The sequence below is a fragment of the Papaver somniferum genome, chromosome 11 (genome assembly GCF_003573695.1).
Source record: "Papaver somniferum cultivar HN1 chromosome 11, ASM357369v1, whole genome shotgun sequence".
Classification (NCBI taxonomy): domain Eukaryota; kingdom Viridiplantae; phylum Streptophyta; class Magnoliopsida; order Ranunculales; family Papaveraceae; genus Papaver; species Papaver somniferum.
In genome coordinates this window covers 5,181,640-5,253,728 of record NC_039368.1, presented here as the reverse complement: position 1 = coordinate 5,253,728, position 72,089 = coordinate 5,181,640, and the positions used below count along the sequence as shown (strand labels likewise).

General features: G+C 36.1%; 2 protein-coding genes and 1 long non-coding RNA gene across 10 annotated transcripts; 2 read left to right on the top strand and 1 right to left on the bottom strand.

The window, feature by feature from the left end:
- Positions 1-16,730: 16,730 nt before the first annotated feature.
- On the bottom strand, positions 16,731-17,651 carry LOC113325404 (major latex protein 146-like). 2 transcript variants are annotated; one of them, XM_026573597.1, is made up of 2 exons: positions 17,388-17,651; positions 16,731-17,279 (listed from the first exon to the last, which is right to left on the bottom strand). In XM_026573597.1, the coding sequence occupies exons 1-2, from the start codon at positions 17,587-17,589 to the stop codon at positions 17,005-17,007; spliced, it is 477 nt and encodes a 158-aa protein (XP_026429382.1). In that variant the 5' UTR covers positions 17,590-17,651; the 3' UTR covers positions 16,731-17,004. The 2 variants fall into 2 exon arrangements, with proteins under 2 accessions (XP_026429382.1, XP_026429383.1); XM_026573598.1 differs by having other exon boundaries at positions 16,731-17,255.
- Positions 17,652-40,571: 22,920 nt separating this feature from the next.
- LOC113323976 (major latex protein 146-like) lies at positions 40,572-45,084 on the top strand. The gene is made up of 4 exons (XM_026572321.1): positions 40,572-40,713; positions 42,282-42,370; positions 44,522-44,669; positions 44,810-45,084. The coding sequence occupies exons 1-4, from the start codon at positions 40,572-40,574 to the stop codon at positions 45,082-45,084; spliced, it is 654 nt and encodes a 217-aa protein (XP_026428106.1).
- A 9,384-nt stretch (positions 45,085-54,468) lies between these two features.
- On the top strand, positions 54,469-59,017 carry LOC113323452. 7 transcript variants are annotated; one of them, XR_003347614.1, is made up of 7 exons: positions 54,469-55,155; positions 55,256-55,329; positions 56,997-57,170; positions 57,260-57,359; positions 57,501-58,122; positions 58,212-58,321; positions 58,769-59,017. It is a non-coding gene; the product is annotated as an uncharacterized LOC113323452 (long non-coding RNA). The 7 variants fall into 7 exon arrangements; XR_003347612.1 differs by having other exon boundaries at positions 57,260-58,122; XR_003347616.1 differs by having other exon boundaries at positions 56,997-57,359; positions 57,640-58,122.
- The last annotated feature ends 13,072 nt before the right edge of the window (positions 59,018-72,089 follow it).

Here is a 72,089-nt window from a genome sequence, read left to right as displayed (position 1 = left end):
TGTATTTTTAGGAAACATTTACTTTAAAATGATCCAGCGTTGAACCATTCGGTGTTAAAATCACTTTTTGAGCGTCAAACAATTCAGCGTTTCAATCTCACTGTTAGTTGAACTGCGAGCACTTGCTAGGAGAGAGAACTAGTGTTAACCTTAGACCACACTTTTTTTTTTAAATTGCAACACTTAACTCCCAATCTAGCAGCTCAGTCTAACCCATAGAGGTTATCCTAAACATCAAATTTCCTTTCTTTTATCCCTTTAGCGGGCATCGGTTTTCTATGTCCTTTAGTGGGCTTTGGGTTTTCTATGTAATGGGCTTCACATGTTCTCTCACAACTGTAAGTTGCATCTTACATTTTGAAACCTGTTTTGAGGCATACTGATTTTTTTTAGGCATACTTATTTATTATCCCATCTATGGTGGTTTTCTAAGGGGTGTCTAAAGATAGTGCAATTACCTATATATCCCTAAACAATTTAATTACTAGAGTGTCCTTATCCTCAAAAACCTAAAATCAAAAATCAAAATAACCTTTAAACTTAAACATCTTGGACTCCAATTCAATCAATCAATCGGAAACACGAGTCGAAATGAGCGATGTTGGAGTGTGAAATCCAAATCTCAATTGCTCTTAGATGTATTTTAGAATGCATTTGTAACAAACCCATCTTGTTTTTTATTGATTTTATTTTGTTTGATCGATAAAATATGATTTCAAAGATAATTTTGAGCCGAACCTAGTATATGATTTAGAGAAACACTATGTTCGGCTAATGCAATTTTGCTAGATTTTGTTCGAATCAACCGAACCTAAATTCGTCAGTTACAGAGTGAAGTTCGGCTAATAACAATGTCACCCGAACCTATGTTTTTTGAAAATACATCTGGGTTCGGCTAACAACGATTTCTTTCGAATCATCCGAACTTAAATTCGTGAGTTACAGAGTAAAGTTCGGATGATAACTTGTCAGCCAAACTGTTCATCTGGTCAGTAGATCTGGGTTTTAAAAATTCAATTTTTTGATAGATTCAACTTATAAAAAGGACGTTAAACCTCGTATAGAAGTCTATATCTGATTTGAATCACACATTTTGGTCACTTCTAATCACTAAAATCTCAAAACCCAAGTTTTTTTTCACTTCTTCTTCTTCCTCCCAAAAATTCCAACTCTCTCACATAAATTTGATTTCTCTACTAATTTAACACTTATAATTTAATTTTTAATCAATCCTTAAAATTCCTAATTAATCAAATCTAATCATAATCATTAAGACTAACTATGTAAGGGTAGTTATGCCATTATCAAAAAGGATGGATAAGGGATGATGTTGTTTTTTATTTAGTGATCCTATTTTGAAATTATTTAGTATGCCTCAAAAAAATCCAGTATGCCTCGAAACAGGTTTCTACATTTTCTCGAGACTTTTTACGATCTAAAGTAAGGAGGAGGTTTGTATTTCTACTTACTCATTCATTACTACAATTTTATTAACCGTTTGTTCCATTTGTTGAGATTCTTTTTAGAGTTTCTTCCGTTTAGTGGGCTTTGGTTTTCTATGTTCTTTAGTGGGCTTTGTCTTTTTTATGAACTTTTTTTTGGGACTACTCAAAAAATGGGGGACTACTCTTAAGTTTTTGGGGTGCATATTGGTAGTAATTTTCAGCCACCCCTTATCTGATTTTTTTTAATACCTACTTTACCCTTGATGATTAACTTAGTTAATGTGATGACTAATTAGTGTTAGTGTAATGATTAATAACTGATTAGTGAGTTATTAATAGGATTGTTTTGTTATAAACATTATTTTGAGAGAGAAGAAGAAAAAGAAGAAGGAAATAGGAAGAAGAAGATGGGTGAACCCAAAAAATCTTTTTTTGAGTTTAGTAACTGTGATATGAGTGATTTATGTGATGATACCTCAGAATCAGAATCAGAACCCCCTTCACCTTCTAGTATATTTTTCAATACTTCTAATGATCCAAATATGAGTTATTTGTTTGATGATGAAGACATTTTTCCCCAAACTCAAGCAAACGAACCAAATGATGGATTTTATCAGCCACAACCTGAAGATGAAGCTATGGGTACTCAGGTATGTCTGATATTTATTTAATGTAGCTTGAATTGTGCAAAATATTTGTCCAAACTGAAAATTTCAGAAACAAAATTCGGTTAGGTCAACCTAGTTCGGTTATCTAGTCTGCAGAAAAGGTAACCGAACTTTTCTGAATGTGTAGTTCGGTTACAAAATTGAGCAGACGCATGTAATCGAACGACATTTTAATGGAGGTTTTTGAGAGTTCGGTTATGTTTTCCCATAAAATGTAACCTAACTATTTTTATAGAGTTTACAGTTCATAGTTCGGTTTAGTCGTTTTAAGTATTTATGTTACCGAACTTTGTGTTCGGCAAGATCGCAAAATAATTTTAAAGGGAGTAGATAAGGTTCGGTTTAGTCGTGTTTTTCATTTTCTTGGCCGAACTTTACCATAGAAAATATAAAGATTGAGTTCGATAAGGCCGCAAAATCCTTTATGGTTGCGAGGTAACCGAACTCTATGTTCGGGAGGGACGATAAATTTTTTTACATTGCCGAAATTATAAGTGTTTCTTGTTTGTGGTATTGACGTTGTGCTATTACTTGTAGGTTCCATGTGATCTAATAGAACCAATGGAAATCAACCTTCCCCAGTTGGTATTTTGTACGATGACACATCTCATCACTACATGAATGACTTGGTATTCAAAGATCCAGAAGAGGAAAAGTGTTGGGATAGACAACATGCACAAAAATACATGTGCATATTAGTATTGAATGGGAGAGAAAGCAAAACTCGCTTTGAAATGGTTTGTGAGAGAAGCGGTGATCCCGATAAAAGCCACAAGAGGAAGGGTGATGTTTATAAAGGAAAAACAAATAGGAAGAACAAAACTTTCTCAAAGAATATTAAATGCCCATTCAAGCTTGCATAATCATCCTCGTCCGGAGCATCTTGAAGGACATTTTATGGCGGCAAAGCTAACTCCTAAAGAGATGGACAAGGCAGCTAAAATGAGGACAATGCACTACAAAATTGTTGAGTTTTAGCCATGACCTTCTTTCCACGGGTTCTTGTAATCCGTGGGTATTAATGATAAATTTTCACGGCTTAACCTAAGGCGTGGCTATATACCACTTATTTGCTACGACATGTAGAATATTTGCCACAGCATGACAATATGCCATGTTTTGTATGTTTTGAACATGATAATGGCTTTGTAGTCACCACTTAGTTGGACGTAGCAATTCGTGAGATTTTGCCACGCCAATTATATCCTAGTCGTAGTTAATTTTTTGGTAGGAAACCGACATTTTATGAGCGCCAAATATTAAAATTCTCGCTGAATGAAAATCTGGCCTACTAGTGGATCAATTACCATCGACCCTACAAACCAGGAAAAAACTGAACATTTAGTTGTATTTCGTTTCTCGTGGAATATGAAACCCTAAACTCATGTACTTCATCCTTTACTCCATTGTTCTAACCGAACCAGAAAAATTCATATTCTCCTCCATTATGATCCTCATTTCTAACCCTAAATCATGTTAAACCCTAAACAGCCTTACATCTCATCAATCAAACCATTGAACTTAAAGTAGAATTATATTTGTCAATCAGAAAATGCTCGATCATATGAATAGTTGATTTTTTTTTTGAAGCATGAATAGTTGATTTAAGAGAATGTATGTTAGGGGTCCGATTAGGTTTTTTAAACTTAATACTCTGAAGAAGAAAAAACAAGACATAATACTCTTTCTCACTCTCCAGATCTCTAAATGCTGCTGGATATGTGGGTATATTGGTTTCAGATCCATGGCATCAAAATCAGTTCACAAAATTGAACTCAGGATTTTAAAATCTCATGCTCATAAAAACCATAATTCTTTTCTTTTGTTGTTCTTTTTGATCATGCTATTGATTTTGTGTTTTTTTTGTTAGCAGTTTTTTTGATGAAGAGAGAGCTACGAATCGATCAAAAAGAAAAAAAAGAGTCGGGAAATGCAATGTTAGAAGATATACTGGTGTCGTCAGTAAAGATTATATTCGTAAAAATCTTATTGATGTAGAGAGAATCTCGTCTTTGGTTGAATCTAATGGGAGTTTCAATTAAGAAGTTGATTTTTTCTCTAAAGGTGAGAAAATTCAAATTCCTCGTGGTTGATTGAATTAAAACATCAATTAATGTATTAGTTTTCATAGGAATTCGTTCCATTGGATTTTGATTTTATTAAAATTTCAGTTTAATTGATTTGTCCCAGGTTGTTGACATCTAAGCTTTATCTTGAATTTACAATTAAATATTAGTTTGATACAGGTAGAACATCAGTTGGAAATTGATATTTGAGGATTCTAATATGGGATTAGTACGTATGTCGATGGAGGTTCGAGGGTTTTACTGTGACGTTGCAGATGAATTATTCATTTTTTTGTTTGAGTTTTCTTTTCTGAGAAATGGAATTAAAATCAATAATCTTCATTGGCTAGGTGTATATGAAAATTAAAGCCCGTATCGGGTGTTGGTGGTGCAAAGGCCTCATCTACCTTTCTTTAAGATGCTATGAGGACATTATTGTATAAACTTGGTGAATCTGAAAAGTTATCTCATGTCGCTCATACCAACAGGTAGAAGATCTGTTTCTGAAGATATGCCTTTCTGTAGATCCTTTGACTTACGATCACTTCGAAGTTGTAAATGATGGAGTTGTTTTATGGTTCTATATAACCATTTTCATATGTTATCTAATTTTGTGGCAATGGACTTAATAGTGTTTTAGGGCCTACTACCTTTTTATGAATCTGCCAAAGCTATTGGATGTGAAGTAGTAAACAACGGTACCCATGATTTTATTGAAGTAAGGGTAAAATCTACCTTCATTTTAGTCTCTTGTAACTCAATTGTATACATTATTTGGTTTCTTGAAATTCCCTGTAACTCTACTTACTATTACATTCAGGTAGTTATATTTTTATAGCAACATCACTTATTTCCGTTTGGATTTCCATTTTCAGCGTGATCTGGTGTAGGGCGTGCTTTCTCCAGTTACTAAGGTATGTTGTAGTGGGTTTCGTGGATGAAAAGTGTATACTACTCATGTATTTATTTTATGGATCAATATTTATTTCATAATTAAGTAACTTTTAAACACTATTACAATATGGGAAGAGGTCAGTCTTCCTAGAGTTACAGGCTGTGAATTCCATGAAACTGAATATGTTTCACATAGAACTTCTTTTGTTTTAGCTGGACCTGTGGCTACCTAAAGGTTCACATACCTAGATTTTAGCTTCATTGATGTTACTTTATAGGTACTGTAAGAAACTTTTGGCTATACCAAATTGAGTTGTTGTGTATGAATGGTTCCCTTACAATCCTCCTTCTCCAGATATACTATTTTACTCAGAACCGTTCATATCAGTAGGTCATTTCTATGAATTATTTACCTGTGATTGCATAGAATCATATGATTAAGTTGTTTTAGTAAATTTCTTGGGCATTACATAATCTTTGAAGTTGACTATCTTATATGGTTCTCATAATTGGTTGAATATTTGGCTGCTCCCGTTTCAAACGTTAGTTTTTATGTTTTCGTGCAATGGTGTGCTAAATCAAGTTTTTTTTGGATGATCTAGGGATATATTTAGATTCCTGGTTTAGGGAATATAGCGTTCTTCTCAAGGAAGATCTTTTACTTGGCTTTTATGTTATAGTATCCTATCGTTGTTTTTTTCACCTTTTTAGAATGTCAATATAACTTTGTAGTTGTTATTCTCGTAACTGTTATTATAAAATTTTGGACTTGATATTCTATATGGTGAACTTCGCATGTATTATAATATGTGCATGATTTCTTAGCTATGTTCAGGAGACACGGTTTATTTATCTTATTATGTTGAGTTTACTTTGATGCTTAATTGTATGTATTTTATTTATTCTTCAGGTTTCACTAATTGGCATTGGAAGTAAATTTCTTGTCTGGAGATACTTGTTGATGGACATTGGTGGAGAAGAAATGTTACAGAATCCCTTGGTTTACTCATTTTAATTTTATTTTTAATGCTAAATTAGGTACTTCATTGGAAATCAACAAGTCAACATTAGACTTGAAATTACGTTCCATTTAGATTTTTTTTTTACGTTGTTTGAATGTATTTATTTATAACCTTGTAACATTTGTTTGAATACATGAAAGTTGTTGTTTTGGAATTGCTTTGCTAATAAGTGAAAACAAATCTGTTTCTCAGCTCCATTTGAGACTGTCAAGTAAGTACCAAAAGTCATAATTGGAATGGCCTTTTGTCTGCATATTGTAGCAAATATTTGAACCAACAGTCACGGCTGGTATATTACCGTGGATAATCTATAAAAGCGTGTGAATCTAATCTTACCCACTACAAAAAATGCGTGGCAAATGAACTTGTACCAATAGCTACGGAACAAGAACCGTGGCTAGCGTCGTGGAAAAAACTATTAGCCACGGGACTATTTGTTACGGCTGGCTAGCCGTCGCAAGTTATCTTTTTCCACGAATTTATAATTTATAGACACATATATTTGTCGTGGGTAAAAATGACTATTTTTTTAGTGATGTGTATTTCACCGGTTCAAATGCTCCAAATACTAAAGGAGGATAACAAGGATAACCACTCATATTTGTCCACAATTTACAATGCAACTGAGACAATTAGAAGGAAAGAATGGAGAGATAGACAAGTAATGCAACAATTGTTTTTTTTGGCCCAAGAGAAAAACTACGCGGTTCAAAAGGATGTGGATTCGGAAGAAGAGATAACACAATTCTTTATTGCGCATCCGACGAGTGTTCAATTAGCTCAATGCTTTCATGAAGTTCCAATAATGGATTGTACTAATAAGACAAACAAGTACGAGATGCCATTGTTGAATATTGTTGGGATTACTTCGACGAAGTCACCATTTACCGTGGCGTTTTGAAGAAAAAAGGTCCGATGTGTCCATCACAACCAAGCCAACCATCTTCCGGCGACGTGAAGCTTAAGTCTCCAATTTTCCCCATCCAACCATCTTCCGGAGACGTGAAGCTTAAGGCTCCAAATAAAGACTATTTGAATGAGCTACCTCTATACATTAGAGAATATGTTATATCCACCGACAACGTTCCTCCGGATGGTAATTGTGGTTTTCATGTTGTCAATCAACAACTTGGGCCTTTCATAGAAGGTGCGAAGCGAAATAATGGGTGTGCAATCACTCATACAAGGAAAATATTGTTGTCCAAACTAAAGGAGAATCCGGCCTTTTACAAGACAATGTTGTGCGATGGGGAGGGTAGTCTCCATGAGCAATTTTTTAGGTATCAACTTCGTCTTCATGGGGGCCATCCGATGACGTCGAATTATTGGATGAGCATGCCTATATGTAAACACTTAATCGCCGAGGCATTCAATCGTGTGGTTCATTACTTCTCAAAATATGCTAGTTTCACCTTCACCCGAAAACAACCGTATGTGTCGAGCAACTCAAACGAAGGAGATATGTGATGGCATTGATTAACTACAACCACTTTATAGGCCTCCGGTTAAAACCCGATTGTCCATTGCCTCCAATATGTGGAACCTCTTATTGGCCTGCATTTAATCCGGATAGAATGTTGGGTTGGTGTATCATGTATGAGCCTAACATGGAGATGTGGAATGATTTGAAGAAGTCGGAAGAAATTGTACATGAAGGTCAAATTTCACTTGAGGATGATTAAATAACACATGTAATGGAACTAAGAATGCTTATCAATGGAATACTATGTTTTTTGAAGAGTTGTACTAATTATTGAGTTAATGTTAGTATTTTATGGAGTTGACAGATAATAGTTCGGTTGGAAAATATTATTATCGAGATTTCCGAAGTCATGTTCGGTTAGCTGCCCAAATATTTTCAGGTAGCTGAACACATGTTTCTTTGGCACTTTTGTTTTTGCAGTACAATTCGGTAACCTGGTAAAATTCACCAGGTAACCGAACATTTAGTTCGGTTAGGTTGATGAATATTACCAGGTTTCCGAACTTTTGGTTCAAAATCCTAACATCATTAACTGCTGAATTTGACATTGACCCAATGACTAATTTTTATTTCTACCCCGTTATTACTCACTCAACGACTATTTTTTTAAAAAAAATTAGCCGTTGGGTCTTTATCATCTCACTCACATATTTCTATAAAAGGAAACATGTCCCTTTCAAAATCTCTATCTCACATACCTATCCCTTTCAAGTTATTATCTTATCTTTTTTATTTTCATTCATCTCTTTCAAACACCATAAATGGATCCTCCCTTCAATAATGATGAAGATGTCGTTATTGTTAGATCGTGGATTACGGTTACGAAGCACGATTATGATAGAGCGTGCTTCAACTTTATTGACCATGAAAGGAGCCAAGATATGTACCTTAACATGGATCAAACATCTGATGAATGGTAGAATCGTATATATATATGATTTTTGAGGCGCAGGACGGAAATATCCACAGGAGGACACAACAAATCGTAAAAACTAGATTCGAGGAGGTATTTAAGGAATGTGAGGCTGTGATGGATGATATTAAATCCATAATTGGTCATTACCCCTGGGCAGTGGGTACCAAAAGAGCACATATATGAAACCAATTATCCATAGGAGCAATGGTTAATTTGGTTAATTTTTTGCTAATAATGCCAACCTATAATTGATTCATCTATTGCAGTGGTGTGCGGCTATCCGCGCATATGAAACCAAGTATGGAAAAGGGTTTTTGCATTCCGATCCCTATAGGCTCCTGAAATAAAGCACCTTTCCATTTAAATTATAAGAATAAGTGGTTCTATGGAAATTTGAATTTAGTAAGCTTTGTTATTTCTTTTCTTTCATTCCTGCTCTACATTAGATGTTTGTTTGTTTTGGATTTAATGAAATGAAATTCTTGGATACTTTTCAACTTCTAAATTTGAGTTCACAAATATAAGTTCGGTTAGGAACTTAGATTACATGACAATGCCGAACTGTACGAGACAGAAATTCGGTTAGGAAACAAAATTACAGGACAATGCCGAACTCTTACACAACACGAGTTCGGATAGGAAACTAAATTACAGGACAATGCCGAACTTTTACAGGACTTTCCAAAATAAAATTACATGACATTTAATATTCGAAACGCGTTATGAAAAAGTCTTTAAGGAGACGGAAATGATATTCATATTTGAAATCCTTTCTCTTCCATCTTTGGCATTCGTTTTTTGATGTTAAAATGATTTCGTCGAATGTTTCACCCCTAAGTCGATACCGCCTTACAATACGAAATAAAGCCATAAATTCCACAACTCTATCTCTAATCTTTCCAAATCGAATGAACAAAGCTATATGACCACGGTTATAAGGGTTTGTTGTGTCGGAGCAGAATTTCTCATGGATTTCCCCCCAATAACTTTGACTCATAATACCATTCATTCTTCGTTCTTCACCCCTCTCTGGATAGTATAATATGTAGTTTCTGCAAAGAGAAAGATCTTCATCTAGAGTAAATTTAGGACTAGTAGATGCCATTTTTAGGATATTTTGAAACAAAATGTTAACTATGAGACACATATATATACCACTTAGGTGTATACCGGCTATAAAATTAGCCGTTACTTGATATTACATTCTAATTTCAAAATTATATACTATATTTGTGTCAGATAAAGTACATTTTAATTTCAAAATTAGAAGTTCGGTTATGAAACAAAAACTTGCGACCAAACCGAACCGTAAGTTCGGTTACATGATAAATACATGTGGTAACCGAACTTTGTTTTGAAGGCTCACAGACAAACTGAACATATATATGATACAAAAAACACTCCAAAAAAAAAAAAACTAAGAGTTGGTTTCTGTGATTTCTGCATCAAGAGAATGACTTTTACACATGTGCAATAACAAAATTTGAGTCTCCAGAGAAGAGTTCGGTTACCTAAGAAATTATGCTCTGGTAACCGAACCTTAGAGTTCGGTGATATGGTAAAACATTAGGTAACCGAACTTTTTTTGGAAGGCTCAGACACAAACTGAACATGTATATGATACATAAAACACTCCAAAACAAACCTAAGAGTTGGTTTCTGTGATTTCTGCATCAAGAGAATGACTTTTCCAACATGTGCAATAGAAAAATTTTGAGTCTCTAGAGAAGAGTTCGGTTACTTAAGAATTTATGCTCTGGTAACCGAACCTTAGAGTTCGGTGACATGGTAAAACATTAGGTAACCGAACTTTTTTTGGAAGGCTCAGACACAAACTGAACATGTATATGATACATAAAACACTCCAAAACAAACCTAAGAGTTTGTTTCTTCGATTTCTGCATCAAGAGAATGACTTTTCCAACATGTGCAATAGCAAAATTTTGAGTCTCCAGAGAAGAGTTCGGTTTGCTCTGGTAACCGAACCTCAGAGTTCGGTGACATGGTAAAACATTAGGTAACCGAACTTTTTTTGGAAGGCTCAGACACAAACTGAACATGTATATGATACATAAAATACTCCAAAACAAACCTAAGAGTTTGTTTCTGCGATTTCTGCATCAAGAGAATGACTTTTCCAACATGTGCAATAGCAAAATTTTGAGTCTCCAGAGAAGAGTTCGGTTTTCTCTGGTAACCGAACCTCAGAGTTCGGTGACATGGTAAAACATTAGGTAACCGAACTTTTTTTGGAAGGCTCAGACACAAACTGAACATGTATATGATACATAAAACACTCCAAAACAAACCTAAGAGTTGGTTTCTGCGATTTCTGCATCAAGAGAATGACTTTTCCAACATGTGCAATAACAAAATTTTGAGTCTCCAGAGAAGAGTTCGGTGACCTATCATATCATACTGTGGTAACCGAACTAATATCTTCAGCCTTTATGGATGAAGTGCTTTATCCTACAGACAAGTTCGGTAATTAGTGAAAATGTTGCGAGGTAACCGAACTCTGTCTTCGGCAATCTTGTAGGATTTATCAGGTTGCCGAAAACTCAGTTCGGTGGCCCTGAATTTATCACAGGTTACCGAACTTCAAGTTCGGTTAGCTGTGTAAAAATTACAGGTTGCCGAAAAACATCTTGTATACCAAATTTTAAGCTTATTAAATTGAAAAATACAAACCCAATTAAAATTGAAAACACAAACAAGGTTCTAAAACAAATATAAAAGTGTTATACATACCAAACTACGAAATCCTTAAGTAATTGTTTAAAAAACACAAACACACGAAATTAAACCATATGAAATCCATAACTAAGATGTTTTTTGAAATTAAACCATACGAAATCACTAACGACCACTAAGACGACCCCTTTTACCACCTCCTGGTTTACCACGAGTTTTATGTCGAACTTCCTTATCACTTGGGGTATCATCTCCTCGACCGGTTTCCTCCACAGCGCGACTTGAACCTTGTCCTTGTTGTCGACCCCTTTTACCACTTCCTTGTTTACCACGAGTTTTAGGTCGAACTTCCTCATCACTTGGGGTTTCATCTCCTCCACCGGTTTCCTCCACATCGTGACTTGAACCTTCTCCTTGTTGTCGAACCCTCTTCAATTTCTTAGACCTACTTGGCTCCACCATTCTTTTAGTTATAAGACTCTCCCACTTCCTGTAGTAGTCGGTTTGTTCCTTAGTCAACATCGGCTCCCCACTACGGATTTTAGCCATCCATTTCTTCAATAATTTCGTACCCTTCAACACCTAATTACAATTTTAAGAACAAGTAAATATATTTTCAATACTTTTAAACAACCCAAAAGTATAATGGAAAGAAATTTTCTTACCACATTATCCCATAACTGTTTTGCTTCTTCTCCACAAATAGGCATTTCCTTCTAGGATCTCTTATCCTCCCTCTCCTTTGCCTTCGCCTTCGCCGCATCAGTCTTAGCTTGTTGTTCTTTATTTATCACAAAAAGATGACTAATTTCTTCATAAAACTCCATATAATCATCATCACATGCATTTACATCTCCTCCACAAGGTACACAATCACCTAAAGGTAAGTGGTAGTTAGTAAGTGCATTCCAATGTGCCACAGTAGGAGTTGGTTCATGTTTTGGATCAAAATATTTCTCGGTGTTCTTTGTCCTTTAACCATCAAAGTAAAATTTTCATTCTCCTCGGGATCCATTTGGACGCAACAAAGTTGTCTTAGTACTCTCCTTGGATTATATATTGCGTAGACGTTAGGATACCAAATTAGTCAATAGTAAGGCGAGACGGTAGAGAAACCATTCATGTCTTCTTCATCTACAGGGACATCATCGAGTACATCGTATGGGTGAAATACCACATCGTTCACCGTAAGTTTATCCAATTTCTCCCTCAAAGAAGTCAACTTCTCTTCTTTAGACTTCTTTTGTGCGTCCAAAAAAAACCATTTTCCTGCTGTAGGTTGGCCATAGGGATAAGGTGTCTTTTCCTTAGCCAATCCCAATTTAGGGAAGTGGTCGTAAATCCAAACCTATGCGAAAATACGAAAATATTAACCACATATATGAAAATTAAATTGGAAGCATAAAAATTTAGCGAATGATTTTCTAATTAACAATGTAGAAGGTCACCTGAACAAGAGTTAAGTAACCTCCAATTTGATTTGTCTTAATCCTCGACCCTTTGCTCATCTCTCCTAGAACAAATGCAAGCACCCCAGTGGCCCAAGAGTATTTGTTCATCTCATCTAGATGCTCCAACAGCTGTAGATAATGTGCATCCACCCTATTTCTAGAAGTATCGGGGAAAATGATAGTTTCTAGCTGATATAACCAATAAGCGGTGACATGATGCCTAAGGGTCTCCATGCCCATCACCAACTTTCCTTTCTCCACCTTCTTTTTTGTCCCTCCAAATGTTGCCTTCAACTTTACCAACTTGAATTTCTTCACCTTCTTCTTCAATGTTCCATTTTCCTCTCTTGGATTATACTCATCGCCACGTTTAGGGTACCTCACAGAACGTCTAAACTCACATTGAGCCTTTCTCGCATCCCATCCTAGATATTTCAGATCCAATTCTTCAAGAGCTTCATAAGACATCAAGGGGTTGTAGCCTTCTCGAAGACATTTACCTTCCACTGGTAATCCAGTGATATTATGGAAATCATCAGGAGTAATTCCCATCTCGCCAAATGGAAGATGCATAGTATATCTCTTGGAATAATGCCTCTCGAGAAATGCGAATACGACAACAACGTCAAAATCCACATGTGCGTACTCAACAGTTCTCCATAACACACATTCTTTAACCTTCACTTGAAACTCGTCACACTCCAATGTTAGATCCCATTTGGACGCCTTTTGACGTTTAATAAGACGAACTACATCATTATTATCATACGAAAAGAACATAACACTATTAATACTTGACGAAAAATATCTCAAAAAAAAACAACAACGTTTTGTTAGTTAAGAATGAACTTAAAGAATACCTTTGTCGTATAGATCTTCGTAGCCCATGAGTGTTTGTAGCCAAACAATGTTGCCCCTCCATCATTTGGAGTACCATAAGTTAGGTTCCTTGGTGACAAACACAAATTATCAGGGGGAATGTGTGAGCATCTAGCACTAGGCAGCTTCGTCTTCTTTTTCTCTTTAACAAGAACAATTTCTTGCTCTCCCTCCTCTACCTCTCCCTCCACTACCTCCTCTTCATCCTCTTCCCCCTCTTCCTCCTCTTCATCCTCATCCTTGTCTTCCTCTTGTCCTTCTCCTTCTTTGCCATGTCCTTGTTCTTCTTCCTCTACATTTTCAACGTGTTCTCTTTGTTGTTCAACCTCTTCATTTCCCTGGTCTTCATTTTCTTGATCTTATTGATCATCATCCTCTTCTTCAATAACATTATCAATTATATTCTCCATCACCTCTTCATTCACATCTTGGATTACATCACGAACATTCTCTTAATTCACTTCTGGTAACGAGCCCCCTCTATGTTTAACATTTTTGGCACCACGGCTTCGGAAATCTAAATGTTTTTCTCCACGAGGGGTGGGAGTTTTCAAATCCTCATCTAGGTGTAGTTTCAATCTTTTTCCTTTGTTCCTAAAGAACAAAAACCAAAGTATTAGGTACACATAATAGAATATTATGTTATGAAATCAAATAGAACTAAAGAATGAAGTAAATACAACATTTGGAGTTAACAGACTATAGTTCGGTTATCTAATAAAAATTGCGAGGTAACCGAACTACATATTTCACAAGATCGGTAACCTGAGAAAAATAGAGAAGTAACCGAACTACTTATTTCACAAGATCGGTTAGCCAAAATTTTTATCGACAAAACCGAACCCATTCTTTCAAGTGAAAAACTGAGTTCGGTTACAAAAGTTTTTTTTGCGAGCACACCGAACTATGTAGTTCGGTGAACAGGTGTTAATCTACTTAAACGTACCGTTCTTATTTTGGAAGTTCGGTTAGAAAATCTAGGGTTTGACAAAAAATCTCCTAGCCGAACTGTCTACTGTAACTACCATTTTCAATGAGTTTTCATGATTTTTAATCGATTTTTTCAACAAATAACGAATTAAAAAGAATGGGTATGAAGGAAATTACCCGCGGATTTGCATTTCACTCAAACCAGACTTCTTTTTTCCTGTTGGATGCTTGATTTGGTCTCCCAACTTTGCTTGAAGTTGTTTATCAATTTGAAATTGATTTGGGAGATTCGCTATACTTGCAAGTCCAGGAATCAATCCTGGAATTCTTGTTGTCTGCTTAGGACGCATTGTTTATAAATATTGATTAATCGACGATGAAATTTTTTCGAATCGACGAATAACATCGTTGTCTACGAAGAAGAAGAAGAAGAGGAAAAGAAGAGAAGAAGAAGAAGAAAAAAAAATCAGTTTTGAAACTGATTTTAAGTTTTAATTTAGGTTTTAATTAGTGGGTTAGATTAGTGGGTAGTGGGTTAGATTAGTGAGTTATTAGGATTAGTTATAACCTTAATTAGGGTGAGGGCAGATTAGTCTTCCCTAATCTTTTAGGACACCCCTTATAATGTAGGGTGGACATTTCTATCACAAAGTAGTCCCTCATCTTTTTTGCGAAGTCCTTAAAAAACTGTTCTTTTTTATGTCCTTTGGCGGGCTTTGAGTGTTCTATGTATTGGGTTGTAATGCGCTCTCAGCCTCTCACAACTGTTAAGAAACCTGTTTTGAGGCATACTAAATGATGATGCCATCTAGGGTATCTTTATAAGGGGTGTCTAAGCATACCAAAATTACTAGGTTACCCTTTAATTACATTAAATTACCTAAATATCCTTCAATTTAATTAAGAACTTAAACTAAAATAAATTAAATTATTGAAACTCACTTAATTAAATTAAAACTCTAAACTAAAACTAATCAAAACCTAGAATCAGTCAACCCATTTCTTATTCTTTTTTTTTTTTTTTTTTTTTTTTCCATTTTCAGCTGCCGAACCCCCTCCATAAACCCTCCCATAATGTATATTAGAAGGTATTTCACAAAAACCCATCTAGATTTTGACCATTATTGCTTAGTTTGATCGATAGAATAGGATTTCTTTGATTATCAAAAATTGGTTCGGCCCAAAAGTTTGCGACAAAAACAGACGAATTTAGGCATTTTCTTATTTTTTTTTGCTATGTGGAAGATCAGTTCGGATGGAATTAGTAATTCAATTTTCAGCCCGAACTAGGGATCAACGAAGTTCGGAACATTCGACTGTTTAATGTTTTCAACCGAACATGTAAGCTTGGAGGAGTTTAATGCAATACAGTTTGGCTGATTTAACTTGTATAGGTTTTAAGCCGAACATCACACTGTGTGTCTCAAACTTTTTTAGTTATTGGCCGAACTATGTTCTTTAAGGCCGAACTTAGTATATACTTTATGCGAACTTTGAATTATTAGCCGAACTTTATATCGAACAAGCCGAACTATTCTTCCCGTGAGAAGTTCGGTTCTTATATTTCAACCGAACCAAGTATTGAACTCCGAAGAAGTTTGGAAAATTTCATTTTTTTGAGCTAAAAAAGAGAGATTAGACGTCGTATACGAGTATACCTGTGTATTATTAGCAGAAGGTTCTTCATTAATGTATTCGTCCTCTGGATTTGGCTTCAAATCCTCAAATCTCAGAAACCCTATTTTTTTTTCACTTCTTCTTCCTCTCTCTAAAACCCACTCTTACTAAAAAATCATATTTTTTTTCCAACTAATTAACAACTTAACTTAGTCAATCATTGACAATCCTAATTAATCATTATTATTAAAACTAATCATAATCATTAACACTAGTTAAATAAGGGTAGTTATGCCATTATCAAAAACGGTAGATAAAGGATGATGATATTTTTTATTTACTGACCTTATTTTGACATTTTTCAATATGCCTTGAAAAAAATCAGTATGCCTCGAAACAGGTTTCACTGCTAAGGAGTTGCATCTTACATTTTCTTGAGGCTTTTTAGAATCTAAAGTAAGAGGGCGTTTGTATGTGCACAGTGCACTTGCTCATTCATTGCTACATTTTTATTTATTGATCAAAGAAAAAGTACCTTCCAATAGAAATGGTAGTTACCATTGTTACTTGCAAGTATACCCTTGAAACACAAACATAACAGGAATATCAGTTTACGTTGGACTAAATTAACAAACAACAGGCTGGTATATAATTGCCTAAGCATGTACCCAATAAGTTTCGATCTTATCACATTCATTTATTTAGATGGTATACATAGAAGCCATATACTTATGGTCTCTTACATTTTTTTTTTCATAGAGCTTCGACATATGATATTTATTTATTTAGATAGGATACATAGAAGCCATATAGATATGGCTTATACATATTTATTTATTTTCCATATAGAAAGCATCTATGATTTATTTAGATATTAATTTGGCTTATATGACACCAAGTTACACTTGGATTCATGCATAGATGTCATATATCCATAATTTATTCCGAAGCAGCTAGGTGATTGTTGATGTCTTCAATAGCCTGATAGCAGAAAGGAAGATAAGCAAAGGGGGTTGGGGAATTCTTGTTGATTTTCTCATACACAAAAGACCAAGTCACAATGCTTCCATGTCCAGTTGGCTTTGGATTAACTTCAATTATTGAATCAAACTTCTTGTAATCCTTCATCAAATCTCCTTCAAATATACGGTGATGCAACGTCTTTGTTTCATCGTTATGTGTTGTTTTTTCTGTTACGGAGATCGTTTTACCCTTTGCATGCACGATTGGTGCGAAGTTGCAAAACATAAATCAAATTAACAAATCAAATCATGCACAACTACATGGATTAAAATTGCAATATATAGTGTATTTATACATACCAAGGACATACTTCCACTCCTTGATACAACCGGAGCGTCTTGCATCTCCTTCGATAACTTTGCCGTCAGTGAAAAGATGAGGAATTGCCTTTGGGACATCTTTTTGGTGCTTGAAAATAGTATAAAACTTATCAGCAGGGGAACTGACCTCCAATTCAATTACAAGTTTCCCAACTATACCAAAATCACCATTTTGAGCCATTGATATTTGATGATTGTCGCCCTAATGTATGCACAAAAGAATATGGAAGTCGAACTATAGAAAAATAGAGAAACTGATGCTGAATCCATGTTGGTCGAACGAGTTTATATAGAAATAAGTTGATCAACTGTTCACTGGCATTATGAGTTGTCCATGTCTATATTTTCTTTTACGCGACTAGCCATGTGAAACCTAACGTACGACGGTATCGAAATATCACATCGTGGGGATTCTTTTTTTCTCACTTTTTTTTTGTCTATCATTAGTGTCAGCGTCATAAACTCGAAGTACATGCCCAAATTGGCAATTTCCTCGAGGACCATCTATAGTAGGTTCTAATACTGCCATATATAGCCCTATCCTATCCGTCATAAACTCTATATCCGTCGGTCAAATGATACATGAAGTTGTTGAATTTTGTAGGAATTACTGGCTAGTCCAGTTCTAGCAGACCCAGTTAATGGTTAGTCCATCCGTGGAAAAGATTTACTCTCTAGTCCAAAAACTTCGTGGAGACTATAAAGTGTATTTTATAAATTACTAAAACACCCTTCCAGGTCTAATTAGTATCAACACATGTAAATGTTACTAGTACTATGTTACTACATACTAGTAATATCAATACGGTGATACTGCATATTAATATGTACTGTAATAGTAGTAACAAAAATATCTTATTGTTACTAGTAAATTATGTAACTACTTTACTATACTAAACTAGTATACTAGTATACTACTATAGTATAGTAACTAGTACTAGTAGTAAAATATGTAGTATCAATACATAACAATTTTTTTTGATATGTAGTATCAATACATAACATACTGCATATCAGTATGTAGTATCAATATATAACATACTACAAATCAAACATACTACATATCACATAACATACTACATATTGACATGTAGTATCAATACATAACATATTACTACTAGTATACTAGCTACTAGTAGTAACTAGTATACTACATATGTAATATGTAGTAACATATGTATTATTATACATAATGTTATATATTAGGGTTAGTAGAGTAATTTTACTCTTTTCAAAATTTTTTTGGATTAGGGAATAAATATTTTTTGGCGCTGGACTAGCCAGTAACCCGGGTCGTATTTTTTGGACTAAACAGTAAATCCCTCTTGAATTTTAGTATCGTGGATACGAAGTGCTATGACTATCAATATCTCATTTTTTTCCTTCGCCCCCCTACTTCCATTTACGTCCATACCAACAACATCCAACCACCGTTCTTGAATCCATGTAACATACATGATTAACCATCCTGGTATTCATATGGGCGGTTTCAAGAGTAAACCCATCTTTCTAGTGAAAAGATACGATGTGTTGTTGGCTAGCTGTTTTCAAGATAGCCATGTAAATAGCTCTTACGTATCTCTCCCACACTGATCCATGGCAGTCTGTTACGAACACACTAGTTGACATGGTAATGGCAGTCTGTTACGAACACACTAGTTGACATGGTAATGGAGATGGATTGGGGATGGTTAAGAAGAAGATAATGAAGAAAATATAGATAGAAGAGTTTACTGACGAACCCTGGCGTCCAAGGCCTATAGAGGAGCCCTAGCCTCCAAATAACAAAGATGTTAAACAAAAGTAATCTAATAATTCAATGCATATCTTTTCCTTCCATTCATATCTCTTTAAATAAGGATACAAGATATTCTCATGCAACCGTAAATCCTACAAACTAGTAAAGTAAACACACTAATTCAAAAGACAACTAATGACTCCTACTGACTAGGGATTCAACTAACCACGTTCACAACTAGTTGAACGAGTAAATCCACTTAAGTTATTCTCGTAACAGACTAAAAGAAACAGAAGCACATACTAAGACAAAACTACTTAAAAATTAAATTTGTAACTGTAACAACTCCTTCCCCCTTAAGTTAAGCCTTGTCCGGCTATGGACTGTCACCTTCCATCACATGGTCTCCATCAATTTATTCGATGACCGGTGTTATCATAATCAATTTTTTGCATCGATGTCCAGGTTTGAACATCTCATCACAGTTGAAGCAAAGCCTCTTTTTCCTTCGTTCTTGTAATTCCAAAGTAGTCAACTGTTTCACAGGGACCTAACCTTGAGTTTTTGTTGGAGTAACATCGAATACTTGTGACTTATCACGAGCCTCAAACAGACGTGCCAATCCTATTTCTTTTGATAGTGTTGCTGGTTTATTTGCCTGCACATCAGCTCGAATCGAATCACGCAATCCACTAACAAACAAACTTACTTGCCTAGACTGTGGTAGTGAACCAGATTTTGCTAATAACTTTTCGAATTGATTTTGATAGTCTTCAACACTTCCAGTCTGTTTCAGCTTACTTAGTTCTCCGAAGAAATCAAAAAAATTATTCGGACCATAGCGATTTTGGAGTGCAAATTTGAAGTCTTCCCAAGTGACGTAAATCATCTCTTGCTTCAACATTTGGTACCATATTTGTGCATCATTATCAAGATGATAAGAAGCATAAGAAACCTTTTCACTTTGCGGAATTTCATGAAGAAAAAAGTACTGCCCAACTCTACATAACCAACTAGTAGGATCATCTATGACCTTGAAGCTTGGAAAAACTAGTTTAACACCACTTTTCAGTTTTGCAGAAGTTTTTGAAAAAGAACCTTTACCTTCATCTGATTGTTGTTTCTCACCGGTTGAACGTTTTTCATCACCTTCTGTATTAGTTTGCATGAGAACAAACTTTCCGAGGAGATCAGTTAGAGCGGTTATTTTTTCAACAATGACCTTTTGATTTTCAATCATTATTTCTTTTAAATCTTATGTAGTTTTTTCTAAATTCTCAACCTTGGCATCCATTTTTTGATTTTTATGCTGGTTTGGGGGAAAGAAAGTAGAATAATAGTTTTTCTGGGAAGCAATGGTTGCAAGATAGATATTTTAGGATATTGTGTTTTGCGGAAGCAAAAACCTGTTCTGATACCACTTGTTACGAACACACTAGTTGATATGGTAATGGAGATCGATTGGTGATGGTTAAGAAGAAGATAATGAAAAAAAATAGATAGAAGGGTTTACTGACGAACCCTGGCGTCCAAGGCCTATAGAGGAGCCCTAGCCTCCGAATAACAAAGATGTTAAACAAAAGTTTTTTAATGATTCAATGCATATCTTTTCCTTCCATTCATATCTCTATAAATAAGGATACAAGATATTCTCATGCAACCGTAAATCCTACAAACCGGGAAAGTAAACACACTAATTCAAAAAACAACTAATGACTCCTACTGACTAGGGATTCAACTAACCACGTTAAAACTAGTTGAACCGAGTAAATCCACTTAAGTTATTCTCATAACAGACTAGACGAAACAGAAGCACATACTAAAACAAAACTACTTAAAAATTAAATTTGTAACTGTAACACATTCAGGTAGGATCCACCACTTCCAAGTGGTTGATACTCATTTTTGAGAAGCTAGTTAGTCACCAAAGGTGTCCATGAGAGCTACCAACTAACAAGATACTGTTGGAGCAAATTACTCGTAGTTAGATGCAGAAGCTAAGAAGGAAGTACTTCAGAAACCTATTTCAGAAAAAAAAAAAAAAAGGACTTCACAAACCATACGCATCTTCGTTCAACTCTTGAAAGCCGAAATTTTTTAATAGGTCTTGTTCAAATTAAATTAGGGTTTCAATGGTATTTGTTGGTAGAATCGGAAATGGTTTGGAACACATTTTGATTTGATCGACGAAAGAATTAGATTTGGCGTGTGCATCTACACCATGCTACCTACATTTCTACTGCACTGAAACAATTTGAAAAACTGCTATGAAAATTGACTGCACTTTACGTACGTACTTCTAACTAACTATCCCATTGATAAGGATGCAAAATGCTACGATCATTGATAAGCGATGCGATAATGCATGCACCTAAACCATTTAAAAATGATCATTAAAACAGTCGTGGCTGATGGAGAAAATTCATAAAGCAACGATACCAGACTGATCACCGTAGATATATCCTCAAGCATCTTACCACTGGAGTTGGTAATGGGCTAAAGTGGATCTCAGCACTCTCTCACACGAAGTATTCCTTCAAATCCACGAACTGTTTAGCATTCACAAAATTGGTTAAAAAGACCAAAACCAACAATTCCTGGGTGAAACAGACTGATAACTTTTGATACTGTTTATATGGACAACAATCAAAAAATTACTGTTCAATTATCTATTATGAGTAATCTGCCCAAGAATATTAGAAAAATATAATTATGACTGACCAAAATATCCTTAAAGATTTTTTGTAGAATCAATGTCTTTGTTTCTCGTTAACAGAAGACGAGCTCTGGTTTTGAGTTTTAGATCTGAAGAAAACTTCAACTTGTTAATCTGTTCGACGTTCAAGTTTGATTTGCATACAATCCGATTATTCTCCGATCTTTCTTCTATTACGGTAAATTTTATTCTACTGTTTTGAACAACCTTGATTGGTACTTTGATTCCAGTTTTGTTAAGTTCAACAAAACTAATTTCTTCTAATTTTGGTTTTATTTTTATATGATTGAAAGCTTATATACATTTAAAACCTTTGATTCGTTGTGATTAGTGGTTTCAGTATTCATTGATGATGTGACCTTTTAAAAAATTTAGGTTCTTTTTAATGGCAACTGCAAGATGAAACTTAGCTTATATAAAGACAACTCTCTTTATTGATGTTTAGAAAATCTCTCAAAACTAAACGCAAGCTCTAATCTTGCTCATATGATCAACCACAACTTTGGTGATCATATATATATATAGAACTATGAATTCCTTTTCCTAGTCCTATTACCTTATTACATGTCTTTCCTTTTCTTAGAACTTAGCTAGCTCCTAATTCTTAGAACTTCATGTATTTCCTATTCTTATCCTAACCAACTTGTTAGTGATTTCTATTTTGAAGATTAACCAACACTTTTTCGTGTATTTTGAGGGTTGTTTGAGAAACATTCAGAAAATAGTCGGATTGTACGCAAATATCAAATTAAGAGTAAATATTCAACAAATGTTTTATCTTAGTATAATATTGTTCCTAATCTATGGTTGTTTTAATAACGATCTGATTTAAAAAAGAAGCGTTTGATTTTATTGTTTGTAATATTGGATTTAATTTTCATGTTTGTAAACAGATTTATTTTCATTATTGTTAGGTTGGTTTGTGAGTGGTAAGGGTGGTGAGTTTTTTGGGTGTGGGTGGAATATGTTGGTACTCAGTTGTGGGTGGTGAAGGTGATGGGTCTGGTGGATTATGCTGATGGTCAGTGGTAGGGCTGGTGGTTTATGCTGGAACATGTAGGGGATGAAATAAGATATGTAGTTGTGTAAGTGTATCGAAGTTGAGGGTTGGACTTTAGATGAGTAATTGTAGAGAAATATATTGGCATCTAATATTTTCAACTAGTGTCTTATGTGATTGTAGATGCTTTAGAATGAGAAATATTTGTATCCAGTTTTGTGATTTTTTGGACGGACAGGTTTTGGGTTGCAGGGGTTAATGTGTGGAGCCAAAACGGAAGCAACAGATCAAAGGGGTGGATTATATCAAAAGGATAACACGAAGATCAAGATGGTTGATGCAAATGGTGCCATCGCTGCAGATCATGTATTCGAGAAGGCAAATGATAAGTTTTAAATGTATTGATCGCTCAATGTAATCATCTCCATACAAGTTTTAGTTATAAATATACAAATTGATCATTACTTTGTAAAGGGAAGTTGAATCATATGAATGTTATTTAAAGATTTAGAAAAAGATTTCATCGTTTTTATCATTCTAAATTGTTTAGTTACTATTTGTTAAATCATCTCGCATATTCTGACAAAAAAATATTTTCGTCTGAATGAAACTAGTTTCACCTGCATATATTCTGATACAAACATTTTTTCTCCTAAATGAAACCAGTTTCATCCTGCGTATATTCTGACAAAAAAATGTTTTCGTCCAGATGAAACTAGTTTCATCCCGAATATATATTCTGACAAAATAAATGTTGTTTCAGGATGTAACCAGTTTCATCTACGTATACTGACGAAAAAACATGTTTTCATCTTGCATATTTTGACAAAGATCATAGAATTTACCTGCAAATAATATTATGACTAATTTTAAGTTAAGTTTTCATATCTATTGACTTGTAATTAAGCAATATATACATAGATAAATCAGAATTCACAATTTACATTTTTTAAATGTTTGCAAACATAAAATTTACAAACAAGAAACTTAGGCAAACTACATCAACAACTTTCGTAGAGTTATAGTTCTAAACAACCTAATGAAACGACATAGTTTTAATTGTCATTTTTCTTCCTGTAACTTCCTTGTTTCGTTATTGAGGATTTCATATAAACCTGCCATATCAACTTATTTTTCTTATTTTCTTCCTTTAGCAAAAAACTTACAAATCATGCATATGCTTCGTCCCAAATTCACTTCACATCATGCATATGCTTCGTTCCAAATTCACTTGATGTCACGACCTACTCTTTGTTCTTCGTTATTGCTCCTGCTTTTATAATTCCCACAACAATTTTAGATAATAGTTCATTTATAATGATCATTTATCACATATTAATCTTTGATGAAACCAGTTTCATCATAGTATAAAACTGGATAAAAGCATGTATATCACAATTAAACCTGAACGAAACTGTTTTCATCCTTGCGTAAATATACATGAAACCCTGTACACCACATATTAAACCTGGATGAAACCAGTTACATCCTATCAAAAATAACTTTATATCACATATTAAACCTGGACGGATGAAACTAGTCATGTCATCCTATTTTATACTAACACCGGTTCACCAATATCAACTCAACACAACTTCACAACATATACACCAATTTCACCTCATACACACCAATTTCATAAAAAAAATAATCAAATTTACAACAACTTTGACAAGATTTAAATGAACCTAGATGGATGATTCCAGTTTCGTTCAATTTTAAATGGGTAATGTGTAAAATTTTCCTAAACTGAGCATCTGAGAAGATTAGGGTTAAATTAAGAAGCAGATGAAACCAACTTCAAAATCATAAAATAATTAAATCAGATAAAACCTACAATTAGTAGATAGAAATGGTTATAACCGTCTTCGTGGTGGTGATTAAGTGACCATCCAATGAGTAATTTTTTTTTTTTTTGGAAATTACAGATGAAACTGACTATCGAGTGAGTAACCAAAGTGTGAAATTCCAGTTAGCTACAGATTATAGTAAATGTCAGTTTCAGTCAGGTACATATAGGATAGAAAATGGTGATCAACCTTGTTTCCAGTTTATCTTTTGCCTTGATCTGTGCATATGAACATATATACTGCTGCTGCTCAGTATAAGTTATACCCATACTAATTTCATCTCAGTTACATCCTTTATTCCTAAGGAGCAAACAATTCATATAAATAATAATGCTATTGATTCATATAAACATAGTCTCCACCAACACTTCATTCCTAAGGAGCAAACCCGTTACATCCTTCAAGTTATAATCATACTAATTTCATCTCAGTTAGACATTAAAATTATAAACATGTTATATGGATCAAATTTTAGCGAACAATAATATGATGTTATTAGTCTCATATTCCTTGAAAATTAGGACCAACAAGAAATGCAAACAAGTTACATATATCCTAACAAGTTGCTTAACCCCACAGTGTTGATGGCGAAGTACATATCAATGGCATCCAAGACATACAATTGGATGAAACTTTTAGACATGTACACTGCAGACGAAACCTGGATGAAACTGTTTGGGCTTTTTAATAAAGTGGCCATGTTTTTGTAATTTATTTCACAAAATGGCCGTTTTTTTGAATGTTTATATAAAGTGGCCGAGATTGACCTTTTCCATCCGTTTTTTTCAAAAAACTGTTAACAGTCGTTAAATACACGCGTGTCAGTTAAACTCCTTAGTAAAAGACAGTTTAACCCTCGGTGAGTCAGTCTGGATTGGTGAGTCAACTCGCCTGAGCCATATTCAAGCCATTATACTCTTCACCCGTGCACAGTCCTAGCATACATCTAAGTCATTTTTGTAGCTTCTCTGCAGCACAACAACACATTGTTTTGTTATCTTGGACCTGCAACCCATTGCAATTTCATTTCAGCTACACCGACACCTATAAGCTCCACTAAAACCACACCAACCTTCAATAGCACCACAAACTCATATACTACAATTCCAACACCACCAGAACTACTTGATTTCTCTTCAGCCAAGACTCATTCAAACAAAGCCATCCTCTTACTCTCCTTCTCATCTTAACTGACATCGAACCTAGTTATAACACTAATGTCATCTCAGTTTCATCTTCCTGTAAGCAACAAGAGAAACAAATCAAACCCATTAATCCTTGCATTTTGTTGAACTTAGAACCCCTGCAACAACTTCATGATCACAACATGAGCCAACAGATGCAACCACTTCTCATTTTCTCCCTGTAACAACCACCAATTGCAACTGCACCTGCAATTTCATTTCAGCAGCAACATCATCTTCTTAGCCAATCAACCACAACAACTCTTCTTCCTTTCTAAAAAACAACAACACCACATGAGTTATCATCTCAGATCAAAACTACTCACAACTTGAGCTCAACTCAAGCAACTTTTCATAACCTGGTTATTGCTTGGTTAACAACTATCCATTTTACATCCTTGCCAGTGACTACCAACACCTGCTCATCATAAACTAAAGCAGCAGAACATCAAAATATCTTAATACTTGTCAATTTGAATTCAAGAACAAACCCATTGCTTCAAATCTGTCACAGATACTCAACAACTACTTGAACTGCACTTCAAACCCTGATTTTTGTCAATCTCCCCAATTTCTTTCATGTCTTATATATATTCCATTTCACATCATCTCGACAAACCCTAACTTCCTAGTTCATCAAAAACCCATGGAAATCAACATTCACAGCTTCTTCTTATCTTCGAACACGATCCTGCATTTTTCTCTTCTTGATTTCTCTTCAGCCAAGACTCATTCTTCCTCTTTGTTCTTCTCTACATCGATGATTCAATCACAACTGCAAATTAAGTCAATTGATTAAACAAAAAAAAAAAGAAAAGGAAAGAGCCCCAAACCCTAGAATTCAAACAATCGAAATCAATTGATTTCACCATCCAAACATGTGTTTTCATTAAAGACTAAGTTAATTAACGTGTGGGTTCTAAAATTCTTACCTGGATTTTGATTTCTTCATCCCCGATTTCAACTTCATCTTCGATTTGTACTTCAGCTTCGCTGCTGCATCCAGCAAAACCCTAAAAACTTTAAAATTGTCAAATATCACTAATAAACCATTCTTCTTCTTCTTCACTAATAACCACATCTTCGGTATTGACTGCTTGTGAGATCACTTCTATTTTCATCAATCATCCGAGTTCGATGAGAAGAATTGAGATACAGAGAGAGACAAACATAAACAAGAAGAAATGAATGAAAAAAAGAATCGATAACATAAGGGTGAGGATGTAGTGGTAATTTTAAGCCCCATGATTGACTAAGTCAGCTTGGTGGACCATTTTGGTGGGACCAGGTGTTATATCTAACAGAAAGGCCACTTTATAAAAGATTTAAATTTTTTGGCCGGTTTATTAAATATATGGTAGGAAGCTGGACACTTTGTTAAATTGCCCAAACTGTTTTCATCTAGTTTTAGTCTGCTGAAACAATATATAATGCAGTTTAAAACTGGATGAAACCAGTTCCATTATAGTTTAAACCTGCTAATACAATTCATATACCCAGATGAAAACCAAATTCATCCATAACATACACTTGAACAGTTTTAATTAATAACATTGAAAAAACTCAAATAACCAGATGCAAACCAATTTCATCCATAACATACAATTCATACAACAACCAAATGAAACCCAGTAACATCCACACATCCAGTGAAATGAAAAAAAAAAATCAACTAATTCAACAAATAAATCATGAAATTCTGAAAATAAATTCAAAATAAAGTTAGGGTATGAAAACTTACGAGTTTTAGTAGACATGAAACTGATCGATTGAAACCCTAATTTCTTAGAAGAAACTGAACTGATCGATTGAAACCCTAATTTCTTAGAAGAAACTGAACTGATCGATTGAAGCCTTAATTTCTTAGAAGAAACTGAACTGATCTATTGAAACCCTAGAAACCTTTAATCTGATGAAACCAAGTTGATGTAGTGGTGTTGATGTTTTGCATACGGTGGAGAAACTGATTTCAACTAGTTGATGGCGACGATACGGTGGATGAAAACAAGTTTATGATATTGTTCTGGGTGAAGAAACTGTGATTAAACCATTTCGAATGATATGGTTTGATGTCGAAGAGACGTTGGAGAAACCAATTTCTTCTAGAGATGGTGGACAACATATGAAGAACTTTGTGGAGATGGTGGAGAGCAGTTGAAGAACGTTGTGGAGAGAGGGAGATCGATATTCTGTATGCTTGTTTCCTAATGAGAAGATATTTTGTAAGGGCACTTCTGTCCGTTTCAATTAAAAATATGTCCCGTCCATTTGACCCAGGGAAAAAGTTTACCCGTCCATCTGAACCGGGAAAAATGCTTTTTGGCCGAATAGCCCATTTTCTGTTTAGCATTTTTCCTTGTAAGACTCATTGTGTCAAGAGTAATTAAAAGGTGAGTTAAATCTAATACACTCTAATCTTGGAAACAACATTAACAAGTATCATAAGTTATTCGTTCAAATCTTGTACACATGTTAGTTAATTCCAACTATTTGTAAGAAAACGTATACCCTTAATTTGGTGTAAAAGTAAAAATAAAGGACTTTGCAAACCATAGCCATCTCCATTCAACTCTTGAAAGCCGAAAATTTTTAGTAGGTTTTGTTCAAATTAAATTAGGGTTTCAATGGTATTTGTTAGCTAGAATCGGGAATGGTTTGGAACACATTTTGATTTGATCGATGAAAGAATTAGATTTGGCATGTGCTTCTTCACCATGCTACCTACATGTCTACTGCACTGAAACAATTTGAAAAACTGTTATAAAAATTGACTACACTTTACGTACGTACTTCTAACTAACTATCCCATTGATAAGGATGCAAAATAGTATGATCATTGATTAGCGATGCGATAATGCATGCAGCTAAACCATTTAAAAATGATTACTAAAACAGTCGTGGCTGATGGAGAAAATTCATAAAACAACGATACCAGACTGATCATCCTAGATATATCCTCAAGCATCTTAGCACTGGAGTTGGTATTGGGCTAAAGTGGATCTCAGCACTCTCTCACACGGCGTATTCCTTAAAATCCACGGCCGGTTTAGCATTTCTCCTCGTAAAACTTATTGTGTTAAGAGTAATTAAAAGGTGATTAAATCTAATACACTCTAATCTTGAAAATAACATTAACAAGTATGATAAGTTATTCGTTCAAATCTTGTACACATGTTGGTTAATTCTAACTATTTGTAAGAAAACATATACCCTTAATTTGGTGTAAAAGTAAAAATAGAGATGTCTAAGTAATCGATTGCTGAAATGACTTAATCACTTAAGAGATGAACTTTCGACTGCTTATAAACGTTGTCCATGAAAAGTAACAATTTTACTAGTTACACCTACACCATTTATTCCTTCACGTTCAATCGATCCTGTCGAGTTTGATATATGACTAGATCGTTATTAACATAAGATTGTTCAAAATTAAGCTACCGAAATCAATCCGTAACGGATCGTCTGTATATGTTTGAAAATTATGTAGAACATTAGTCAGGAAAAGAATCCACATGGAAAAATAACAATGCTCCTTGCAATTTGAAATTTCTATTGATCACGCAACGCGAAATAAAAAATGAACTCGTAGTTTATCATCATCTTTGTCAGTTTCAAATTCAGATTCTTCATAAGGCTCTTCACTTGTCTCATCAACATCCTTGACTCTGTTTTCTTCTTCTCTTAAGTCTTCCTTTCTATTCTGGGGGAACTTCACTTGAATCCGCACTTGCAATCATATCTTAGACAGTATTTAAACAGCAAGTTGGAACCTGCTTATTTCCTTTTCTACCTGAATTCTTGTTTTTTCTAGTATAGGATGTGCACTCCACAGTTAAAGATTGGGACGTCATCATAACAAGTCCCCGACCTCATCCCTCCCACTCCCATCTGGAGCCTCATTTGTGGACCGAGATTCCACCAAATTAGCCACCAAAGGATTGGCTCAACTCTGTGTTGAGTTACGGACGGTTTGTTCCCTAGCAACTGTAGCTGGCACAGAAACTTCAATAGAGTTCTTAAACTTAGGAACCCACACTCTCTTATACTTAATTGTTGGGTTGGAGTTACATTTTGCACTTAAATGGCCAAATTTCTTGCAGTGAGAGCAAGCAGTAGGTTTCCAGGGATACTTCCTCATATTTATTTTTATCAATGTGGAACGGGAGCACAATTAGGAATGTACACTTAGCATCAACTCCAAAACATATTCTGGCATACGACATCCTTGTCTTCATAAGGCTTTTTGAGAATCAGTCATGATTGGTTTGCCAACAAGATAATCCCAATTTATTTCAGAGATGAGAACGCTGTACCCCTTTGATTTTGCAATTCAAAATTTTTAATCGAGTCAATCATCTGTGTATTATTTTTACATATAGAGCAACTCATATGTATTATATATTCAAAATGATTAATAGAATGTCATTCTAACTTGCAATTGCCCTTAATTAGTCTTTATTTTTATGAAAAACATACAATATAGTAATCACAAAGCCACAAAGCTCACGTGTACAAACACTGAACTTGATCACGTAGACATAGGCATACTGCAGAATAACATTAAATACTGACGTACATTTTTTTTTATCGTGAAAAGGGAATATATTGATTGAAGAAATAAGAATTATTACAAGCAGACTTTGAACAGCAAATTACAAACGGATACACCTTTCAATCGAAAGGGCAGAGATTACTGAGATGACCAAGGAGATCAAAAGAATGGAATCCTTACACTTACAAGCTGTAAGAAAACCAGGCCCAGGGGACACAAACTCATCGAAGCCCAAGACCAGTTACAATGTTAGCGATACCCGGATAGGAACTGCCCATGTAAAGTAGAAAGTCCAGCAAAGATAAAACCCTAATCGTTACCAAAAACTTGCCGCCACTCTTTGCACCACCATTGCAAAATGGGAAACTTAGGGGGAGACCCAAAAAAAAAATATACCCATTGTTAGGTCCACAATTAATTTTGGATACCGTGACATCCATAAATATTTATGTGACACCCATAATGAGCCATCGATGGTTGATTGTTGCACACAAGTATATGAAACTATGTGTTGGGTGCAATAACCAAAAACAAAGAAAAATCAAATAAGCAAAAGTTATTGATACTTAGCCTTTATAATGGAAGTGATTGCTTTGACGAAACGAACAAGCTCCCCGTATCTCCGCAACATCAACAAGACAAAACATTGGAAAATAGAGTGAGTCACGTGTTCAACACGCTGTCCTTAAGACATTAGCGTCCGGCTACACTCAAGAGTGATGCTATAGCCCTCACAGGATGGATATCTCCAGGATAAAACACCCTAATACACCTACTACTAGCATATGTAGTAGATGCTCAACTTGAGCTTGGCAAATCCAAAAAAACCGTTAAGGAAAATCGAGAATGCTTAAAAAAGGCTATAAAATATTTTCCCTTAGGGGTCCCTCTAAAATATAGAGCAACCCCTTTCCCATGATTTTACAAAAGTAGTGAATTTCTTTATATAATGGAATAAAACAATTTAAGAAGAGGAATTCCCCGTTGTGGGACTAAAAAGCTTATATAGTCTCTTAAAACAACTAAAAAGTGGAAACTCCACAATGTGGGACTAATAAGTTTTTCATTCACAAACAAAACAACAAATTAATTTTATTTAGTTAAACACATTAAAATAATAATTAATAAATATTGTTCCAACAATCCCCCACATGAATGAAAACCTCAATAAAACATGAAAAACACAGATAAATCTTGGTAAGTCAACACCCAATCTCCATGATCCGGCTTGATCGAACAGACATATGGAACGTCTGTGTGTTGAAATCATACTAGTCATTTCAATGTCCTCTCCTTCACACAAAAATGTGTTGACCCCAGGGTCATACTATGGATTGCAAAAATCATATAGTATGAGAGCTTTCATCTTTAGCTCCTCACAAGTGAGACTAAAGGTTCCTTTCACGAAAGTGAAAAAGCATGAACCAGTGAACACTTAGTGACCTTAGGTACTAAGTTCCAGTAATACCAAAACCATCAAAAGCGAAAATCATATAAAAAACGCAGGAAATACCATTTTAGGCAGAGGTGTCCATGAGGTCTTGAACCTTTGCTTAGTGAGATATTACCAGAATTACTTGCTAGAGACAGTGAACTATGTCTTGAACTCTAGCATTTGATGTAATTCGTGATAACAACACGGGTGATATCTCCAAGATTGCTGCCAAGCTCGTGCCGTTTTGTCCGTTTTGGCCCTGGACGTATCCTGTTTCTCAGAATGCTCTAGAGAATCAGCTCATATTCTCACAGGAAGCGACCCACTTCCTCATTCAGATAGGTGAGTTTCCATAAAGAGTGTTACTGCTACACCCCACTTCAATCTTAAATTGAAACTATAGAACTCATTAAGACTTATTAAAAAGTCATCCTCCACATGCAGTCACACTATCACGTCTACACCATAGGGAAGGGACAAGAATGAAAATCTCTGATAGTGTTTACCTTTACCCACCACAAATTAGTTGTCTCATTCGAAACCTTGATCATGGGATCTCCAGTCAGCAAGGTTGAGTATCCTTCATGGCAAGTTTAATATATGAGCTTAAGCCCCAACCCCCTCGATGCATTTTTAACTATCTCTTTGTACAAACCTTTCGTCAAAGATTGCGCGATATTCTCCTTGGACTTTATCCAATCAATGGAAATAACGCCGATTGAGATTAGTTATTTCTTAGCTTTAACTATTATAGCTTGGCTAACACAATGTATAGATATAGCTGGCACAGGCCTATGCCAAAGAGGAATGTCTTCTAAAAATCTTAGGCACTCGGCCCCCTCTCATGCTTTATCTAACGCAATACTCTCAGATTCCATAATGAATTGAGCGATATGTTTGTTTGGAAATCTTCCAACAACAAACCCACATGTTAGAGTGAAACCATATCCACTCGTAGACTTAGACTCCTCTGAGTCAACTATCCAGTTTGCATCATAAAGTCCCAAGGACAACAAGATACCTTTCATAAATCAAAAGAGTATTTTAGGTACCATAATACTACTCAGTGCATCTGAATTCTCTTGCTCTGGACTACAATTATATCCACTTAACTTACTCACAATATAGGCAATGTCTGGACTCTTACAGTTCATTAAATTCATCAGACATCCTATAACTTTTGAGTATTCAAGTTAAGATACTCCACTACCCTTATTTTTCTTGAGACTACAAGAATAATCGTACGAAGTACAAGCAGGTTTACAATCAGACTGATTGTATCTCTTAAGCACAACTCAACATAATGAGAACGACTAAGACTTATAAATGTTTGATTATCTTCTAATCCTCATCCCTAAGATTACATCAAAAGGGCCCAAGTCCAAGTCAATGTTCTCATTCAGTGCATGTTTTTAGTGGAATTGATCACATCTATGTTTGTATCAAGCATATCATCAACATACAAGCATACAATTACACAGACATCCTTAACAAGTTACTTGTAACATACTTGTCAGATTCATTAATTTAAATCCACTATCCATTATCACATGATTAAATTTTCCATGTCACTGTTTACGTGCTTATTTGAAAACCATACAAAGATTTTTCAAATTACAAACTTTGTATTCACAACCTTTCACTACAAAGTCTTCAGGTTGATCTATGTAAATTTCTTTACCTAATTCACGGTTTTAGAAAAAGCTGTCTTAACATCCATCTGATGTATCTCTACGTTCTTTATGGCAGCAATAACAATTAGTATCTCAACGGAAGTAATTTCCGTCACAATTGAATTAGAATCAAGGAAATCTACACCTTATTTTAGTTTATAGCCTTTAGCTACCAACTTAGCTTAATATTTTTCCACAGTTTCATCTACCTATCGTTTCCTCTTAAAGACTCATTTACATACCATGGTCTTACAACCTGGAGGTAAACTAGCAAGCTCCCAAGTCTGGTTCCAACGGACTGAGTCCATTTCACTAAATGAAGCTTCTTACCAGAATGGGGTTTCAGTAGATATCAAGGCTTCTTTACAAGTCTGTGGCTCAGACTAAGCTAGGCATGTTATGAAGTCGGTTTCATAAGAAGTCTCAAGTCTAATTATTTTACTTCTCTTAGGCTCAACATCAACTTCATCTTTCTTTAAAATAAGTTCTGACTATTTGAAAATAAATCTAGGGGATCAACAACACATCTCTAGTGAGGTACAGGTTTAGAATAAACATGTTCAAAGAACTCAGCATCCTTAGATTCCATAATAATATTCACACCAATGTCAGAAAAAATCAGAACACACAACCAAAAATCTATTTGTAGAAGTATACTCAATATACCCTATACGAAAACACAATCAACATTTTTGGTTTCAATCTAGTTCTTTTAGGAAGAGGAATTACAATCTTAGTCAAACGCCCCCACACTTTGACACATTCATAAGAAGGTCATCTACCGTTCCATAAACCATATGGAGTTTCATCTGATTCTTAAAAGGGTACTTTATTCAGGATATACTAGTTAAGAGGACTGCCTCCCCCCACAAGGCCGCAGGTAATCTTCAACTAATCAACATGGAAATTATCATCTCCTTAAGGATATGGTTGTTATGTTCAAGGCTTCTAATTGGTTTCCAACTTCAAGTTTATACATCTTAAGGCTTCTAAGGCGTCATCCTTATCCTAAGCAAGTATACAAGATAGTACCTCGTACAATCATCTACGGAAGTTATAACCATCTTTTACCACAATGATTTTGGGTTGAACTCATGTCAACTAGGCCTAACTGAATTAATTTTAAAGGCTTATAATTACTCTGAACATTTGTGCTAAAAGATTTTATAGCATATTTTGATTCTTCACAGATTTCACTTTTGTGTTCAAAATCCAAACTAAATTTGGGTACGAAGCCTATGCTAGCCAGTTAAGCATTGACTTATAAGTTTACGGTTCCAAGTCTACCACGTAAAACAATCAATCACACAAAGATATCACAAGAATCAACTACGTTCACATCATCAGTTTTTCCGTTAAGCTTATATAGACCGAAAGTCCTATAACTCTTGCTTAAAAAATCACTGCCTAGTTACAACAAGTTTTCCAGATTCAATTAAGATCTTAAATATTTTTCCATCTACAACCGAATAAGATACAAGATTTTCGCATATGCTCGGAACATGAAAACTTCATTCAATGTGAGAATATTACAGATATGAGCTTCTGCTCGACCTTTTCCTTTTATGCAACCTCTATTGCATATGAGTTACTCAATAAGAGTTTCTCGACATCCCCTATCCTATGATAGGAGGTGAACAAGTCTCTGTTTCAACAAACATTCTTGGTGGCTCCAGAGTCCACCTACTGGTCTCTCACATTGGTTATTAAAATAACTTCCGACATCATACCACCAAACTCGTTCTAGTTTGTTTCAACTAAATTAGCATTAACTTTCTACTTATTAAGGTTTTTATGTTGTCTACAATTTACTGCCGCGTGGCCAGGAATTTTACAAACATAACACTCACCCTTAACTAAAGTAATTCCGGATTCAAGTTTACGAAATATACCTTTATCATGAAGACCATGCTTAGAGTTGCGTTCGATGTTCTCACCTTTGCCATCTTTGGAAGATTTGTTTCCAACCACATGCGGCTATTAGCCATGTCCCTCGGAGATGACACCTTTATTCACAAATCACAATTCCAAATTCCAAATCAGAAAGTAAAATATGAGTTTTGAAGATAACATCTATATATACAAACTTCGTTTGAATCAGAGTTTCAAAAAACTCATGGTTACCCCACAAAAATTAATTTAGTTAACAACAATTTTCTGCTCGTCAGAATTTTTCAGAAACGTTTTTCTGTTTTGTAAAATATCAAAAAAATACTTTTACAACTCCAAATATTCTGAAATTTTACGCGGGTAACTATCAGGATGTCTACTACGTTGTGTCAAAAGGGTTCATCGAAATTCCTTCTAGATTAAAATATAAAATTGAAACTCTACAGATGACCAGAAATTCGTTTTTGTTTTTCACTCCACAATTAACATCCATGATTCACAAACCAATCAATCGTTTTCGATTATTACAAATACTACTGTCTTAAGATTGTTGGGTGCAATAATAAAAAACAAAGAAAAATCAAATAAGCAAAAGTTATTGATACTTAGCCTTTATAATGGAAGTGATTGCTTTGACGAAACGAACAAGCTCCCCGTATCTCCGCAACAGCAACAAGGCAAAACTTTGGAAAATAGAGTGAGTCACGTGTTCAACACGCTGTCCTTAAGACATTAGCGTCCGGCTACACTCAAGAGTGATGCTATAGCCCTCACAGGATGGATATCTCCAGGATAAAACACCCTAATACACCTACTACTAGCATATGTAGTAGATGCTTAACTTGAGCTTGGCAACTCCGAAAAAACCGTTAAGGAAAATCGTGAATGTTTAAAAAACGTTATAAAATATTTTCCCTTAGGGGTCCCTCTAAAATATAGAGCAACCCCTTTCCCATAATTTTACAAAAATAGTGAATTTCTTTATATAATGGAATAAAACAATTTAAGAAGAGGAATTCCCCGATGTGGGACTAAAAAACTTATATAGTCTCTTAAAACAACTAAAAAGTGGAAACTCCACAATGTAGGACTAATAAGTTTTTCATTCACAAACAAAACAATAAATTAATTTTATTTAGTTAAACACATTAAAATAATAATTAATAAATATTGTTCCAACACTATGAAAGACTGGAGCAGCTGATATTGAATCCATGTTGGTCTAACGAATTTATATAGAAAAGGAACTAGAGGATTATCAGTTCATGGTGACATTATGAGCTGTACATGTCTAACTTTCCTTTACCTGCCAGCGGTAGATAGTACGTAATATTGTATAGTTCTATGTATCCGTTAGTCTATATAACATCCAGTCAAGAAAAGAGTCATTACATAAAATATTAAACATAGTTCTTCCTTCTTTTGCCAGATTTTTTTTACTTGCAAGAATAATTTGTAAACTAATGAAACATAATACTTGGCTAATAGGAAAAAAATCTAGCTCCGCGATTAGAAATTAAATGACTTGTGATTTATCCACAAGGATCAACGGAGGTGATAGATAGCACTGTAACTTGCATTGAGTACATAGACATAGGCATACTACTGCAAGAAAGACAAACTCAACTGATTAAAACAACACATGCTGAGGTATATATACATGGCTTCCATAATTCGTTCGAAAACGCATAGGTGTTTGTTCATGTCCATAATGCTCTGATGCAAAAGGTGGATAAGCAAAGGGCGGTGGAACATCCTCGTTTTTTCTCTCATACACCATAGATCAACTTATAATGCTTCCCTTTCCACCAGGCTTCGGATTCACATGAATCACCGAATCAAACATCTTGAAATCCTTCATGAAGTCTTCTTTGAATATACGGTGATGTCCTGTCCTTGTTTCATCGGTATGTGTTGATTCCTCTGTAGCGCTAAGTGTCTTACCATCTGCATGCGCGAAAATAAACACCTGAATGCAAAGCCATGAAGCGTAAATCAAATCTAATAAAGTGCAATGGGATTATTAACGGAGAAAGTGAAACGGGGTTGACTGCAATTCCATATTTCCATCTATACATACCAATGGTAAAGTTCCATTCCTTGACACTACCAGAACAGATACCATATCTTTTGATAACTTTGTGAACAGATGAGGAAGTGCGTTTGGAGCATGTTCATGGTGTTTAAATATTTTATAGTATTCGTCAGCATCGCAAAGGACCTCTATTTCAGTAATATATATCATAGTAGAGTCAAAGCCTACTCTAGAAAGTAGTAAATAGTTAGCCATAAGAAATTGGCTCTGATTTTGTTAGTGGAGATCAATCCCCCTTTTATAGACATCTCTCTCCTTCGCCTTATTTCATATCCATCCTTTTAGAAGTATTTTACAAGCATGCTCTTTCTTCCTTTCTAAGGTTGAATCATTAGTCTTTCCTCTTGGACTTATTATCCTGATTTCCCTTAATGAATCATTAAGACTCTTCTCCTTTAAGCCCAAATTATCTCTTATACCATTCTGTAAGCCCTATTACTATCACTTTGGGCTTACATCTTATATGGTCATTTTTTCCTTGGAATTTTCCAGGTATCTACATTAAATCCCATGACTGTTTGGGCAAGGCGTTTGTCTTCTCAACAGTCTATCATCCTCTTCCTCGGCTTTTTTGTCGTTGCACGCTTCTTTTGGTGCCTTCACCTTGAGACTCGCATATTCCCCAGAGTCCCCTTGTTTTCCAAGCTTGGATGGTTTCGACTTGCATGCTTGCTACAAGTCCCCTAGTCAGTCATATGCGCCTCTTGCCAGAGCCTTGAGCGTTTTCTCGTAAGTTCCCTTGTATGTTGATGATTTCTGACTTGTGCACTCGCTACAAGTCCCATAGTCTTGATTCATAACCGCTTGGGCTTGCTCAATTCTTGCAAGTCCACTAGTGTGGTGTCTCTTCGACTTGTTGAATTCTCGGCATTTCTTGGACTTGCACTTATTCGGCAAGTCCCCTAGTGGTGTCTCTTCGACTCGCCCTCTTCTCAGCGTCTTTTGGATTTGATCTTTTCCTGCAAGTCCTGTAGTGGATGTCTCTTCGACTCGCTCTCTTCACGGCCTCTCTTGGACTTGCGCTCTTCCTGTAAGTCCCCTAGTGCGATGTCTCTTTGACTCGTTCTCTTCTCGGCGTCTCTTGGGCTTGCTCTCTTCCTGCAAGTCCCCTTGTATGATGTGTCTTCGACTCTCACTTTTCTCGGCGTCTCTTTGGCTTTCTCTCTTCCTGTAAGTCCCATTGTTTGGTGTATCTTAGACTCGCCCTTTTCTCGGCGTCTCTTGGGATTTCTTTCTTCTTAGAAGTCCTCTTGTGTAGTGCCATTTATGGGACTTGCATCTTTCTGCAAGTCCCATGGTTTAGTCTTTTTTGGACTTGCATCCTTCCTGCGGTCGAAAGATGCGAGCGTATTCTACCACTAGCCAGGTAGGCATATTCGAGACGGTATGACTGGTACATGCGACTTCATCATTTGTTCAGGAACCAAGTAGCCTCGCTTATTCATTTGTTCATCTCTTTCATAGCTGCTTTGGTGTTAGTTTATAGTAAGTTGAGTTAGATTCTTGGTGTTTAATGGACCATTCACGTTAGCAAGCGCTCATCAGTCAAAAGTGAGATTCTGGGTGCTCAACCCCTGATTTCGATGCATTGTCGCGGGATATGGGGAATTTTATTTCTCTTGGGCGTGCTCTCTTTTCTACAGTCTCGCGTTGTCAAAGGCTTGAGAGCCTCTTTGGAGACGTAGGGTATCTACCTTTTCTTTTTTGTCAAAGGATTGAGTTTTCAAACTATCGTTGTTAAGCAGGGGTGTAAAATGTGTAATTCTAGCACATTTACAGCAGAACCCGTTAACATTTAAGTACTACACAACACGACTTGTGATCTGGCACGGCATAAAATATCATATAAGCTTAGTGTGTTGTATTGTGTCCGACTTATATGCATAAGACAACATGCTCCACCAATAAGCAGGCGGCACAACACAACACAACACGCTGAGAAATAACGTCATAACATGTATAAATCACTACACAACGCGGTACAATGCATCACTTTTTGTATGTGGCATCACTTTTAGGACATCCTCTTGAGTATAAAATTCCTAATATTATTAGAAGGAGAAAAGTTTTATTTCCAATCCATAAAATTTGATCCCTCTTTTACATATTTCTAGGCACATAGTTGGTTAGAATTATTCCCATTTTTATTTCAACCATTTGAATAACTCCCTTTGTCCCTCATATATAAGAGCAAGGGATATTGGATGAGAATTCACATCCAAATTGAAAGAGCTTGATCAAATATGATTAGGTGCTATAGTATGGGATGAGAAGTGGTCCACTTTCAACCAAACTCATTCGTTCACCCCTTCATATAAAAGGTTCACCCCTTCATATAAAATATTGAATGAAAGTGGATACTAAGAGTCTGAAGATTAGCCACTTGAAAATTTGTTTGCTTGAGGCTAATTTTTTGTCTCTCAACCATATTTTCAGTTTTTCAATATATTAAAACTCTTAAAGGCAGGTGACATCCCATCTGGGTTTTATTATTAATATAACAAAAAGAAAACCTAATTTCTAGTTTTAACTATAATTATATGTATTCGATGGTAAGACAAGTTTATGCATGCTTCCAACTCTGTTTTTCAAATACAAGCGAACAATTGGGCTATATGGCTGCACTTATAAACCGATTCTTAAGGCTTTATCAGGGAATCGGTTTATGTGTTTATCAATATAATCCGATTCTTCATGCCTTAGAAATGTCAGGTTTTTGTATCTTTTTCTAGTCAGAATAGGATCACGTGTGCAAATATATAGAACGATTATTGTCAATGGAAAAAGTTCAATTTATTTATTTATTTGATTTTTTAGGCTCAATCGGTTAATGTTTCCAAACATAAAGACCGATTATGGTGGGCATGAAAACATAATCGGTTTTTATGGGCATTCGAGAAGATTGATTGTGCTAAATTATTTCACTTTTTTTGAAAAAAATAGTCCCCAATTTGCCTCAAACTTGCTCATTATATTCTCTCATACTCCATATACTCTACAACTGCTTATTTCATGCCTCCAAATACAAGCATGGCTTTATCTGGCTCCGTTGAAGATTTGGCAATCATCAAAGCATGGTACACGGAAAGTCGAGTTGTAGATCACTGCCCCGTAAGGCTAGATACCGAAACCTTTTGGAAGAAGATATATGACAAATATAGGCAAGATTATGGCAATCCGAGGAGAATAAGTCTTCAACAAATCCATGATAGGCACCAAGTCATCCAAAATGCGATAGTTGCTTTTATAGCTATTTAACAACGGATTTTGAGCGCTAGCCACTTTACCTTGTCCCTTCAACAATTTGTAAGTATTTTTATGATTTGTTTTACATAATCTACTTTATCAATTTCAAACTAACAAAGTAAGTTTGTGTTGTGCTTTTGTATCATGAAGCCGTGAAAGCTCACTACTTGGAGGAAAAGGGAGAAGCATTCACAATTGATGAAAGTTATCACTTCATGGTATCCAAAATTTCGGAATATGTCCCGGAAATTATGGTAGGTGAATCGGACTTGATTTCCTCTGAGTAAGATTGATAGTTTTAGTAGTTTTGTGTAGATTTTGTGGTAGATCTCTATGTAAACTCTCACGAGACTATAACTCTTCCACTAGGGACGTCTAGGGGTTCAAAGGCTTGATGCACGTGCTAGGTGCATCCGCGATTCCTACGAAAAGGAGTAGATTTAAAATGAATGAAAGTATCAACGAATATGTTTTTTCTTATGAAAATGAAACAATCGGTTTATATACTACGCCAAAAATTACGATTAAAATAATCAGATTTTGTATATATATACATTAAGTGATTACTGATGTCCTTCGTGAATACTCAAAACACCAACCCAAAATCGGTTTACGAGTGCATGAACATTAGCCGATTCTGATAATGTTTTCGAAAAAAAATCAAAAGATTTCAGTGGTTTAATATTTTGAAGATCGATTTAAATTAGTTGATCTCACATCTAACACGGTTAATTAACATCTAAAATGATTAATTAACTCTAATTAATCAACGGTAAAATAGATAGTAAGAGAATAGTTGGCTAAGAGGTTGTGTAAAATTATTTTCTAATGATCTTTTTCGGCTTTTACTAACAGGCCTCGAATAAAACCCCTAGACCTCAAACTAGAAAGGCTAATTAAGATTCAGTTATTGTATACATACAGTATTACGTTCAACACAAAATTGGTTAAAAAGACCAAAATCAACAATTTCTGGGTGAAAAGGACATTTAGATTTAGATACTGTTTAAATGGCCAAAATTTTAAAAATGGTCAGGATGTAACCAGTTTCATCGTTCCCATTTTCAAATATTTTTTTTTTATTTTTAATTTACACAGGATGTATCCAGTTTCATCCTTACTATATTTTAAATTTAAGCTAGGATGAATCCAGTTTCATCCTTACTATTTTTTCTTGTCCATTTCACCTGAACTATTTTTTACTCGTCCATTTAAACCGTGATTTAAAAATATTTGGACAAATGACCATTTTCCGTACGTTCAACCACTTCCTCTACAAATTATTTGACTCGATGTTATAGACTAACGGATACATAGAACGATCCATCCAGGACATAATTTTAATACCCCATTTTCGTACTATCTAACGTTGGCAGGTAAAAGGAAAGTTTGACATGTACAGCTCACAATGTCACCATGAACTGTTAGTCCGCTAATTCCTTTTGTATATAAACTCGTTAGACCAACATAAAATTCATAGTTATGGATTCACAGATCCATATACTTGTGTGCAACCATCACCGACTGTCGATGCCAATCATGGTGTTTCAGGTCAAGTTGGGAAACTTATAACTGAAACAAAGGTTCATTGCGATGCTGACAAATATTATAGAATTTTTAAGCACCATGAAGATGTTCCGAAGGCAGTTCCTCATCTTTTCACTGCCGTCAATGTTGTCCAGGGAGATGGACTTCTTTCCGGATGTACAAAGGAATGGGATACATTCTTGGTATTTTTATAAACAAAATATTGCAATCGAATCGATGATCCCATCTATGAATCACTTCGTAATTTGACCTTCGTTTGTCTGCTTTTGTGCTTGCAGAGGGTAAGGCAATGAGCGCTAAGGAGGAAAGGACAAGCAATGATGAAATGAGGACTTTGCATCACCGTATAAGGAGAACTGATGAAGGCTTACAAGAAGCATTTGGTCTAGTTAATCATTCAAGCTTTATGATCAGAAATGCAAGATTGACCGTGAGTTTCTCAGGAATATTGTCTTTTGTGAGAGGATGCTGAGATCCAATTTAGTCCATTACCACGACTGTTTTAACGCGCATTTTTAAATCTATCCGATAAGGATCCACTTTGAATATTATCGTTCAGATGTATCTATGTCAGTCTAGAATGGTTGTTTTATGAGTTTTCTCTATCATCCATGACTGTTTTAACGCGCATTTTTTAATGGTTTAGCTGCATGCATGGTCACACCCCCAATCAATGATGTTTAGTTGCATGCATGGTCACATCCCCAACCAGTGATCATAGCATTTTTGCTTACTTAATTAGTGATCATAGCATTTTGCATCACTAATCAGTGATCTTAGCATTTTTGCATCCTTAATCAACGGGATAGTTAGTTAGATGTATATAGTCTAGTCAATTTCCGGAACAGTTTTTCAAATTGTTTCAGGTAGTAGACAAGTAGGTAACATGGTGAAGGCGCGCCATATCTAATTCTTTGATTTTAACTTAGGTCCAAATCAAAATTTGTTCCTAACCTTTTCCGATTCACTCAAGTACCATTGAAACCCCTAATTTAATTTGAAAAGAAAAAAACTTCTAGGCTACTAAAATTTTTAGATTTTTCAAGAGTTAAATGGGGATGGGTGATTTGTTAGGTACTTCCTTCATTTAATTTGCTCCAACAATATTGACCTTGCTATGTGGCTAGATTTTGGATCCTTTGGTGACTAGCTGCTGAAAAAGGACCCTTTGGTGACTAGATTTAGGACCATCCGGAAGCGAAGGGTCCTACCTAAATGTCATGGATCAGTGGAGCATGCGGAGGAATTAATGCATGTTACATGGATAGATAGGTTTACTCTTGGTGAAATAATGCATGTTACATGGATCCAAGAAATGGTGGTTGGATGTCGTTGTTGGTATGGACGTGTATCATATGGCAGTGGGCTTGCTAAGAAAAAAGATTAGATTTGAATGTTTGATTCGAACAGTCAACCACATTCTAGTGACGGTCAGTTTACAAAAACTAAAAATGTCTGTTTAACGAACCATAATTTGACTGTCTCCGGTCAGTCGGCTCTTTTGTACCTGCGGTACTATATTTCAACAACTTCCTCTATTATTTGACCGGCAGATATGGACTGGAGTAGTAGATCTATAGAAATGGAGTCATAGGACTATGACAATGTTTGTAAATTTGGCCAACGATGTGATATTTTGATACCATTTTACATGACTAGTCGAGTAATGCCGCTGTGATGTGTGAACCGTAAATCTATTTATTAATTTTCCATATAAGCTCGTTTAATCGACATGGATTCGATATTCATTTCACTGTATGCTCGACTTTATGCAAGTGGTTACTAATACTGCCCGTGTTCTTTAAACATATTCTAAAATGAATTCGCCTTTCCATTTAAGATGTACAGCTGTTGAACCATTTTTTATTTTGGATGGAAAATGCAGTCGAACAACTTGCTCCATATATTTACGTGCATCTCTTAGTTTTAAACAGACTAATCACGTTTCAGCACACTAGTAGGTGGTAAGCCACTGTATACAGAGCATAAACAACCATAAGCCGCACGCACTCTTCCCCTATATAAACCCGTTCATCTAACATTGATTTCATTATCGCCTGTTCTATCCTTCAATTGCATAGTTCTGTGCAAAAAATAGGTCAATATGTTGGGGAACACTCATCATCAACATCAATGGCACGTCATGGTATTTCAGGTCTAGCTGGAAACTTGCGATTGGATTGGAGGTCAGCTGCGACGCTGACAAATACTATAAAATTTATAAGTATGCAGAAGATGCACAAAAGGCTGTTCCTCAGCATTACGCCAGTACCAAAGTTATCGATGGAGATGCAAACTCTTCTGGTTGTATCAAGGAATGGAACATCATTCACGGTACGTATAGACACACTTGAGCAATCAATCATTTTACTTCATATACTTCCGGTTTTCCATGAATGATATTTCGCGCTTGATTAGATATGATTTACACTTCGCAACATTGCATTAAAATGTTAGTCTTCATGTGTGCAGAGGGTATAAGACGATTCACACTGTATCGGAAACAACACACAATGATGAAACAAGAACGTTACATCACCGTGTATTTGAAGGAGACTTGATGAAGGATTACAAGAAGTTTGATTTGATAATTGAAGTCAATCCAAAGCCTATTGGAAAAGGATGCGTTGTCACATGGACTATTGAGTATGAGAAGATGAACGAGGATTCTCCAGCTCCCTTTGCTTATCTAACTTTCTGCAATCAGGTCATTGTAGACATGAACAAACACCTATGCGATTCTGAATAAGTGGTAAATGCTATCTATACATGAACCCCGTTGGCTGATGATTGTGTGTGTTATCTACGTTTTCAGTGTCAGTGTCTCAGTGACTCGATCAGTGTTCTGCCATTACGTGTGTGTGGTTTGAATAGTTACGTCCGTATCAAATAAGGATCATATAAGCCATTTGAATGAAGTTGTTTAGTTTTGGCTTTTTGCAAAAAAAAAACAAAAAAAAAGGTTTGTTGGCTTAATCCGGTTTGGCGTTGGCTGAACTCCTTTGTCATCTTTGAGTTGTTAATGTTAATTGATTAAGAAAAAAAGAAGATATCATGTAATATATTATTTATCGAAAGGATTGAATTTCATGATGTACGTTGTATTTTTCTTATTTTCTTACTTTGTTAACCCAAGCATCACATCAGTTACCCAGCCTTAGTACCAGTTATGGGAAAAGAGTGGATAGCTATTATTCTGAAAAATGGTTCTCAAGCTTATATAACAGATGTGCTTTATGTGTCTGGGCTACATCAAAACTTGTTGAGTATGGGACAATTTTTTGAGAGAGGATATTCAATGCACATTGAAGGAGGTATCTGTACAATTCATGATAAAAGAAAGAGACTCATTGCAAAGGTGCAAATGACCAAAAATCGTTTGTTTCCGTTGAATATTAATTATAATGAAGCACAATGCTATAGTTCTTCTATGGAAATGATACTTGGTTATGGCATATGAGGATGGGACATAACTCTTCCTAAAGATAAGTGTGAAGACTGTATCTTTGAAAAGCAGCATAGAGACCCTTTTCCACTTGAGAAATCTGTAAGATCTGAAGAACTTTTGGGATTAGTTCACTCTGATTTATGTGGACCAATAGAAGAAATCTCTAGAGGTGGTAACAGGTATTGTATCACTTTTATTTATGATTTTAGTAAAAAAGGTTGGGTTTTCTTGATGAGGCAAAAGAGTGACGCTTTTGAGTACTTTAAGAAGTTTAAAGTTTATGTTGAAAATCAAGTTGGCAAGCGAATCAAAGTGCTAAGAACTGATAGAGGAACTGAGTATATTGCAGTTAATAATTTCTTGGAAGGAAATGGAATTGAGCACCAAGTCACATCAAGATACACACCACAACAAAATGGAGTGGCATAAAGGAAAAATATAACTATCATGAAAATGGTTAGAACTATGAGAAGGGCTAAAGGATTGCCAAAATAATTTTGGGGAGAAGCAGTTTTTTATGCAGTATATATACTGAATAGGTGTCCAGTAGGAGTATTTTGGAGAAAACTCCAGAAGAGAAATGGACAGGAAGGAATCCAAGCATTAGACATATGAAAGTGTTTGGTTGTATAGCATACTCACATGTTCCAGATCAGATAAGCAAAAACCTTGATGATAAGAGTGAAAAGTGCATATTTGTTGGCTATAGTAGTCAAACAAAAGGGTATAAAATTTTTAATCCTACAACAAACAAGAATAATGTAAGTAGAGATGTGATTTTTGATGAACAAAGTCAATGGGATTGGAATGAGAAAGCTGCACCATCAACAGAGACAACAATTTTAGTTGATATTCAAGAAGAAAATACACAAGTAGACACTGAAGTTGTGTTGCCAACACCAACACAATCTACCACATCCGCTGCTGAAACTCAAGAAAGGCTGTCAAGACCATCAAGAATCGTGTATTACCAGCACATTTACAAGACTGTGTTCTTAACAGAGATAGTGATAATATTGATGAAGAATTGATCAACTTTGCACTCTTTGGAGACTGTGATCCTGTAACTTATGATGAAGCTTCACAAGATCAAGGGTGGATACAGGATATGAATGAAGAGATTCATGAAATAGAGAAGAACAATACTTGGGAGCTTACAATACTTCCTGAGGACAAGAAGGCAATAGGTGTAAAATGGGTGTTTAAAACTAAGTTCAGATCCATTAGAGAAGTAGAAAGATTGAAGGCTAGATTGGTGGTTAAAGGGTACAAACAATAACCAGGTATTGATTATTTTGAAGTATTTGCTCCTGTAGCAAAACATGATATTGTTTGAATGACTGTTGTGTTCTAAGCAAAATACAAGTGGAATATCTTTCAGATGGATGTGAAATCTGCTTTCTTAAATGGAATATTTGTGGAGGAAGTTTATGTTGAGCAACCTGCTGAATATGTTTTGGAAGGAAAATAAGATTAAGTGTATAAGCTTAAGAAAAATCTTTATGGTTTGAAGCAAGCACCACGAGCATGGTACACAGGAATTGATGATTATTTCATGGATACTGGCGCTACACCAAATTCCCGGAATCGTAACAGGCATTTGTAACGGCTTATGCCCGTTACAAATTTCCTGTTACGAATGGCCACTACAAAAAATTCGTAACAATCAGAAGCCGTTACTAATATTTTAAAAAATCGTAACAGGGTTAAACCGTTATGAATTTTTTTATAGGCGTGCCAGTCACACGCTTGGTCACACTTGGGTGGTAATTAACACCTTTAAAATGTGCGTGTGCCATTCACATGCGTGCTATTATGTAACCACCCAAGATGGTAATACTTGAGGATATTTCCTCCCATGCATATGCATTCAAATGCTTGCAACTTTTAATCTCATTGCCTTAGATAAACCTCGCGTTTTTAGGGGCCACTCAAAAGGATTTAGGGGCCATCAATTTATACCCATCCAAAGACTCTAGTTAAGGGGTACCCTATATGATATTGAAGTTACATAAATGCCCTTCTGGTAAAACCGTATAAAAACCAAATCAAAAAAAATTCTACTCATTTCAACTCTTCTTCTTCCAGTTTCATATTATCTTCCGATTGTGGAAGGAAAAAAACTTTCCTCGTTCAACCGAAACATCGCCGCGAATCGTAAAATCAAAACATCGTCGATTCATTATAAAACAATGGATAAGGGAAATGAAACCCACATACATAGAACCAAAAATGTTGCTCGGGGTATCGATCCTAAGATTGGGATTTTAGCAAGAAATAATGAAATTGTTGCTGCAAATGAAGAAGAACGCGAAGAACGCGTACCCGGCAATGTAGTCGGTGGTGGGGATTCCGATAGTCAAACACTTCGTCAACTTCAAATGGCCCCAATTAGGTAAGAATCTATCATTTTTGGGGTTTATTTCGCTTTAATTCGACGAATCGAGAAAAAAAATTTCTAGGGTTTTCGGTTATTTATCCAGATTCGGACGATATTCATGCTCATTTACTACCGAATGTAATCGTGTGATTCATTTCTCAAGAACATCGACAGTATTCGGGAGAAAGATTTGATAATTATCTGCCGAATATTGGTGGCCATATCTTCCTGGATACAAACTGCTAATAATCGGTAGTTTAATGAATTTTTTGGCTACCGAATATATTTAAGTAGACACAAAGTATTCGGAAGAACACTCACTACCGAATGTATATATTGAAAAAATCTCAAAATTTCTGATATAGGAAAAATCCCATTTTGGGGCCAGTATTTATTCAGAAGACAATATAATGTTTTATACCTCCGATTGTGTAGGATAAAATTGTAGAGTTTCTGAACTCCAGTTGATGAATATTCGGTTGTAAACATGTTTAGTTATATTCCGATTGTTTTTCATTCGGAAAAAATATGTGTCTTCTTACTTCCGAATTTGTACATTCGGGTTATAGATGTGCACTTTGTCTTCCGATTGTGTAGGATGAAAAATTTACAGCTTCTGAACTCCAATTGATGCATATTCGGTTGCAAATATGTTTAGTTAGCTTTCGATTGTTTTGTATTCGGGAACAATATGTGTCTTTTACGTCCGAATGTGTACATTCGGGTTATATTTCCATACTTTGTCTTCCGATTGTATAGTTTGTAAATATTGTTCCTTTTTTGTTGTTTAGACAAAGTCGAGAAGGGAGGAAGAAAGTGACAGCTAGTGCTAGGAGGAAAGGAGTGCCAAAGATAATTCAGTGCTCAACAAAGCGAACAAGACAAAGCAGTCAACAAGGAGTGCAACCAAGTGTTGAACAACAAGGCAGTGAACAAGGGGTGCGACCAAGTGTTGAACAAGCCGCTCAAAAAGTGCAGGACCAAGTGTTGAACCAGTTGATCCAGTGCAAGAGTAGAAGAAGAAGGACAACCAAGTGGTACCCAAAAAGCCAAAAAAGGAAAAGATGTGTAAGAAGGATATTGCTAAGAAAGCATCACATCTTGTCCCTCAGCACTTGAAGAAGAAGGGTATTCCAGCAGGCACAATCCTTGGCTACCAGCGGATGGAGGAAAATTGCTATTTGGATACAAAGACTCATGGCCAGAGAAATATACGAAACCGAGGTAATAAAATTACTATTTTTTATTAATGTATTGTGTATGTGTTATATCGTAATATTTGTATTAAGGATTTTTTTATGTACTTTAATAGGATCATCAAGATGCGGTCCGTCTACTCAAACCTACCGCCGCACCAACAAAAATGCTTGCGTGGCCTTTATCCGGTGAATGTGAAAGGTTCAAGACAATTGTTGCCAACTCGGGGTTAGCTAATGCCGCCGAGAATTCATTGTTGGAACATGATCGTGTGGCCATATCGGCGTTCGTCGAGAGAATGTATCCTGAGACCGATACTTTCCATATGCCGTTTGGGGAGATGACGATTACCCCGGATGATGTTGTGCAGATTCTTAACCTTCCCGACCAAGGCACAACTGTGAAGTTTAACTACACAAAGCAGTTAAGTTGGGCACAACTTTATTCTCTAAATAACAAGTGCTTAGGTTGGGATGAAGAGACAACAACAGCAGAGTTTAGGAGGCATGCAAGTTATAGAACAAGACAGATCAACATTACAGCTTTGATGAATATGTTCCGAGGCACCTTGGAGAAGGAAAAGAATGGAACGTTAACTGATGAGCAAGTTAACCACGCTGCAACTGCATATATCCTTTGTGTATTGGGATGTGTCATATTCCCCAATACTTCTGGCAACCGGATCGACGCCAACCTTATACAACTTTTGGATCCTCTCCATGAAGTCGGTGACTATTCTTGGGGCACGGCATGCCTAGAATTCTTGATGGAAGAGTTGAGAAAGGCTTCGAGGCTAGGAACCTGCCAAGTTGTCGGGAACGTGGCTCTATTGCAGGTTTTTTCTTTAACTCTATAACTCACTCTATAGTTATTCGGTAGACAATACATATGATGCATATTCGGTAGGAATTGATCCATCTTATTTTTCGAATGTTTGTTATTCGGTGGCTAGGTACTTAGTTTTATTTCCGATTATATATAATCGGAAATATGTTTTTGATATTACTACTGAATATACAGGCCAGAAAAACTAGAGGTTACTGAACTCCAAATGACGCATATTCGGTAGGACATGATCCATCTAATTTTCCGAATGTTTGTTATTCGGTGGCTAGTTACTTATTTTTATTTCCGATTATATATAATCGGAAATATGTGTTTGATATTACTACCGAATATACAGGCCAGAAAACTATAGGTTACTGAACTCCAAATGACGCATATTCGGTAGGAAATGATCCATATAAATTTCCGAATGTTGGGTATTAGGTGGATAGCGACTCAGTTTTATTTCCGATTATACATAATCGGAAATTATGTTTGGAAATTACTACCGAATATACACAATCTATTTACTAAAACTTGGTTTCTTATGTATATAGGCATGGATCTATGACCACTTCCCTATACTGAAGTTGGCCGGAGAGAACCTGGGGTGGTGCAAAGGTACTCCTAGAGGAACAAAGTATATATTTGAAGACAACCGTTCTAGGACAAAAAAGCAGCAGTTGATTCGCATGAGGGAGATTTTGGATCAATTGAAGGCCTCGGACGTATGCTTTGATCCATACAAGGAAGATCGAGCCAGTGGGCATATAAATGTCCGGTCGGACTTGTCCCTTTATTTTGGACCATTGTGGCACCCCACAGGATATGTGATGTATAACCCCTCTAGGGTGATGCGACAACACGGGTATATACAACATCAACCCCTGGAGAAAATGGGGGATTACTACAAATTGGAGTTGGAGTTGTGCTCTTCTAGTGGTGATAATCTTACGATTGTTCACACAGGCCCACCTACTGTTCTTGATAACTGGGATAAGAGGAATGACTTCATTATCGACATTGGTAGACGAACCACCCGAGGTGATGAAAATTCTCCAGACTATATGAGTTGGTATAACAAGGTATCACATCCTTTGGTTATCCGTGAAATCAAATCCAACACTACTGCGGCGGGTTCAAGTTATAATTGTATCATCAAAGACAAACCAGCTGGTTATGATAGACTGATGCGTGTTCTTATATTTTTGTTCATTTTATATTATTCCTATAAATCTTAGGTAATTACCGTTTGATGTTATGTCATTACGTATAAAAAACAGGTGAATAGGTTCAAGCGTGTTTCCAAAATGTTAACTGCATGCCTGAAGAGCGGAGATCCCATGCCAGCTGAGAAGATCAAAGAGTCTAGAGACCTAGTTGATAATATGGATAACGAAGATTATGCTGCCCAGTTTGGGGAGAAAGTCACGAAGAGGCATCTGCCCAAGGTGGCAGTATCAAAGACGGGTAAAAGAACTCGAGCTGCATCGAGCGCTGAAGCTGCTCCAACTGAAGGTGCTCAAACCCGTGGTCGTGCAGGACTGGGAGGTAGTCACGGTCGTAAAGTAAAGAAGAGCAGATAAATGACAATGATTTTTGTTGTACATTCGGAAATTTGTTTGGGTAACTAAGTTAGACAAGTTCAAATGACAATGATTTGTGTGGTATATTCGGAAGTTTAACCTACGATTATTTCAAAGACAAAATTTGAAAAGTTTAAGTTTTTCTAAATTCTGATTTTTGGGCCATCGTACATTCAGAACATTACAAAAAAATTATCCTTCGAATATTAAAAGTTCAAAACAAACCACTCCATGGCTCCAGGTGGTTCCAAGGGCCAATATTGAAGGTTAGACAGCCCATATTCGGAAGTTTTTGTAACTAATTTAACCTCCGATTATTTCAAAGACAAAATTTGAAAAGCTTAAGTTTTTCCAAATTCTGATTTTTGGGCCATCGTACATTCGGAACATTACAAAAAAATTATCCTCCGAATATTACAAGTTCAAAACAAACCACGTCATGGCTCCAGGTGGTTCTAAGGGCCAATATTGAAGGTTAGACAGCCCATATTCGGAAGTTTTTGTAACTAATTTAACCTCCGATTATTTCAAAGACAAAATTTGAAAAGTTTAAGTTTTTCCAAATTCTGATTTTTGGGCCATCGTACATTCGGAACATTACAAAAAAAATTATCCTCCGAATATTACAAGTTCAAAACAAACCACGCCATGGCTCCAGGTGGTTCCAAGGGCCAATATTGAAGGCTAGACAGCCCATATTCGGAAGTTTTTGTAACTAATTTAACCTCCGATTATTTCAAAGACAAAATTTGAAAAGTTTAAGTTTTTCCAAATTCTGATTTTTGGGCCATCGTACATTCGGAACATTACAAAAAAATTATCCTCCGAATATTACAAGTTCAAAACAAACCACGCCATGGCTCCAGGTGGTTCTAAGGGCCAATATTGAAGGTTAGACAGCCCATATTCGGAAGTTTTTGTAACTAATTTAACCTCCGATTATTTCAAAGACAAAATTTGAAAGGTTTAAGTTTTTCCAAATTCTGATTTTTGGGCCATCGTACATTCGGAACATTACAAAAAAATTATCCTCTGAATATTACTAGTTCAAAACAAACCACGCCATGGCTCCAGGTGGTTCCAAGGGCCAATATTGAAGGTTAGACAACCCATATTCAGAAGTTTTTGTAACTAATTTAACCTCCGATTATTTCAAAGACAAAATTTGAAAAGTTTAAGTTTTTCCAAATTCTGATTTTGGGCCATCGTACATTCGGAACATTACAAAAAAATTATCCCCCGAATAATATAGTCGTGTTTAGAAATACCAACTTAATTGGTAGATAAGAATTTAAGTTTGCCACTGAATGTCTTATTCGGGGGTAATACGTGTATCGTTAACAACCGATTGTAGTGCACCAATGATACGAAAACTCAATGACCATAACCGAATATTACAATCGGTAGGTAGTTTAACAAAATAATCTACCGATTTCGTATAATCAGCTTGTTTTTATATTAATAATACTCTGATTACATCCATTACATAAAGTTCAAACGGCCTTAACTTTACAATTTCGTCAAAAGCACCTAAATCCATACTCCTAATTGACCATAAAAGTATTAAAACAGATCATAACTTCCAGTGACCATAGAAATTGTCCCTCTTGATTTTGTAGCATCCTTCATGTTCAAATCGTTTCCCGTAGAGGTCCACATACCGGCGATCCGCAAGATTTCTCTGAAATTACGAATGAGTAACACGTTAGTACTAACTTTTGTTAATGTGAGTTGGAGTTACAGAGATACTTACTCGTTTTTCATACGTCCACCAAGGAAAAGCGTTCCTAACAAACCGTTCCTCATCTTCAAATTTGTCAATCTCCTTATCGAGCGCATTCTTTCACATCTTAATGTCATTGGATGATCTTCGAATTCGATTACCATCTAAGGCCTCAAATACCATTAAGATACGGTTCCATATCTGCTCTTCGGATTCCGATTTGTGGAGCTTGTGAACACGATCATGTGCAGTTACCACAACCCACGCTCTATAAATAGCACAATCTTCTTCTTCGGCAAAAGCAATATCCATGTTTTTTGTTATGAAAATTAAAACTGAAGAGAGGAAAGAGTTTGGTGCAATTGGGGTGATACATATGAGTTTCTTTATATAGGTTTAGGGTCCAACGGCTCTTTTTGTTTTTCCCAAAAACTCCAACGGCTAATTTGACGAAAGTTGAATGTGGAGAAACCAATAATCGGTAGGTATTGTATTTAACATATCTACCGATTATGGTAGCTTTCAAAATTTGAATTTGTGGCAACTTATAATCGGTAGGTTTTGTAATATATTTAACTCCCGATTAACGCTGCATCCAAAACACGAACTAAGTGGTTATGGATGGCTGTGTATACTCAAAAATGAAAAAGAAATGGAAAAAATGAAACACAAATCATTCTAATACTGCACCGACTACAATCGGAAGTCTGGGTAATATTTTGGCTTCCGATTGAAATCGGAGGATAATAATGTTATCATATCCTCCGAATATGTAAGGGTAATTTCGCCATTACGAATTACACGAAATAAGGGCTGGCTACATTTTTCCTTTGGGTGACCTTTTTTGTTTTATTATTGGCCCTAAATCCTTTCGAGTGGCCCCTAAAAACGCTAGGTAGATAAAATCGACGAATCATTTTTTCATTTTTCATTTTTCATTTCTCTCTTCACTTTTCTGCTCCTGCCTATCTTCTTTCAAACCCTAGTGAAACTTCATCTTCACAGAAATCTCTTAATCCTCTTCAATAACCTTCGATCATCGACTTATCTTCTCATTTTTCATTTTCTTTCTTTCTCCTTTTCTCCTTCCGCCTCTCATTCTCTTCCTCTTAGATTTTACAGATTCGATTGGGTTAATCATCTGTTCGATTGGTTAAAATTTCTGGTGATAACCCCGAAATCAAAACCTTTATTTCTTAACCCATATATCCAAATCGAAACCCACACCAGAAATGTCGATCTATCATATATTTACTTGAAATATTTGTAACCCTAGATCGATTTTGTTCCTGAGATTTAAAATTCTAATCATCTGATAAGTGTTTGTGTAACAGTTTGTTGATTATCATCATCTAATAGGTGATTTGTAACAGTTTGTTGATTATCATCTGCTATAAACAATCAACTTCTACTAGTTTGATTTGATTTTGTTTGTTTGTTTTTTATTTTGTCCCAACTCTGTGAATAGTGTAGAGTTAGGGGTTTTATTTGGAGGAGTATAAATTTGTAGAAGAAGAAGAGGATTTGAAGGTTGAGAAAAAAGAAGAGAAGATGGATAATGGTGCTGGTTGGAAGAGTAAAAGAAGAGAGGATTTGGTCAAGTATATGTTGGTAGAAGGGTTTCAGGTGGAAGTGGGACTTCTGGTCCGACTGCTGTAGAGGTATCGATAGACATTGTTGGTTTTGATTTGATGATGATCAGTGTTATAGTGTGTTCATTTTTGTTGTATTGAATTCATTTTGTTTGAATTTGTGTTGCAGGTGGCTTTAAAGTTTGCGCATAGAACTAGTAAAGGATGTAACTATGGACCTCTGTATGAGTGGCAGGTCTACAAGTGAGTTTCGTGTTCCCTTGATTTGAATTTTGTGAATGTAGCTTATTCAAGGTTTAACCCTTGCATGTTCTACTGTAGTTAATTTCAAGTGTTGGTTTATGAAATATTAGAAATGCTACGCAACTATCAAGTTTGATTTTTTTTATCATAATTCAAGGTTTCTACAAAACTTTTGAACTAACTCTTTGACTGTTTGTTAAAATGAATCAACGAGGTCTGTGTTTGAAATCTCCATTTTTAGTCAACAGTTTAAATCATTTTATAGATTCCTTTTTATCTTGTTTTGCTCTTGTTACTACCCTGCATCTCGTGATTTAATATTGTTCACCAAGTCCTTTATCTCACTTATAGCAAAAAACAATACAAATTGAAGTTAGTTTAGTTTTTGGAAATTATGAGCTTAATTAAACCAGCATTTTTCCTTGATTTGTTAACTGTGCTTCACATCCAGTTTAAGGATTTCACATCTGTTTTTTAGTTACGGTGTGACTATTTATTTTGTATAGCTCAATCAATTGCATTTGTTCCACTTTCTCGCCTTCTCTTTCTCTTGTTGTTAATCTATTTGATCCCATTACCGTCTCATGAAATCCTTGCATCTAATCCATTAATTTTCCCTGCGGCGTCGAATGTCTATTTCTTTTACGATCCCTACTTATGCAACTCAGCATAATAAATGTATTGACTTACCATTTAAAATCTTTTATGCATTTCTGGCTAAGCTTTACATTCCTGTTAATGCTTTGTCAATCACTCGTATATGTGCCTTGGGAAGACTTAGGGGATGATTCATTGTATACAGTTGATTGGATTATTTTTATTTCTGAATTTATATACTCGCTGTAATGTTTATTGTGACTGTTTCCTTCTTGTCAACAAGCCTAAATAGGAAACTAGATGACTCTACTATAGGAATGTCAGGCCTTAATTGGCCCCCCACCTACGGGTGGCAACCCGGAAGACCGTTAGCTGTAACGGTAGCTGATATCTGACTACCTTGACATCGCCAAATGAATAGTAGAGTAACTTAACTGGATTTACATTTCTGTACTTCGTTATGAATTTTAATTGTGAAATGCTTTTCATTTGGTACTTGCTGCTGCTCTTGTCCATTTCTTAATATTTCGCGCAGGCACTACATTTTTGTCGTTATAACCCCTACTGAGTTGTGGCTCACTCCCTTCAGTTTTTTTTTTCCACAAAGTACGAAAGGAGCTTGCATCAGTAAGCCGGGCAAAGCTTACGGCAGGCTTTTAGCGCGTCCAAAATTAGTATTTTGTTGTTCATAATATGTATATCACGGGGATTGATCTGGGGTAGTCTTACATTGCTTATGAACCATGCTTTTGTTATATTTTGTTGTACACAAAAATGTAGGGATCTCGTCTGCTAGATAGTTCATATAGGTATTTGGCTTATGTTTTGGTGTATGTATGCAACTGTTATAGACTAGTGCAAGGCCTGGTTTTGGTGGGTATATTATTTTCATACAGAGCCTTCAAGTAATAGCATTTTTCATTTTATATATATCTTGTGAAAGATTTGACTCGGTATGTATGCCAGTCTTCTCCTATATACTACTTCCTTTTAAATTCCTTTTATATATATCTTGGGAAGCTGTAGTAGTTTCAGTTTAGTTAACGATAAAGTTGTGTATTCCTATGCAGAATAATTACGATTTTTACAACTACGGCAGGTACGTGCATGGGGATGTAAAGTCAGAGAACTCTTTGCTTGGAACCCCATCCAGGCACTCAAATTTTACTGTTATCAGCTACTAGGTGGCGAGATACTTCAACTGGTTAACATGTGGAGTATGATCAGCGACCAGATATATTCAGGTGCATTGTCATATAAAGCTTATTTATTTTCTTCTTGTGAGGCTTTCTCAGCACATTGACAAAGGAAATGAAGATGGATTGTATATCAGTTCTGTAGCTTCTTTTTCAAACCTTTGGGCATTGATTATGGACGCTGGTACTGGTTTCAGTTCCCAAATATACGAGCTCTCACCTGATTTTCTTCACAAAGTGAGTTCTTTCTATACCATATTTCAGAGCTTAGGTAAATTTCTCCTTTTTAGTGTCAAAGGCGACATTCTAACCCTTTCCCTGGCTCTTCTTATTCCTAAAAAGGTTAGGGTTTTTAATTTTTTTTTTGATTTTTTTCAGCTGTAGATTACATTGTTCGGTGAAAATTACTGAAATCTCTTGTTGATTTGTTGAATTGTTGTTGTAAATTACGATGAAAGGTTCACCGGCGTATAAAATTGAGAAAAAGTTGGGTAAAAGAGGATTTGGTTTGTTGCAGGACCAAAGATAGTGCCAACTTATGAAGCTTCATCTTACCTAGTTGCAGTTAACTAGTTAAGTATCTTTGTCTTTCTTAATTTCATATTCTATACTGCCAGAATATAGATGAATGACTAGGAGTGATGCTCTTAAAACTCTTGACCTGCAAATTAACAAAGCAATATGAACATCTTGCTTAGCCAGGGGAAAGATCTATTCAAATAACCTTGTTAGTGCCAGTTTAGCTGGACATCTATTATTCAATCTCAAATGCTTGGCCAGGGAGTTTCATGTTCGCTGCTTCCTAAGGACTTGAACAATTAATCATTCCTGCCTTAACTCTACTAGAACTGAAGCTGTCTGTTCAAGGACAACCTTGGCATGGTCTGAGAAGTGGTTCTGACACATACATGTTAATGTTGATATGCACGGCACTCTAAGAAGAGAAATATGCTTCCCGGAGAGGGATTCTCCCTATGCTTCAAGCCGAAGAGGATGAAAGGTGAAATCTACACAGTCAATCCTCTTTACCCGTCCAATCACACACCTCTATGTGAAATCAGGACTAAATCTTACCTAACTTTATATCAGATTCGCCAGCCAATGAAAAAAGTATTTAAACTAGAGGAAGAAGCGAGAATCATGACGGATGTTCCACGCTGGAAGGTCGGTGAAAGCGTTTCACACTCTCCTGGTGTCTGGTAAGAGGCTTGCATGTATAACTTTTTGAAAGTGGATTCTTTTTGTCTTGGTTTACCACTAGTGGACATAGTTCTTTCAGTTCGGATTTCTCTGCTCCTTCTTGAATTAGATTCTGAACCATGATAATATGTTACCTGGAGTCAATGTTAGTAGACTATCTTGGTCTGTTGTATGGAGTTTAAAGAAATGATAATAAAAGTACTCATGTGTTACGGATGCTCTGCTTGGTGCATTTTGAGTTGTGTTTTATTTGTCAAGTTCCTGTAACATTTAAGATATATTTCTTGGTTGTATGTGAAGATGACGAAGAATTCTCTGAGGAGGATTTACTTGCTGCGTATTTTGAGTTGTGTTTTATTGCTTGTTTGCATTTACTTGCTGCGTATTTTGAGCATTATTTCTTCCAGTTTACTTGTCATAATAATGCCGCTTGTTGTATTTTGCAGGATTGCCTACATCGAGTTTTCTTATGCCCAATCTTTCAACAAAGCAAGCCTGCAAAGGATATAAAGCTTAGTTGTTCTATTTCATCAGAAAGGGTGGAGAACAAAGTAGCTTCAAGGTTTGTAAGTTCCATGTATTCAAATTTTCTAGGCAGTTAGTAAGTTTGTATGTGTTCCCTTAGAAATTTGGAACCTTCCATGTATTCCTTTATAAATTCGATACTTAACAAAAAAAAAAAGTTTGCTACTTGGAGAAATTTCAGTTCTTTTGTTATATGAATCTGAGAATGTGATATGAATGATTGAAGAAATTGTTGTTGAGTGTGGTTATGAATGTATTAAAAGGTGTATGCATGGTATTGAATTTAGAATTCCCGCTTATTTTCAGCAGAAAATGAACTGCCGGTTATCTTTGACTGGCAGTAATTTCTTTGCTGTTACGAAAATATTCGTAACAGGTTGAACTGTTTCAACTTGCCACGTAGTAACGCCTGTGGCCTGTTACTAATTTGCCAAGTATTAACGACTCATGCATGTTCCGATGTCGTTGTTACAAAAAACTCGTAATGACGCTGAGCTGTTCCACGTGGAAATTCGTAACGGCTTACAGCTATACTAAGGCCTTTACAACCAAAATTAGTAACGGCTCCTCTGCCGTTACAAAATATGTAAAACCCACTTTTGCAACAGTGAAGAGCCGTTACAACCCGTTTTAGTAACGGCTAATTCTGTTTCTAATCCCAGAATTTGGTGTAGTGTGGATTTGAGCAATGTCCATTTGAGCACACTTTATATGTTAGATTTGGATGTGAAGATGATTTTCTTATTGTCTGTCTATATGTGGATGATCTCATATTCACAGGAAATAATACGCAGATGATTGATGAATTCAGGGATGCTATGATCAGGCAATTTGAAATGACAAATTTGGGTAAGATGTCTTACTTCCTTGGACTAGAAGTTTTACAGACTGATGATGGAATTTTTGTTTCTCAACAAAAATATGCAAAAGATATCTTGAAACGTTTTAGCATGAGCAACTGCAAACCTATTCTAACTCCAGTGGAAGGAAGATTGAAGTTAGTAAAGGAAGGAGGAGGAGAGCTTGTTGATCCAACATTGTATAAAAGGTTAGTTGGAAATCTCAGGTATCTAACTGCTACAAGGCCAGATATTGTGCATGGAGTTGGAATAATTAGTCATTTTATGGAAGCTCCTAAACAGTCTCATTTGCAAGCAGCAAAACGCATACTACGTTATCTCAGTGGCACTATGGATTTAGGAATGTATTACACATCATCTGAAGACTCAGAGTTGGTCAGGTATACAGACAGTGACTTGGATGAAGATAATAAAGATAGAAGAAGTACTTCAGGCTATGGTTTTCATATTGGATCAAGCTTCTTTAGTTGGTCATTTACAAACCAATTAACATCCATGATTATTATAAATTATAAGGTCTTAAGATTGTTGGGTGAAATAATCAAAAACAAGGAAAAATCAAATAAGCAAAAGCTATTGATACTTAGCTCCTTTATGATGGAAGTGATCGATTTGACGAAACGAATGATCTCCCCAGATCTCCGCAATAGCAACAAGGAAAAACTTTGGGAAAACAGAGTGAGTCACGTGTTCAACACGCTGTCCTTAAGGCATTAACGCCCGGATACACTCAAGAGTGATGCTATAGCCCTCACATGACGTATATCTCCAGGATAAAACACCCTACTACACCTACTACTAGCATATCTAGTAGATGCTCAACTTGAGCTTGGAAACTCCGAAAAAACCCTTAAGGAAAATCCGAACTTTAAAGAAATCACTATAAAATATTTTCCCTTGGGGGTCTCTCTAAAAATAGAGAATCTCATTTTTCATTGATTTTACAAAGGTAGTGAATTTCTTTATATAATGGAATAATACAACTTAAAAAGATGAACTCCCCGATGTGGGACTAAAAAGCTTATATAGTCTCTTAAAACAACTAAAAAGTGGAACTCCATGGTGTGAGACTAATAAATTTGTCATTCACAAAATAAAACAATAAATTATAATTTTTATTAAAACTTTAAAAATCATATTTTATTAACCGTTTTCCAACAATTTTAAAATTCCACAAACCAATCATGCTATAGCTTTAAACCTAATAAGGCAGTATTATCAATGTTGATCGACACGGCGTGAAGAAGGAGCAACAACGACAACAGGCAGTTATGGAGTAGTGAGTGTTTATCCTTGCATGCACTTAGCTAAAAAAAAGAGTGTTTATCCTTGCATGCGTAAAAATAATTATGGGTTCATGGCTCGTAAATGATGCTTTGGGTTAACAAAATAAGAAAAAAGAAAAATACAGCGTACGCATGAGATTCAATCCATTTGATAAATAATATGAATAAGATATCTTATGGGGAAAAAAAGGCCAAAACTATACTACTTTTTTTGATATACGAAAGTTACACTTTATTTAATGTAATACATAAAATCCATTGAAATGGTTAAATAGTTATATGATCCTTATTCAATATATGGAACATAAATAATCAAACAACATACACATAATGGCAGAACTGTACGGGTAAAACATGGCACATCAAGTAACTATGCGAACCAATGGTTTTATAAAGGAGCGAACTTCTTTCGCTCATAGAATATCCCAGATGACGGAGTCCATGACGTCACAAAGTCACGAATAAGGTGTGGAAACTGTGCGAGGTCGAAGAATTCGTGCGAGAAGGCCCATCCGAAAATAGGAGCTTTATTAGCTGTCTTCTGCTATGTAAATTCCTATATATAGGAGCAACCACCATTGTATTGGGAGAGAGATCTTTTGGGAGAGTTGAGATATAACTTTGAAGAGAGAGAAACTAATTTGTTCCCCAAGTTAGGGTTTCATCTCATATCTTTGTATTGATTTATAAACTTAATAAAATCCTTCTAAGTGCTCTTCATGATGATTTCCTAGCTTGTTCTATAGATTACTTAAGGAGTGTGGTAGTGGGATTTTCCGCTACTATATTTTGGCGCTAGAATACAGTTCGGGAATGGGATTATACCTGTTTGTGAAAATTTTAAGTTGATTTTTCGAAAACTTCTTACATTCTTGTTCTTTATGGAAGATTTTCGATTGTTTTCGCTGAGTTTCGGTGTGAGAAACAGAAGTTTGTTCTTGAGTTTTATTAAGTTTGTGAAAAGATTCTTAAGTTTTTTCTTAAGCATTTGCTGATTTCGAATCTATGGAGTAATCCTAAAGATTACAAGATTTCTTCCGAGCCACAAACTTGACAGATTTCCTTGAGAAGATATTTGAAAAAACTAACCATATTTCAGGAAAAATCTAATCAAGGTTGTCTGAAGATAAAAGGAGAACGAATTGAGGCGAAAAATGAAACACCCAACTATGTATATGCAACAAAAAACAAGTAGATCTACGAAAGTGATAAACACTATCGGAGCGATGAACGGAAGTGGGCGTCTACAATTTAATCAAGCTTATTATAGGGGCGACATGATTTATTAGTGGGGCGGCATTTTAATAGGACAAAAAGGGTCATTACATGATCATTCGAGGTGTCCCTTATAAAAAAACCCGGAAATGACAAATTAACCCTCATTATTGATAACCTAGTTTAGTGATGATAATCAAGTTTAGTGTTAATGATTAATTTCACTTATATTAACTCAAAATCAAAACAAAATTAGATTTTTAGAGTTAAAAAAAAGTTCAGAGGAGAAGAAAAAGAAAAACTTTTGTGATATTTGTGAAATCCCAGATTTTGATTCACTAACCAAAATGACTGATTCCAGTGACCCGATATATTTCTAAATTAGTTCCCATTAGCTTTTTCTCGCTCAAAATTATCTAAAGTACGTAACAAAATCAAAACTTTTAAATTTTCAGAAGAACTTACGATTGCAATTTTGCTCGTGATCAACCGTAACTCTTAATTACGGTTCATAAGTTATCGAATACGAACCGTAACTGGTTAAATTTTGGGAAGATCCAATCGTAAAACCAGTTACAGTTGGTAATTGAATTTGGATAACAACCGTAACTAAATTACGGTTGGTAACTAATGAATCGAGACCAACCGTAACTACCCTACGGTTGGTGTGTCAACTTAACTTTTGAACCGTAAATCATTATTTGATAAATTATTAAGACAAGGGATTATTTACGGTTGGTATGGTTGTTTGAGTAACAAACCGTAACTCAATTACGGTTGATAAATATGATGCAAATACAAACCGTAACTGAACATATTTCTCAAAACTATGAACTTAAGGTTGGTATTTGAGTTAATACCAACCGTAACATCAACCCGATCTACAGTTACGGTTCGTATTTGAGTTATTACCAATCGTAACTCACATGCAACCAGAAATTTCAATTTCAATTTTCATACAAAACCCTAATGTTTGATACAAAATTAACTTAAATCCAACACGATAAACTAAACCCTAACTGGATTTTTCCAAACATTTTTCAAATCGCCGATTAATCGAAGACGATGAAATTTTCAGTTTTAACGGAGGTTACGGTTGATGGAGGAGAAGAGAAGATGAAAAAAAACTGATTTGATTTTTTCCGATCCATTAGGTTTAAAAAAATTGATTTGATTTTGGTTGATTTAAGGTGAAAAGGGTAATCTAGTCAATTTACATCCCCTTTAGGACATCCCCTAACCAATTAAAGGGACATTACTATCACAATGCTGCCCCTCTAATAAACCATGCCTCCCCTGTAATAAGCTTGAATGTAATATGATAACAGAATTAGATGTGGATGTTGTAGATTTTCATGCAGGACTTAAGGAGAAGATACACAAGCGTGATTACGAAGGAAGGAAGATCTCAAATATTGAAAAGATGTCACCCTTACACGAATGGAAAAAAAAGAAGATCATGTTCGAAGCGGATGATGTACCACAACGTAGATGGGGACGAACAGATTCACTAGTAGTAACAATACCCAAGCGAAAGATAAATAAGGATAAAGATGCGAAAGCTTCGGAGGATTGGGCGATCGAAGGAAATTTAGTAGATACTAGGAGCTCAACCGACATCTTGTTTGATCGCACGTTCAAGAACATGGGATATGACGATGCAGACTTAAAGACATCTGCATACAACATCCACGGTTTCAACAAAGCATTAACAAATCTAAAAGGGGAGGTAATTATAAATATGCCACTAGGAGAGATAGAAGTGCATGTAACATTGTGCGTAGTAGATGTGGAGTCACCATACAACATGCTCTTGGGAAGACCATGGTTGTATGTTATAAAAGACGCAACATCAACCTTGCATCAGTGCATACGTTTCCCGATGCCGAGCGGAATAGGAGAAATTGCAGGAGACACATAAAGAGTGAAATCCTGTAACCAGTTAGATGTAGAGAATTATGAAGGAAGAGCAAAAAAGCGAAAAGACAGGTGGAGAAAGGCGAAACAATTAAAGAAAGAATAAGAACTCAGGGTGTACATGGTGCGAGCAAAAGAAGGTCAAGGCATACCAAGCGAAATACCAGATGAAGAAGGAGCACCAGTGAAAGAGATCAAAGTGCCATCCCCACTAGGTGAACCAAAGGAGAACTTTACCGCAGCCGAGCCAACTAAGGAGGTCAACATAGGAACAAAAGAAGAGACCAAGATGATAAGGATATGAACTGGAATAGGGGCAGAAGAAGAAGAAAAAAAATAATTCATCTTCTAAAAAAATATAGTGATGTCTTCGCATGGGATATGGATGAAATTCCAGGTATAGATCCTGATGTTGCGTGTCACAGGTTAGATATCAGGAAGGATGTACGGCCATTCAAGTAGAGAATAACGAAGATAGCAAAGACATACCATCCACATATAAAAGCTGAGTTGCAGAAAATGCTAGATGCAGGAACAATACGACAAGCTAAATACCCGTAATGGATAACAAACATGGTGGTGGTTCCAAAAAAGAACAATGGGATAATGATTTGCATCGACTTCAGTGACTTGAACCTAGCTTTCCCAAAGGACAACTTTCCTCTACCATACATACCAAAGATGGTAAAGTCTGCCTCATGGAATAAAAGGATATCATTATTGGACAGGTATAAAGGCTACAATAAAATACCCCTAGTAGAAGAGGACCAAGACAAACAACTTTCTTCGCACCCATAGGATTAAACTGTTACACCAGAATGCCCTTCGGTTTAAAAAATACAGGTGCAACGTATCAAAGAATGGTGGAAAAGATATTCGCCAGATGGATCCACAAAACTCTAGAAGTGTATGTTGATGACATGCTAGTAAAGAGCAAGGAGGCTGAAGATCATGTAAACCATTTGGAAGAAATATTCGAGCAAATGCGGAAATACAGAATGAAGATAAATCCTGCAAAATTTATCTTTGGAGTAGCTTCAGGGAAATTCTTAGGATACTTCATATCAGAGCAAGGAATACAGGTAGATCCAGAGAAGGTGCAAGCAGTTCGTGACATGCCAACGCCAGCGACATTAAAGGATGTGCAGAAGCTGAATGGATTGTTAGCTTCATTAGGACGATTTATCTTGCGCTCGTCAGACAAATGCAAGATTTTTTTCAACATTCTAAGGAAGGGATCTAAATTCGAATGGACAGCTGAATGTGAGAAGGCACTACAAAGCATAAAAGATTATCTAACGAATGTATCTATTTTGCAGAAAGCTGAACCATGGGAGGAATTATTATTATACTTGGCTTCGACACCACACGCATTAAGTGCCGTATTACTTCGCTTATATGGAGGAGTAGAAAAACCAATTTATTACATAAGCAAAACATACAATGCAACAGAGAAAATTTATGCGAAGATCGAAGAACTAATCCTCGTATTGTTATACGCATCTCAAAAGCTTCGCACATATTTTAAGGCTCATAAGATGAGGGTTCTTACAAAAATACCAATTGAGTCTGTAATGAAGAACTCGAAAAAATATGTAAGAATAGAAAGATGGAATGCACAATTGGGGTCCTTTACAATCAAATATGAGATATTATCCTCACCAAAATCGTAGGTCATTGCGGATTTATTAGCAGAGTTCCCATTGGAGGAAGATGAGAGTGTAGAAGAGATGATGGAAATAGACGAAGACCAGGGAAACCCTCAAAATATGTTAAGAGAGCGAAATTCAAAAAGATGGGAGATACTAGTTGATGGATCTGTAAATGGAGAAGGAAACGACATAAGGATAATGATTATCTCACCATTAGGAGCGAAAATGGCATATTCATTCAGACTGGAATTCGCATCCACCAATAATGAAACAGAATACGAATGAGTTATGCATGCGTTGCGGTTAGCAGTGGAAATGGAGCTGGAAGACGTTATAATAACTAGTGATTCGCAGTTGGTGATCCGCCAAATATTAGGGATATATAGCGCGAATGAACCATCGTTACAAAAGTACAAGCTACTTGCAGAAGAGCTATCGGCAAAAATAAAGAATATAGAATGGAGATACATTTGCAGGAAAGATAATAAATTCACATACGCTCTGGCATTCCTCGCATCAATGCTGGTGGATCCCACCGCGCGATATTTAAAAATCACAACACTTTGTTTCCCGTCAATCGAAAAAGAGGAGGAGGTGGATGTAATGATGATCGAAGGGGAAAAGAAGGACGACGAAGAAGATTGGAGATCGCAACTTCATTCATACTTGGCATAAGGAGAACAGGTTAGAAGAACATAAGATAAAAAGTCGTGCGACAAAATACGAATTGAGAGAAGGAATACTTTATCGAAGATCATTCCACGGACCCTCCCTCAGATGCTTGACACGAAAAGAAAGAATGGAAATTCTAAAGGCGATACACTATGGAGATGCAGGAAACCATAGTGGGGAAAGTCGTTGGCATACAAAACAAAGATGCAAGGATATTATTGCTCTTACATGCATGAGGACGCGAAATTATTATCCAGGAGGTATGAAGAATGTCAAAGACATGGGAATAGGATACATACACCGGGAGCGAACTTAAGTTCATCAATAAGTGTCTGGTCATTCGCAAGATGGGGGCTTAGACATCATGGGATCACTCATACCTGTTTCAGGTCAAAGAAGATATCTGATTATCGCAACATATTATTTCACGAAATGGTCAGAGGCGAAAGCAGTTCAGCATGTACCCAAGAAGGATGTCTTCACCTTCATATTTGAGAATATCATCTGCATATTTGGAATCCATGTGCAATTAGTGTCTGATAATGGAAAACAGTTCGAGGGAGAGAACATAGAAATGCTGCTGAATGCCTTCAAAATCCAGATAGGGAAGTCAACTCCGTTATATCCACAGAGTAATGGACAAGAGGAGGACATAATAAAGGGTGGTGTGGGCAGATCCACAATATCTTATGGTCATATGGAACAACGCGAAAAGAAGAAACATGGATGTCACCATTCTGTTTAACATATGGGGCGGAAGCTGTATTACCAACTGAAGTCATCATACCAAAAACGAAGAAAGAAGCTTGGGAGAAGAACCTGAATACCAACTTAATGCTGGAAAGATTAGATGATTTGGAGGAAAGCAGAGAAATTGCCCTGCAGCACATGGAAAATTATCACAAAAGATTAGCGAGAGAATACAACAAACGTGTCAAGCTAAAGGAATTTCAGCCAGGAAAGTTGGTATTAAGGGAAATACTATCTTATCAAAAGGGGGGAGATGAAAAATTAGAGAAGAAATGGGACGGACCATATATAATCAAGCGAATTTTGGGGACTGAAGTGTACGAGTTAATGGATAAGGATGGAAAGAACGTTGGGCGAAAACTTGATCATCCATGTATCTTAAAAAGTATTATCCATAGAACATTCAGTAGATTGATGTACGCGAGAGAAGAAAAAACGAATTCATGATGTACACGCGAAGATATGAATAGAAAGAAAATATTCCAATGATGATTCACAAAACTACACAAGCAGAAGAAACAAGCAACAATAAGACCTCCAAAATAAGACCTCACTAGGGGGAATAAAATTTAAAACCTCTAACTAGGGAGGCTAGAAATCCAATTGTGGCGTGCACCCTAGTTCGCACTTGTGAAAGAGGCAATATCTATAAGCCCTAACGCGCGTCATAATTGGGGAAAACCTAGTAATGCATGACTCGGGCAAAAGCCATACCATCCCTAGAACCTGAGTCATGGATATTGGGGGCAAAATAAAAGCCTATCCGGTAGAGACTCCTTAGTCGAAAGACTAAGGTACTAAGTTATCTATTATGGAGTGTAGAAACTCGACCAGGGTTCCACGGTACACGGTTGAGCCAAGGGTGCCGGGGGCGTCTGGAGCGTACCTCTCCCTCTTGGAAAGTCCTGGCTCTGATACACTCGGTCCTCAAGAAACCCCACCTAGGGTGCAGTCTCGTAACCATAAGCTATATAGGCTGAGGGGTAAGAGGCCACGAAAACAAATGGTTGTTGCATCACTGGATGGGAAAAGCCCACCCAAACCCGGTAGGGGTACGCTTCCTTGAAAGGGAAACCAGGGGGAAGATAAGGACGACACCCTCCATTAGGGAGCTGAATTGTGTCACAGACGTTAATATCACAAGGCTCTTACTCGCGGGAGTAATCAAGCTTGTCATATTGGCGCACATTTATATATCCTGCAGAGGCAATAATAAGAAAGATGATAAGATAGGGTCAATGGGTCGATACGCGAAAATGTAAAGACATCCTGCGACTCTATCGCACGGCCAAAATAATATCCTGAGGCAAAAATAAGTCCTATTAACAGGAGAGGCTCAATAATACCTCACTAACAAACACCAAAGAGACCTAAGCAAATTAGCATGCGATTTTATCTTTTTACAATTTGTATTCGCATAAAAACATTTTCTTTCTTAAGAGGACTATATTCGCACGACTAACACAGTGCATGAATTCGCATATACATTGTTTTCGTATATATAAATCCCGTTTTATATTCGCGTAAAGCTATGACTTGTAATCACATAAAATTCAGCCTTTTTCAACGGGCTCTTGTTTTTGAATAATGTATCATAAATGCGTTATTATCTAACATGCAAAAAATCGAGGCAAGTATGGGAATTATAAAAAGAAGGTATTATTCGCATGTCTATAAAATAACTTTGCATAGAAACGAATTACAGAAAGAAGGTATTATTCGTATGTCTAGAAGATAACTTTGTATAGAAACAAGTTTGTTCTTCTTTAAGTGTGCAGCAAAAAGGAATCTGAACAAAGACAAAAAGAAACTAAGGCTCATTCTGGGGAACTTCATCATACGAGCCAACAACTTCAGTAGTGGGAGTGGTACTTGGAACATAGGTCTCCGCAGGAGCTTCATCATGAAAAATAACATGGGCTTCAATAAAGGGAATCTCTTCAGAATTTGGTACATTAGGAAGATCATTACCAACTTCATCATCCTTGGGATGATCTCCAAGAAGAAGGATCTCTTCATCACATCTATCGTAATCATAGTCACAATCGGGTTCGGGAATAGCCCCGTTGTCAAAGATATCGAGAGGTTGCATTTCTTCTAGAGGAAGCATGTTGGAAATACATATTTCATCCGCGAAATCTTTATCCTTGAGGTGAGATTCACGTGCGACATCCTTTTGAGCGTTCTTCACATAAACCCTCATCATATGCTCGAGATATAAGCATCTTCTTTCCGCCCTATTACGTGAAGCCGAAAGTGTGGAAGAGAGGTTCCTAAGATCCTTGTGAGCATTGGCAAAGTCAGACCTTATCTTACGAACAATAAGTTGGTTGTGTTTCTCAGAAACTGCAAAAACAAAGAAGACCAAAACCGGTTTAGAGATAATGAAATTGCACAAGACCAATAGTATGCAAGGGAAGTTAAAAGATTAAGATAGGAAGCCATCTTGAAGTGACTACCTTCCATCTGAGAAAGAAAATATTGGGACAAGGCAAGACCGCTATTTTTCATACTCTCCAAATGTTTATCAAAATCATCACCTATCATGCCTTCGAGACAGGAGCGAATTTTCTTCTCATCTTGAGCGAGAGACACATTTTTCTTCTGTAAAAGGTCATGCGAACTTCTCAATCGAGTGTGTTGTTCGCGAAGCTTATTCAGTTCTACAGTCATTTTTATCTTGCTATTTATAACCTTCTCTTTTTCCAATGACACTTTCTTCATATCTCTGTCATATTGGTTCCGAAGGACGCAAAGGGAATCCTCTTGCTCAGCACAGGTTTGCCGAAGAGAAAGATATTTCCGAGTATAATTCAACTTATTTCTCAAAAAGGTTTGCTTTTCCTCCGTTAGCGCAATGTTTTCCTTAAGTCAGCACTATACAACAACCCAGAAAGATTGGACATTTGGGAACTTAGGAAGTCATTCTGAGTACTAAGGCCTTGGTTCTAATTTTTCAAATTATCAATTTGGCCAAGAAAACACGAGTGGTTATTAATCAATTGATCTAATTGATGTTGCAATTCTTTATTATCCGTACAAGCATCCTCAACAGAATATTGATACTCAAATCTTTCCATGACTCGCTTCTGGTTTAAATCTTCATATTCGCGCAAGCAAAGGCAAAGAAGGGAAAATACATGAGAAAAGATACACGTAACGAAACTCAAAGGAAGAACGTAAAAGGATAAAGTCATAAAGCAAGCGAGAGGCAAAAGTGCATACCTCTAAGCTCTTGATTTTTTCTGCGAAGTTTCTCGGCTAAGACTTCTCCGGAATGAACATCAACTTTCAACTTGGCATTCTGGCGAGTAAGCTCTTGAATAATGGAACTAGATTCAGAAAAAGCCCCCGTCTTGAATGAAGCGGCGCCGAGATTCCAGGAAATCGCAGCATTGACTGAGGAGTCTAGTTGAGTAAATATCTCGTTCCTAGTTAACTTATCCGGAAGAGAATCACTCAATAGCTTGACAAAGGATTCATATAGGCTAAGTTAAGAGGGATCGTTAGGAGCTGAACACGCGATATGTATGATATCAATGAGAGGTCTAGTACTCGAACCAACAACCTCAGAGGCACCTGACTCAGAAACAGTAATATTCGCCTGAGAAGAAGCAGCTGTGCGAAGAGGAGAAGTAGTTAATACTATACTCATGGAAGGAACAACTGAGGAAATCCTCGAAGTAGAAGAAATATAACATTCCATAGATAAGGGGATGATCGAAGAGACAGAGAGGGGAATATCTTACAATGATGCCATTACTTCCTCAGTAGAAAAGGTGATAGCTTGAGTAATGACACCTAATTCCTGGGAGGTGGATGTCAATTCTAAAAAAGAAGAAAGATTTATAGGATCTGAGAGGATAAGGTCCTTATAGGGATTCTGAATGAAATCACCAGAGGAAGCAAAGGGTAACGAACATGCGAAAGTCTCCGATTGAGAAGAAATAATGGATGGTGAACGGGTAGTAATGTTCGCTTGATCAGAAGCGGCCGCATTCGCTTGAGTAGCAGGGACAGTCCCCTCGGAAGACCTCTGTTATACTGATCTAGATTTCTTTTTGAAACTCGGAATATCCATGCGAGTATCGATAGTAGGAGGTTGTCTACTTCTTCTAGACTTCTTCTCTCTCGCGTCATTCTGCGGATGACAACGCATATAAGAAACAGAGGAAACAATATTTTTTTAAGGAATAAGATGTTTCTTAATACCTTGTCATGCGAGTGATTCATCTTGAGATATTTGTCAACTTCGGACCTTGAAGAAGACTTAGGGTCTGGAACGGTAAAACGGGCTCAATAGGAAGAATTTTTGCTGCAACAATACCAGTATGGGAATTATCAGTAACAACGGCAGTAGGACAATAATGGTGATATGGGAAGAACAATAGCAACAGAATGACAATGGATACGACCAGTTACAAACAACAACAAAGAGCATAATAAAAGAGATAAAGAAAAAATGAAGATTCGGATGAGACGACAACTCGAAGCGGTTTTGAAGAAGAAAAGACTAAAGAAAGAGAAATCTATATCTCACGGAAAGATTAAATAGGGAAGAAGATGACCGGCTTCACCAGGTGGAAGAGGAGACGTGCCGGTAGAAAAGTGGAAAAGTAAGAACGTGTGGACGGTTATGCCAAAAATCCGGAGACCTGTCGGCTAAAAGGAATATGAAAAGTTGATAGGGTGCGGCAAATCACATTGAAGATGCGAAGAGAGTCATTGGAGCAGTTTCTCTCATTGTTCTTTCCATAGTAAAGATCGCTAAGAGAAGAGGAAAAATGTAGGGGTAAAACATCTCACATCAAGTAACTATGCGAACCAGTGGTTTTATAAAAGAGCGAACTTCTTTCGCTCATAGCATATCCCAGATGACGGAGTCCATGA

Coding starts and splice junctions, on each gene's coding strand:
- LOC113323976 (XM_026572321.1), top strand. CDS start 40,572: ATGGCTTTATCTGGCTCCGTTGAAGATTTGGCAATCATCAAAGCATGG. Junction 40,714..42,281: donor CAAATATAGGCAAGATTATG/GCAATCCGAGGA, acceptor ATGGATTCACAG/ATCCATATACTTGTGTGCAA. Junction 42,371..44,521: donor AACTTATAACTGAAACAAAG/GTTCATTGCGAT, acceptor ATTGGATTGGAG/GTCAGCTGCGACGCTGACAA.
- LOC113325404 (XM_026573597.1), bottom strand. CDS start 17,589: ATGGCTCAAAATGGTGATTTTGGTATAGTTGGGAAACTTGTAATTGAA. Junction 17,280..17,387: donor GGAGTGGAAGTATGTCCTTG/GTATGTATAAAT, acceptor TCGTGCATGCAA/AGGGTAAAACGATCTCCGTA.